We start from the raw sequence: 72,089 nt of genomic DNA on the forward strand, positions 1-72,089 counted from the left end.
TCATCGGTGCTCTACTCCCCTTACTCGGTACGCTTGCAAGCACTCTTATTTCTGGTTCTGGTTTACTGCTCGGTCCAAATTCACCCTTCAATAGCATACCCATTTTAGGCTCCATTCTATGAAAATCGCTTGTTAAAAAATTCGGATAAACTTTTTAAGAAATTAAAAAAATGATCGACTTTCAATGGATTGACGTAGAAGGAATTGTTTTACCTAATGAAGCTTTAACTAACTTTCAATTGATAAAGGCTGCTAAACAGTTAAAATTGAAAAACTTTCAAGGTGTTTTTGTGAGGGATGATTTATCAAAAAAACCGAGAAGAAAAGAATGTGGGATTGTCAACACTGGGGATTCAAGCACTGTAGGGTTTCATTGGGTGTGCTGGTATAAAGACGCTGACAAAAAATACAGCTTCGACTCTTATGCTCAGCCTCCTCTTGTTGAGCTGGTCGACTACTTGAAAAGCCCGGTTTATTATAACAGCGAAAGAGTGCAATTTGGTGACACTTCTTATTGCGGCCATTTGTGTCTTTACGTCTTGAAAAAGTTGGATGATGGTCTTGACTTTCAAAGCATTATTAACACCTTGTGGTAGACTACCAAAAAATAAGGAAGAAAAGCTTGCAACCTTGAACGTTTTCCGATCACGTCATCACGTTGTCTACACCGAAGAAATCAACAAGGTCGCACTCAGCGCTAACGACGACAAAAGAATTATCTTAGATGACGGAATTCACACACTTGCCATCGGTCACTACAAGATAACAACTTCATAACAACATTAAAGCTCACTTTTAAAAGGCTTTTTAAAACTGAAAATTCATCAAAATCACCTTCAAACACAACAAAATATGCATTTTAGACACTACTTTCATTAAAAAAATTGATGCGTTATTCATGCATTTTGTGCTCATGCGCCAGAACCGCCTTTTCCCTATATATTTTAGCCTTTAATGTATGCGCGTGATTTTTGCCTAAAACTTCTATTCGCTTCTTTTCAACGTCTCTAAACATTCTTTCAGCGTTATTGAAGCATTGTTTTTCATATAAGCACTTGGCAATCTAGTAGTTGTATTAATTGTATCCGCATGATTTTCTCCTAAAATACTTCTTTGTATTCTTTCTAAACCTTTAAAAAGTTTTTCAGCGTTATCGAATTGCTGTTTTTTATATAAGCAATTGGCAATCCAGTATTTAGTATACTGACATCTAAACATTCCACGTAAAATTTTTGAATTCCGTTCAATAAATCGGTTTGACTTAATCCACAAGAACATTTTTGCCGAACATTCTGTTTTTTTAAAGATCTTTTTTTTTTGTATAAAATCTAAGTGGTAATTTTTATACCTTGAATTGAAATTTTTATTCCTTGAATTGAAATGAGTTTATCGAATTTAAATTCATAAGAACGATCAAAATATTGACTCAATGCGAGAAAAAAGGATTAATTTAATACTTGGGTTTAATCGTCACAGAATGGTGATGTTGATGATGACGACGATGATGTTGATGATGATGATGATGATGATGATGATGATGATGATGATGATGATGATGATGATGATGATGATGATGATTATGATAAATGTAATCATTATGATTACATTTTGAAGTGTAAACTTTAAATAATTGACGGATTGCTCCATTGGTTTCCGTTCTGACCTTGCAATAGTTTTTTTCAGCTCAAAATGACGAGGTAACTGACTAAAAGACTTATCAGGTAGCTCAGCTTTAGTTTCTCTTTGGCCAGTTATCCGTTTTGTTTAATTGAACATTCCAATTTATAACGTTTTTATATTTTATACAATTAATAAGTTTTTAGAAGGATAAAAAGACTTCGTCTTTTGGAATTTTATGTACAGAAACATGAAAAAATGACGAAACTTTTACCAACTTCAATTGTTTTACAACTGTCCAATAAAATTACAAGGGAATCCGCGAATCGATTAATACCAATATATATCATGGTAGAAGGAACAAACACACAATGATTGATTGCAGATATTTATTAGCTAATAAAACGCAATAACCTAAGTATGATATAGAAAATACCAAAATAATGTTACCAAGCAACCGAAATAACTAACCAAGCAAAATGTCTGCTAGTAATTAAGGTATAACCAAGGTTTAAATCTTCAATCACAACAAAAAAATCTATTAATTTAAAGCGAGAATATTACTTCAAAGCGAGAATATTAATTCAAAGCGAGAATATTACTTCAAAGCGAGAATATTACTTCAAAGCGAGAATATTACTTCAAAGCGAGAACAATAATTTGAATGTGAAAAAGTGTTATGAAATTGAAATTTTCAAGTATTACGAAAATGAGCTATCAACATTTTTTGTGAGAGAGGACCTTGAAACTTTTGATATTGAGATTGTTTTTTTTTAAATTTCTTTTGATTATACACATTTACTTAAAAAATTTATGTCAAAATTATAAAAATGACTCATCCCCAGACCCCAATTTGAAACTTACATTTTTTTTACATTTTTTCGAGCAGTCTAAAAGACACCTCAAGTGTTGTTTTCTTTGACGAAAATGAAATAAAAACAAAAATCAAAAATTTTCGTTCAACAAAAACGAAACTAAAATGATGGCATTTTTAAAAAACGAAAACGAAATAAAAACTTAAATTTACTGTAAAAAAACGAAATAAAGACGAAATAGTTTTTTTTTTTATTAGGAACGATAGTTAAAGATTATCTTCATACTGTTTGGGATACCGTATGTTGTACTTTCAAACTTATTTGCGGTAATTTTAGCTAAACCTAAAAAAAACATTTCATAGACATAAGTAGGGTCACATCTCGCACGCACTAGAAATCAGTGCCCAGTAGGTATTTCTTTAAGGGATGCGAATGTAATTGTACACGGTTATCATCAATCATGAAAATGCCAACCCCGCTGACCCAAAAACGCCACGAGGTTGGTTAACTGGTTAAGAATTTATGGCAGTTTTGGTTTAAATTTTGTTAGTTTTTTTTGCTACTTATACTTCAAAACATTACTGATTATTGTGATATTCGGTCACTATTTTCAAAATTATGGTTACATGAGTGTTCTACTATGTAATAACACCAGTTTTTGTTATGATTTTTTAATTGCTAGATGTACTGTTTTTATTTTATAGACCATAATATTGATTTGCTATTTAAAGCGTGGTTTAACTTGGCTTAAGCATAGGGTGAAAATCTCAGCATTTTTCTAAAGTTTAAACTACTGCCAAAATACATAGAAAATAAAAAAATATTTATTTCTCTTTAAACAGAAAAACTGTGAGAAAACCAAATACTTTTTATATTGACAAAGAAAATTGACTTAAAGAACTTAGATAAGAGAACTAAGGTAACTGACCGCTAATTATTTTGGAGAGCCGAGGAAGATCAATCTTAATAGATTAAAGTTATTTTGAAACAAAACTTGTAAAAATTTTATAAAAATAATTGTAAAAATTTTATAAAAGTAATTGTAAAAATTTTATAAAAATAATTGTAAAAATTTTATAAAAATAATTGTAAAAATTTTATAAAAAAAATTGTAAAGGCACAAAAAGAGAAAATCTCTATCAAAAATTTTCTAAAAGTGCAATATTTTTTGAAGAGAAAAATGTTATGCAGCAACCTCAGCCTCAGCCCTTTAGGAAAAGATTTACCCCACCACAAGAATTATCCCCGGAAGGAACTAAATGGCTTGCTTAAGCATCCGACGGGCCTCCACTTATAACTAGCCCCAGTAAATATTTATACTAAAATAATTTTTACATTCATATATAAAAAGAAAATCTTAACTGTTAAGAATTGAGACTAGGTAGATTTCAGGAAACATATTTTTGACAAGTTTCAAATCTCTTTAAAAACAAATAATTTAAAAGTTTTACAAAAACTTTCTGAACAAAGTTTATAACAGACATAAAATTTGCATGTTTTAGTTTTAGGACATATCCAGCCACCATCAAGCACTCCAAAATTGACCACTCTCGCTCTTGTAAATGTTCAGTTATATACGGTTCTGACAAACAACGCATTAAAAAAACTGGTCAAAACTATAAACCAAACATTAATTACTTATCAAGGAAATGGAAACTTGCGAAGACTGGACTCAATCCATGGGCGCCGGCAAGATTTTTTACGAGGGAAGGCAAATAAAATTCAATAGTTATATTTCAAAAACTACATAAATGCATCAATTAATCAAGTCATTAAATTAGACCAGTAACAACAGAAAACTAAAGAAAATGTAAAAATAAAAACACAAGAACTAAATCATTGTTATTCAGTAAATAGAAATTGTAGTCGTCTGCGTTCACTGCTAAACTTATTTACAATTTGTTCCATAAATTCAGATTTTCTGGAGCGTATTTTTTCACGAGGCACGCTCAGTATGCAAAGCCCAGACAAACGCTCATTACACATGGTTGATCGTAGCCAAGTCTTCACGCGCCGCAATGTACTAAATGATCTTTCTACAGCACATGTTGTTGTTGGCAGTGTAACAAAAATGAACAAAGCTTCATGTACTGCAGGGTAGAACACAGTCCTTGGTAGTAAATCTGTGAATTCGTTTATTGTGTTTCGAAAAGATTGAATGGCCCAAAAATCAAACCAAATTACACTATCGAGTTTAAAGTTATTAACTTTGTATACTTCATTGGCAGTTGACATTTTCTCAATGAATTTTTCACAAGTTAAAGTTCTCATCTTTGCAGGATGAAGTAAACAAAGGTTAAATTGAGCAGTGTTATCTTCTGAGAACCGCATTTGAAGCGAATCGATTAATGAATCGAGATAAGGGATATACATAGCCTGGCGAAAGTATTCCTCGACATTTGTATCCGTTGCTCCACAATTGTTTCGGTATACCTGCCTTGAAAATTGCCTTGGTGGTTTTAGTTGAATGTTCAACTTTCCAGACACTCTCTTGTAGATATCTGCACTGAAATGCAAATCTGCCTTGTTACTGTGTAGATTTATAACCAAGAGTAATTCGTGAATGTGCCTCTGTACTTGTGAAAGGTCTAGTTGAATGGCTTGAAGTGCTTGTGTACAGAGTTCCAGGAGAGCTGAGTAAAATGAAATGATAATTAGCCCAAATAAAACAGTTGTTGAGCTGGATGTTAATAACAACTGATGTGCCGATTGACGTGTGTTTCCGTTTGCTTCGTTAGATAACACATCCAACTGGGTAAATATTTGGTCAAAATTATTACAAAACACTCGTATGTTCTTATACTTTGCAGTCCATCGAGTCTCGCAGAGAAGAAGAATGTTGGGTATCATTGATCTTCTCTTAAGACTTTCACGGAAAAACGCAATAATTGATTTGATATATTGGGAATTTGCGGAAGTGCACTCAGATCATTTACAACCAAGTTCAGTCGATGTGATGAGCAATGAACAAAAGCCGCCTTTGGATATTTCATTCTGATTCTTGATTGGACGCCGTTATCCATTCCTGCGATGGTTGAGTAACCATCGTATCCCTGACCTAACAGACAATCTAAATTGAGACCTAATGATAAACACTTGCTTAACATTGCGTTGGAAACTGAAGCTGCAGACATATCGTTCAATGGAACAAATCCAAGGAATTCTTCCCCAATCACTTGCTCTTTTGTTGGGTCGACAAAGCATATTTCAATGGATATTTGTTCTGTCCCTGAAATATCGGCTGTGTCATCAGCTAATACTGAGAATCCAATGGAGTTATTTGCAGCTGACACAATATCATTTACCAGAATCTGTTTAGATATTTTGATCAATTCTTTTTCGGTTTGATGTGATATATATTTTGCATTCTTTGCAGCAGTATCAAGATGATTTTTTATAACCTTATCACCAGCCTCAATTCGAAAGCACAATAGCTGATGCATATTTCCTTTCCTTCCTTCCCTCGCAGAGCTAAATTATTTGTTCCACACAACAAAATCGTTGATATGATAGAAAAGAGCTTTCTGTCTGTTTGCTTCAACAATGCGTTTTATAGAATCATCAACCTGACATACAATTTCCTTTTTTGGACTTCTTCTCATTACCATGAAGTTTTTAGCATCTTGTTGAGAACACATATGCCATGACGATGACATGTGATTTCGAGCACATTCGTTAAAATCCTTATATTTTCTAAAGGCTGTAGTAATAAATGCACCTGAAAACCTCGATATACATTTTGTGGGAAAAGAATGCAATATATACAAACAGCACCTTTTAGTTTTGAAGGGTACGCCAGCCAAGGAACATATTGAAACAACCAATGATGTCTAAAACGTCGCTTTCCAGCTTCATGTTCTGGCACATCAATTTTGAAATCATAAATTTCATGGGGCTTGAATGGTTCGGTTAGTATATGATACTTGAGATCATCATTTATTCTAGCTGTTGCCTGAATATAAAGTCCAACATCGAAAGCTGAGTTATCGTTATCATTTTTACATTCTGATGATTTATCTGCAATCATAACTTCTGACGTTTTCTGAATGTTTGCGTTGCATAAATCAACATCTTGTTACTGTCTTCCCAGCTAGCACACATACATTGGGCCAACGTTGGCACAACGTCGGAAGCGTTGCTTTATTTTATCACTTAAGTGATAACGTCGAACCAAAGTCGGGCCAACGCACAGTGGAAAAAAAAGGTCTGTTTAGGACCAAAAATCGATAACTTTTTTGTAACTAAAAATAGAGATTTGAAATTTTGCACAAATTTAAAGTAGTATATGACTCTTCTAATAAAATACTTTTTATAAGAATTTTTTGTAATAAAAAGTTAAAAATAAATAAATAAAAATCAAAAACTTCAAAATTGACATTTATTTTTTTTATACTTAACATAACACTTTACAAATGTATGAAAATACCTTAAAATTATTAGAAACGACAAAAAATACATACAATGCTTACCTACTAATTATAGAAATATTTAAAACAGTTTCTTAATAACAATTTTTAAATAGTTGCTTTTATGAAATAATGTATAGGTATATTAAAGGTACTATATCATAACTGCATAGGGAGTTTCAGTTCCTGAAATCAGATCGTTGACTTTCAAAAGCTGCAGAGTAACTTTATCAAGTTCTTGCACATTTTTGTTATACGGTTTTCTAATGCTGGTGATGTACGGATCGGAAGTGTACAGATGAGTATGAAATACATCCTCATTTGTTACTGATCGAGAACATTTTCTGGCATGGTGAAGGCGAAATTTTTTATAATCCTTATTACGGGATTCTTGCGCATCTTCTGAAAGTTGACCAATAGGAAGTACTGCAAAATGCTTTATGATATTTTCTCTGTGAAGTAAGATTTTGTGTACTGAAGATGGCATAGAGTACCATCCATAATTGGTCACATAGATTCTGGCAGTTTCTACAGCATAAATACCAAAACTTTCAGCATTTATCATAACACCTGAGGAGAGAGCTTGCAGAATTATGTAAAATCGCTTAATCAAATTTTCATCCAGTGATTTCAGCAGAGCAGCTTGCATTGTAAAAAAGTCTTCTAGCAGTATTACCGTCATTGGTATTACCATTTACTTGTCTTGGTTTGTCAATGATTAACCCTAGCTCCTCACGAAAACGTTTCTGCACCAAGATCCTCTTCTCTTGCTTTAGCCGTTTCTTTTCTTCACTTCTGGCTGCTCATGTTTGGTAAAAAAGGTTGTAAGAAATATTTAATATCATTTCCATACAACGAATCCAGGCATGTAATGTAGACAATCGGTATTGATAAGAATTTTCATTTTCAGGCCTAGAAGCCACTTTGGTCAAATCGTTCATTTGCCGTGGAATAGCTCCACATATTGTAAATGTAAACCCAGAAGGCCTATCTGTTAATGCCTGAGCCACTTTTCCATATATGATTGTTAGAAAAAGTTCATGTTTTACTTGTACACTTTTACCATTTTTATTTTCTATGCATATAGGTTGACAAAAACGAACAGATGAAGGTGCCGGATTTTGCCAAACAACTGCGCCAGTTCGTAATTTCTATTGCAGAAGATGGTAGATAGCAGGTCTGTTTAATTTCTTGAATTTTATATGGTGGGAATATGGAACAGTTTCGTTCATTTGTCACCTTCCTCTTGTAAAAATATTGTGCTTTTATTAAATATAATCAATAAACACGCTGAGTGCTTCTTCATCCATTAGCATATTTTTCTGGCTTGCGTTTTCCATAAAACTCGATATTAATTTTTTTTTGTCTTTATCAGCAATCCTTAATGATTCCAAAAATTTCGCTTCTGCTTCTTCTCCTATTAAACGCAACGGCTGAAGATATGTATTAAAGATATGCTCAAATCCAAATTCCTTAAGTAACATGGAATTTTTTCTTTTTTTTCTTCCACGTTTTTCTAAAGAAGTAGATGGCGTGGAGTCGGTAATTGCCTCTTCTGAGTTAGGTAAAGATACACAATATTCAGAATCCTCCAATCACTGTTCTTAGATAAAAAAAAGCTTTCTTTTTCCGTGACGCCTGTATCCATCGTTTATTAAACGACGGAATAATGTACCTTTGAATATCACTGATTATGAAACACAAGTTGTCCTCAGAAAGTTGATAATTTTCTTTTAAACTTGTTGACAGTGCCTCAACTGTCCTTCCTCCATCAATATAGGAAAGCAATAATTTACATTTGGAACACTTAAAAGTTGTCATTTTAACAAGTCACTAAAGTAACCTACGTAATATTCAATAGTCAAACGTGTCGGTTTAATTTCCACTGTGAATTTGTTATACTGATATAAATGTTTCAACTCTTTATATATTGGCACTGTACATTCACCATAAAATGAGTGCAAAAATACAAGAATGCCATGGTATCAATAAAAAATTGATAATAAATTAAAAAACATATACCAAGCTATTGTTATAAATGAACAAAATTTGAAACCACGATAAAAAGCGGTTTTCTGTTTTTTTTACTTTTATCACTCTTTTCTTGATAATTTCGGAAACCGCACGTTTCTGCAACTCATTCTTACACATGTTTTTAATAAACACCTAGGCTACAATACTATATTAAATGTAAAGCGTGGGGAAGCGTGGGTAACTACCAAAAGTCTCAGTGAACTTGAAGAATATTATTTTTTTTCATTTATTTTATTGTTCAAATAATTACTCCTAAACTGAACCGTATAAGTAAAAATGTATACTTTTCTTAAAATCTCCATAACATGAGCTTTTCAAAAATGTATAATACTTTATACTTATTCCTAGAAAGTTTTATAGAAAATTAACTTTTAAAGTGATGAAGCAAACAGGTTTGAAATGAACATCCGCAAAAGTAATAAACAATAGGGCTTCAAAACATTTATTTTTACATAAAATTATGTGAAATTCCTGCATTATAGTAATGATTGACTATTAAACTATTAAATAAAATTGAAATATAATGACAGTAGCGACATAAGTAAAAAACATTTATGATATGCTATTGCTCTACAATTTTCCACTGTGCAACGTCAGAATACGACTGAATGGACCGTTCCCTCTATAGAAAAAAACCGCGGTGCATTTTGGTCTTTGTATTCACCGAAAATAAACAAATTATCAAAACATATTATCATGTCAGCAATAAACAAAGTTAATAGCCATGAAACTAGTTTGGAAAATGATTCAAATAGTATTTCTCAACCAGTATTTCGAGAAATATCTAGTCAGTTTAATCAAATAGATGCTGAAGAAGTTGTACAAGAACAAATAAGCACTTGGTCAAGATGTCTTTCCTTACTACCTAATATAAGCCAAGAAAAAATACACAAATATTTAATTATAGACGATAGTTCGACTGATTTCGGAGCTAGAGGTGCTTCAAAGCATAAAATCTCTGGGTATCAGCTATTTAAGGAGAGCTTCGTTAAAAATTTAGTTGTAAAACCTAATGTCAAGATTGAAATAAATTCTTTTCTTGTTAGAGCTAATGTTTCAGCTTCAATGAAAAAAAATCAGTACCTTATTTATGTACATTTTTGTCAAAAAGAAGGAGATATTTTGTATGCTAAATGTAATTGTAAAGCTGGTATGGGAGGATGCTGCAAGCATGTTGCGGCAGTATTATTTCAGTTAAATGAATATAAGCAATTAAATTTAAACTCTGTACCATTCGATAAAACATGCACAGAAGTGTTACAACAATGGCATGTTCCTGCTGAAGGAAGAAATTCAGAACCAATTAAACTTTCTAAAGTTTCCTTTGAAAAGAGTGATTTAGAAAAGGATCTAAACAACTCACGAAAGCGTCCTTTTGTATCAGGAAATAGAAACTTTTGTGCAACCCCAATTTTTGCACATAATCCAAGTGATGAAAAAATTAAAAAACTGTCTGATAGTTTATATAATCTAGGAGAAGGAATAGCATTTGCAAATCTTTTAAAAGGAAACAATTATCATTCCACGTCCTACTATGAAACATCAATATCTGAATATCAGCTAAATGTAAAAGAACTCGATTTAAATTCTGATGTTATGTTTAATCTTGTTGATACCATAATTAATGGATTTGAAGTAGAATTCAGTGATTCATTTGAATTTGATGAAACTCAATTAAAGTTTATTACAAAATATTTAGTTCTATCAAAAGAGAAAATAAAGACTTTGGAAAGAGCTACTTTATCACAATCTACAAGTTTATGGCTTGAAGAAAGAAAAAAACGCTTGACATCTTCAAACTTTGGTTTTGTTATTAATAGACAAAAAAGTATATTTCCTGCCTCTATTTTGAATAGAATTTTGAAAAACAATAAAAAAAGCTCTTGCAACAAAGCTTGTAATTGGGGTAAAATAAATGAAAACACCGCAATAAAAAAGTATGAAAATATAAAAAACGTATCAGTAACGAGATGTGGATTTATCATAAACCCAAAATGGCCTTGGCTTGGTACAAGCCCTGATGGAATTGTATTTGTAAATGAAAAAATAAGGGCTGTTGAAATCAAATGTCCTTATTCAAAAAAAGATTTAACTATAGCTGAAGCTTGCCTAGATAAAACATTTTTTCTTTCTGTTGTTGATGGTAAAACAATGCTTAAACAAAATCATGTTTATTTTTATCAATGTCAAGGTGTTATGGCATTATTAGAGGTCACAGAACTAGATTTTATAGTTTATACTGAAAAAGATGTTTTTATCGAGAGTATTAAATTTCTTAAAGAGCAATGGGAAAAAACTACTTTACCAAAATTAACTAAATTTTACTTTGAGTTTATGCAAGAAAATATATTTGCAGTTTAGATTAATTGTTTTTATATTTTTTACAAACATTTTATTTATCTGAAACAAGTTGTGGCAAAAAGTTTGCTAAATAACAACAAATTATCCAAGTTTTATTAATTTCTGGTGCCGTAGACAATTTAAATGGTGTTTGTAAAATGTGATAATTTTTTATTCGCTGTATTGCTCTTTCTACATGAATACGAACAGCAGCAATTTTTCTAGTTTCATTCTCATCTTCTAGACTGAGTTGAGCTTTTCCATTTAGAAATGGTGGTATATTTAATGAAACGTTTTCCGGTAAATCATCAGCAATATCAAAACCTCTATCTGCCATTACACTGTCTCCTGGTTCAAGCAGGTTGTATATTCCACAATATTTAGTAATTTGTTTGTCCGAAAAACGACCACAGTATAAATCAGAAACAAAAGTTATGGCTCCATTTGGTGCTATTCCAATTAATCCTTTTGCTGTATTTTTATGTTTATAATTAGAAAAAGTTGCAGATTGGCTTCGAAAAGATGTAGGCATTTCGATAAACAGTTCAGTGCAGTCTAAGATTACCCTTGTTGATTCATATTTTTCTTTAAAACATTTTGGCATTGTTTCTTTTACAGTTTGTTTTGTTGCCCAAATTGGTAGCATACGCATTTGAGAATGCAAAAAATCAGTCCATGTCACTATGATTCTACTAACATGACTTGAGGATATGTCAAAGCGCAGTGCCATGTCTTCAACCAAAAGGCCAAGTCGAAATCTTGTTAAAACTAAAAACAATTCAGACTCTGAACTCATTATGCGTTCTCTTCCCTTTTTATTGTAATTAAAGTCTGTTGTTTTTTCAATGTTTGTATTTGACCCCCAATATATAAGTTTGCTTGCAGCAGGTTCTAAATATTCTAGTAAAACTTTAAATAGATTGTATGATTCAAAGCCAGTATAAAATTTAAAGTGGGCTTGATTATGTTTAAATCTGTCAACTGTAAATTTTAATTGATTGATAGTGTGATTTTGGTTCATAATAATATTTTTCATTTCTTTCTTTTTAGTTTTTATAATGTTCAGTTTGTCCTTTAGGATAATAATTTCTTTTTTTAACTTTTCAGACTCGGTTTCTTCAAATGAAAAATTAACATCATTTTTTTCGTTTTCAATTTCGTCTATTTTTCTTTTATATCCAATAGAACTATTTACTGTGATTCTTGGTTTTTTTATGTTGTCTTTAACTTGTTTTGACAGTAAAGATGGACAGTTGTTCATATAAGTCTTTTTTCCTCCTATAAAGTGAACTGAACAAACCCGATGAGAAGTAGAAGGAACAAAGTTTTTCCTACTAATTAAAGATAGCCATTTTTTTCTCAAATTACTTTCCTTTGGGATGATGTAAAACGATAAGTTTTTGTTTTTGAGCGAATTATTGTTGCATAATGGAACACAACAAGTTATGCCACCGCGGTATTTTGTTGTTGTTGTTGACTCAACAGTAATATCTTCTTTAATAGAATGAGTTATTAGTTTATCACAAGATATTGTATCATTTGAAATCATTTTGAAAAGTCTTTTTAAATTAAATTACTTGACTGTTTATTTTAAAAAGCATTAACACAGATTTGTTTATTTTCGGTGAATACAAAGACCAAAATGCATTGCGGTTTTTTTCTATAGAGGGAACGGTCCATTTTTGCTTTTTTGAATTCGTTCAATGTGTTACAGGTTTTAGTGTTAAGTTTTCCGCCATTCTTAAAAAAATCCCGTTTTTAGTTAGCTGTTGGTTATGCAAAGAAGTTGTAAAGAAATTATTCTAAAACAAAGAGATTGAATCACGAGAAGAAGTGGTCGTTATAGAACTCGGAAAGGTTGAATCATGAGGAAATGTAGTCGTTAAAGAACTCAGAAAGGTTGAACCACGAGAAGAAGTGGTATTAAAAGAATCAAAAAAGATTGAAACACGCGAAGAAGTGGTTGTGAAAAGAAATCCCCTTTGTTAGAATCCAGTTTGTTAGAGAGATACAGGTACTTTATTTCCATTTTTGTGTTTATTTAACTTTAAACTAGTAGTTTACTAATTATGTAGCTACATAATTTGTAAATAAACTTTTTCTATGTTACATTAGAGATAGTAGAATTTTTTAATTTGTATCAAGAACTTGAGTACCCTGTTTATTATCATGGCCTGAAGTAAGTTTGTGCTGCTTCATCAAATTCTCCTCAGAGCAGCACTGATTGCAGGAGAATCTACAAAATTGTGCTATAAAGCTTCTATTAGGCTACCATATCATGCATTAAGACTACATTTTATGTTCTTATATTTGTATTTTATTCAAAAGATATATGTTTCTTAATAAAAGTTGAATTGACGAATCAATATTTGGACTAATCAATATTGATAGTAAATTTCTTAATGTTCTAAAAAAACTATAAGTAATTTACTGTTTATATATTTATGATAGGATGTAAAATTTGTAAAAGATATAAAATGCTAGAATGTAATAATAGTAATAATAATAAATTTTTTGCTCTACACATACAATGTGGCGAGTCTAACATCTGTAGATGTTAAACTTTGACAGCTTTGGAAAAGTGTTCATTTTATTTTTCATTTTTTTATATTTCTATTTTCTTTTGTTTGTTTTTGAAACAATCAAACTTGTTTTTGAAGACATTCACATTATCAGAGTTGATTATCTCTCCTGTTTAATTATTCCAATTGTTAACTGTTAGGTTTGTGAAGACATTAAATCTTGTGGTAGAATGTGTGAACTGCTTTTGCATTTTCTGAGTATGACCTCTTTTTATTGCATATTTAATTATTTTAGGAGGATGATTCCATTTAACTTTATTCATATTTTTACTTATTTTATAAAATAAAATTGAATTAAATCACCTCTTGCTCTTCTTATTTTTAAAGTAGTCAAGTTAAATCTTTTTTAAAATTTTGTTTTTTTGTATTAATAATGGTTTATAATATTAGGCTACTAATATTATACAATATAATTTAACTGATACTAATAGTTTAGATGGCTGCTTCATATGCAACAAACAGAAGGAGAGTGAGAGAGCAAGTTGATAAGATACGGAAGAAATTTATGGTGAAAGTTATCAGAAAAGTAATGTGTCTACCTGCAGTATTTCTAATGATTGTGAAAATGTTTGTTATGATGACAATTCATATGAGATTGATATTGACAATGATGAAGATAATTTTCCTTTTCAAATTCTTAATAATCACTATGACGATGATCAGGATGAACGCTATTTCACATCAGACTCAGAAAATTAAAGTGATCTGGATAGCAATCCTGATGAAAAAGGTATTATCGCATCTTTAGCTGAGTGTTGTGTTAATTTAAAATTTCTTTGTTTCATTATTTACTGAATGAAACTTTTGTTAAAATTTTTTTTTTCAGTTATGTCTAGTGAAGCATTTGTTTTGTAATTTGTCATTTGTTACCATATCCCTCTTTAACAGCTGTTAAAGAGGGATACAGTAATGTATTTTATATGCATTTGCAGCATTTTAATGGTGATTGGAATTCATATATTATTTGTATAAGAGAATTTTGAAGCATTTTACTTCTAGTTTTTGCAGTAAAATACTGATACTATTTTTCAATAATTTTCTGTTTAGATGTGGCATTGAAAAATGAAAGTGAAATATCAACAAATGTACTAATTATTTAAAAAAAAATATTTTGTCGACATGTTTATGCAGGTAATACATCAAAAATATTTTATGTTTTTATTTACGGAAATTTTATTTGTATATAGTGCTTATATCTTGCATATGTTTGTTATTAACTATTTTATTATTTAAATATAGATTTTGTATTTGATGTGTGTGTGTGTGTGTGTGTGTGTGTGTGTGTGTGTGTGTGTGTGTGTGTGTGTGTGTGTGTGTGTGTGTGTGTGTGTATATGTATATGTATATGTATATGTATATGTATATATATATATATATATATATATATATATATATATATATATATATATATATATATATGTTCATACATACATACATACATGCATACATACATACATACATACATACATACATACATACATACATACATACATACATACATACATACATATATGCAGTGGCATAGGAAAATCATAAAAGTTGTGGGGGGGGGGGAACTAAAACAAAAGTTAAGGGGGGAAAATCAAAATTTAAACGAAAAAAAAAAAAAATGATATTTTGATAATTTGAAGAAGTTACACTCCCTCTATTCTTACAAAAACAAAGCAATAATAAATTATTAGAAATCACTTTTAAAGACTTTTCAAAAATCCAATTAGCGATTAGTCCTCCCCTCTCCCTCCAGATTTCTGAAAAGTCTTTATTGACGAAACTTTGTGTAAAAAAATTGAAACTGATAAGTGTTTGCTAATAATATATATAAACACAAAAATATATGAACACCTATAATTTTAGCAGTAGCTATGGCAATGCCTAAAGCTCATAAAACGAAAGATTTATATCAAATTGTATAACGAGGAACATTCGAACGTTGTTGTAGTCTCAAGTGAAGTAAAGATACAAGATTCGTAAGGATGCTTAGCAGTCGAGAAGAACGTTATTTTGTTTGAACATTTGTACAAATGCTTTAACATAATTATGTTTATTACAACAAATATTGATTTTCTCTTAGTAATTGTTTAATTTAAGTTGGTTCATTAATCAATGTTTTATTTTCGTTCATCAGCGTCAAATTTTATTCAAACTTATTTGGACATTACAATTTATTCAACATTACAAAGAAGTAGTTACGCTTTACTTAAAGAAACAGTTACCCTTTAGTTGAAAAAAGTTACACTTTAGTCAAATAAATAGTTTTAATTTGATTGCAAAAACTTTGTTTTTGATTGAAAAGATGGGCACACCTTTTGAATCAAAATTAAAGTTTTTGCAAACAAGTAAAACTAATATTATTTGAATTATACGTTGGACCAACGTCAGAATGCGACGCTCGCCCAACGTCGATATCCGACGTTGGGCCAACGTTAACCCAACGGTTGGTTGCGACGTCGCGCCGACTATCAAATCCACGTTGGCTCGATGTCGGTTGCCGACCATCGGCCAACGAATTTTTTAGACGTTGATCCAACGTTGGGCCAATGTCTATGTGCTATCTGGGTTGTATCACAATGGCTTTCACTTGGTGCCACAACCAGTTGAGGAAGAGTAATGTGTTCCTGTGATTTTTCAGAATTATCTGTAGTTGCAATACGTTTAAAATTGAAGTAATCCAAAATATTACTACTTTGTCGTTTTTTAGACATTTTTTTCAGTATTCTGAAAAAAAAATATTGTAAAAACCTAAATTTAGAACAGTCAACAAAATTAAATAAATTAAAGAAAATTTTTTTTAAAACTTTTTTTTTATATCAATCATATATATTTCTGAATAAAGATTTTACATTCATGGTTGTTTACAAATAGTTAAAAAAACTTATGTGAAGTAAACACCTAATAATGCTAAATTCTGTAATAATATAATGATTAGTTAAAAAACATTAAATGATTTATTAAATGCAAATTAGACATATTCCAAAAAACAAAACAAAAATTAAAATACAGCAGGTTAATGCAAGTTAATCAAATTAAATATATATAATATTTAGCTAGCAAAAAACAAGAAAATAGTATTATTAAAATGAATATAACACAATAAATTGAAAAAAAATAAGTAGAAATACAATACAAACAAGAAACATCATGCCAACAAGCAAAAAAACAACAGCATAAAAAAGTAAATGAAACTGACACATTAAAAAATAATTTAAAAAATTTGATCACTGCATCCAATTCTTTCTTCGTCAGTTCGAAGTTTATTTGTTTGCGTAAGAACTTTGTTACTGTAATTCGATTTCTTTTTTTTATTATTATTATTATTATTATTTTCTTTATTTTCTTTTTTTTTCTTCTCTCTTCTTTTTGGTTTCTATATTTCTCCTTTATCTATTGTTTTTTTCTATTTATTCCTTTTTTATTTTTCTATGATCTATTTCTATCAATTTTTTTTTAAACTTTCATTCAAACAACTTTTTTTTAAAATATAAAATATGGCTTTATAAAAAAGCTTCCGTGTAAGTCATTGCATTTGATAGTAATATTTCATTTAAACTGTAGTCATTTACATTACGGTAAGTAAACTATAAATGAGTTAAATTGATGAGATGAAATCGAAATAAAATATCGAAATAAAATCTTTTAACAGAAATTTTGTGAATATTAAAATTTTTAAAAGAAATTTTGTGAATATTAAAATTTGTAATTTTGCTTTTCCAGAAGGGGGGTGGGGGTGGGGGTGGGGTGGGGTGGGGTGGTGGCAACTACCCTATTGGTTTTTTGATCTACATGAAGAATAAGATTTTTCATCAGTAATATTATGCTATAGACATAACAATACGAAATCTGAATCATTAACAACAACAATATAATAATGTCGGTGTTGTTGATTAGTCAGACTCAGACCTCTTCCTTTTGTTTTTGCAAATTACATTGTATAAATTTATTTATATTTAAATATATGCATATATTTAAATATTTTGTTTTTATCAAACTAAAACAAATCATATTATATAAAAAAAATCCGTTGAAACTTGTGAGTTTATATTTTTTGCAAACCCGTATCCGGGGCGATCGCTACTACTAAACTCCCTGAACAATTATCATAAGTAAATTTGATTGGTTTTCTGATTTTAATTAACTGTTACTTTAGCTCCATGCTTGAAATAAAGATCTTCGTTGTGTTCATTCGGTATTAGCAAAAATGAATAGCTAAACTTGGTAAGGTATACTGACCAATCAAAACGCGAAAATGAACTGCAAGGTGCTTTGAACTTAAAGGTGTTTTTCTTAATTAGAGCAGCAGAGTGCCACTTAGTTTTGTCAAAGTGCTAAATGTTTAGCATTCATATTTTGGTAAATCTTCTAGGTATTTCTTACAAAAATTAAACTTTCTTCGTAGGCCTCATTTGTTGTCACTGGCTGTATATTCATTCTTTTAAAGAAAAGCATCTTTATCAAATATTCATGATACACCCTATATTAATACTTTATAAAAAGTCTATTTCAGCTAAAAACTCAGTAAAATATCCGAACCGATTTAGTTAAGTATCTCTATAATCTTTCTCTTTCTCTCTCTCTCTCTTTCTCTCTCTCTTTCTCTCTCTCTTTCTCTATATTTTTATATATGTTATAGTAAAAGTTAAAATCCCACAACAGCAAAGCCTGATTCTTAATATGAAGTTGTATAAGCATATGTAAATAAGAACTGCACATAAAAATAAGATTTCATCTTTTTTTAAATATAATTTTTGTTGAACTTTAAGTAAAAGTGTTTTATGATTTATTTTTCTTCATTTTTTTTATAGAAAGTATATGTAATTTTTTAAAATGGTGCAGTCTGCTATTTGTGTATTAGAAGGTCAGGTTAAAGGAATAATAAAATTTGAAGATGTTGGTGATGGAAAAACTCATGTTACTGGAGAACTTACTGGTCTAAATCCTCCTGGAAAACATGGTTTTCATATTCACCAGTTTGGCGATTATTCAGCTGGTTGTTCGAGTACTGGTCCTCATTTTAATCCATTTAACAAAGAACATGGTGGACCAGAAGATGAAAATCGACATGCTGGTGATCTTGGTAATATTACATCAGATGAGAGTGGCACCGCTGTTGTTAATATAATAGATGGTCAAATTCCCTTAGATGGGCCTAATAGTATAATAGGTAGAGCAGTAGTTGTCCATCAAGATGAAGATGATTTAGGAAGAGGTGGAATGCCAGATAGCAAAACAACCGGCCATGCTGGTGCAAGGCTGTCTTGTGGTGTGATTGGACTCAAGAATTAATATTCTGGCAATATATTCTTTATGTAAAAGATCATAGATATGTTATCTTTGTTTCTTGAATTATATATCTTTCTTTAAAAAATACTGCCAATTTTTTTTCAGTTTTTTGTAATTTTACTTTATTTTTGATAATGCATTATGAAAAATGACAAAAAAGTTCAAAATGTCAGTAATAAATGCTTATTCTTTTCTCAATTCCTATATATAAAATATATTTGTGGAAGTTTTATTTTTGTATTTTGATTCAAAACTGCTAGTTTTGCTAAAATCACCAATTTAAATTTTTATATGAAAAAAAGTTTTATGATTTTTTTTTTCTGAAAAATATGAAGAGTGTATAGTTTCCCAATTTAAAATATTTTTTCAAAATTTTTCAAAATTTTTTACATTTCTATATAATTTTTTATACTTTAGATTTTAAAATCAATTGAAACTTTTCACTAGTCATATTGGACATGTCAATCAAAGAAAAGCGTTAAATCTTTTGTTCACATGCAAAAGTTTCTTCTTTATTTTTTAAATCTGTAAGTTGTAGTTGTAATAAAGCTCTACAAATGTTTAAACTTAGCATTAAAAGATGTAATATTTTCAGTGAAAATTGAAAAGATAAAATAGATTGACCCAAAAACATTTTTATAAAATTCATGCATTTTTATTTTCTTATATCCTTTTTTTGTATAAGTACTTTAAATTTTTTTTTAATTTTTTTTTATCTAGAATATATTCATAACAATAATGCAGAGATCAAATGTGTTGCCTTCACCTTCAAATAGGTAACCTTTTTGTTCTGTTGATTAGTGATGTAAATGCAGTATTATCAAAACTTACAACAATTATTATTTTGTTAAAAACAATTAAAAACAAGTGAATATTTTTCTCCTAATTTTAAAGTAGCTGAAGTATGAAAAAGCTTTAAACCCAAATTATCAGAACCACTAAATTAAGGTTTTAATTTGCAAATGTTTATTTTTTTAGTGTTTATTCAATTAATATCAGCTATTTTTTATGTTAAACCCAAATTAACTATTCAGTTTATAGTAATTAGTATGTATCTATGTATAATATGCTAAAGGTGAAAAGGAAAGATAAATGCTTGATAAATAGTTTAAAAAAAGTATTATGTATGTAATTATGGTCAGTAAACCATTTTATTTTTTAAGAAGAACTTTTTTCTACTCAATGTAGTTGTAGCATTTTTTGAGAATAATTGCTAATCACAAAGAATCCACACAAAGTTTTAAGGATCACAATTTCCTTATTTCTCTTTTTTTTTTTTTTAACAGTAAAAAAAGTATTTTATAGAGAATTCAGTTTGATTCTATCATTCTATTCTGTCTGACACAGTCAATTAAACTCTTAGTGCGTCCTGCCATTTCTTGGATGACATTGGGGTCAATTTTTCTTTTTGTTGTTGGAGCATTTTTGCTTTCCAACTGTTCTTTTACTCATTTTACAATTTATTTTATTCATTTTTTCCAAATAAAACTCATACACATGCTTTTTGGTGTTCGTCTTCATTTTTTTGTTCACCTTCATTATTAAACAAGTAATAGAAATTTTTTTGTGTTTTCTGAAAATTCAAAACTCTAAGCTTACATATAGAATATTACATGTATTCATTTTGAAATGAGGCAAAATTAAATTAAACTGTGTGCAGATTTTTAGTGATCGCCTGTTACACTGAAAAATTTGACATTTGAAAAATTTGTGCACTACTGCCTTGTAAATCTGGTCTTTGATATTAATTTATTGAACAGCTTTTTTTTTTTTGTAATGATATATTTTCTGTATTCTGTAATAATAATATTCAAATGATAAAATGGCAAAGCTATTGTTAGGTTAACAATAACTTGTTAGTGTAAGCAATATTACAGAAGCTATTAACTTTTGAAATATGGGTTTGGAAAAACCCAAGCATGAAAAAAAACAAACAAACAAAAAAAAAAAAAAAAGCTGCATGATAAACAAGAAAAACCAGCTGATGCATTATTATTAAAGGCCTTTCTCTTATTTCAATAGCATTTTTTTTTAATCTTGAAATACTTGCAAATTTAATACTTGCAAATATACTTTGGTGAAATTTACTTTGGTTAAAGTTACACACTATATTTTAAAAAATATGCCAAATTGCAAAAAATGTTTATCTATTAGTGGGTAAAGTTTAGTAGCAATGAGCTGCACTTAAATTTCATTTTAACTGAGATTAGTATCAATACTCTAGATTTTTTTTGTTATTTTTTTTTTAATTTTTAAGATTAAAAACAAACTTTTTTAAAAGCTGCTCCTTAGATTTGTAATATATATTAGGCACACTTGGAACTTGAAAGCTCTTAATGTTTGAAAAAAAAAAAAAAACTAGCAAAATCAAAAAATTTTCTGCAAAACTGAAATATCACAATTTTTAGTATATTGCAAGGAAGTTTATGAGAAAAAATCATCAAACTTTCTTCATTGTATGCCTCCATATGATTGTATGTGACTGTATATTCATTCTGTTAAAGAAAAACATCAAATATCCACTATACATTCTCTATTTATACTTTATACAGAGAACAAAAAAAAAATAAATAAATAAAATGCTAAAAAAATTTACTAAACAAGAAAAATAGGAATTATAAGACCATTTATAGTCACCTATTTGGGGGGTTTAGGAAAACCCACAAAATATTGCTATTAACTAAATTGAGTAGTTAAATTTTAAAATGCATATTTTAGACGAAGTCTTCCATATTATCTCCAACCTGATTATAAAATTCACGAGTTCAACAAGCGTTTGCAACATGGAGCAATGGTAAGTTTGATGTTCATACTTTAGTTCTGAAAGTTACAATAAATTTTTGAACTTTAGAATTACTGCTTCTCCTTAAACTTTAAAATCTTAAAAATCTCTAAGGAATTTTCATCAAAATAAAACAATATTAAAGACATAAGGGAGATAACTTATAATTGAATTCTATTGATCCATTCACAAAATACTTAGTTCACAACTCCAACATCTGCTAATAAACTTTAAATAAAGTTTGTAATCAAAATGTGAAATATAAAACAATAAGTACACTTTTTTTTCTTCAGTAGCTGTATTAATAAATTTTTAATTGTAATTGTATTTTGTTTACAACATGTTGTGATTTTAAAGTTATTCTTTTGTTACAAATGACGAAGAGATAGGAGAAAAAAATTATATTCAAATACAAGGAAAATCCTAATAGAAGCTATAACTCAATAGCAAAGGAGTTGAAAATGCATCCTCACACCATTATTTATACTGTTCAATTCTCTAAAACAAAATTGATCAAATAAAAATCTGGTGGTGTAAGAATGTTTGGGGTTTCAGGATAAAGAACTGCTTAGAAAACTTATTAATTGTTTCAAAATTAGCCTGGGCCTCTCACCTAGGGAACAGTTAAAAAAAACAGGGATTTTCTCATAGTTTAGTTGCAATAGTTTGAAAAAAATTTGTTCTTCATTCTTTAAATAATAAAAAAGGGCAAGAGAGTGGAAAATTTGTTGTAGAAAGTTTTTTAACAGTTTTATTTCTAAAACTTACTGTGTCATTGAAGATAATGAAACTTTTGTTAAGTTTAGTCATCAACAAAATCCTTAGGCTTCCTATTATTATCCAAAACTAGAAGACAAGCAGATTAGAATTGTAACATGATTAATTTCCTAAAATATGATAAATTTGCTAAAAGAGCCTTGATTGCCAAAAAATCAGCACCTTATATATGAGTCCACACTGACTCATCGAATATGTTAAAAAGTGCTTGCAAAATCGTCTGTTACCTCTCTTTAAATCACATGATAATGAATGTATGTTTTGGCCTGATTTGGTTTCAAATCATTATGGTTAACTGGCTATAGAATACTATAAACAAAACAATGTGAATGTTGTCCCTAAAATAGCTAACCCTCTAAACTGCCCAGGATTGATGATTATCGAATAGTCCTGGAAAATTGTTAAAAGAAAAATAAAAAAAGATAAAAATACTTTGTGAAAACATCAAAGACTTGAAAGCTTCATGTCACAAAGCATCAAATAGTCATAGTTGTAGTGCTGTGCATGATTATGAGGACTTCAAAAGTAAAAGTGTGATTTTTTAGATTCTGCGGGATCAAATTAGTTTCTTTGAAATATTTCATATATTGATGTATTAGAATTATTCTTTAGTTTAAAATTAATATTAATAGTACTTTTTTTAGTAGCTTTTCTGCTCTCACATATTTTTTGATGCTTAGCAGCTCTTCTACTTTGGCACTTTAGTGATGCTTTTAGTAGCTTTTCTACTTTCACATTTTGTTTGATGCTTTAGTTATGCTTTTTTTTTTCTCCAGTTTTTTCAAATACTTTATCTAATTAAGTTAATTTATCTGATTTTCAGTGTCAAGTTCAAGACTTGTGTCAGCTAAAATTAAAGGGCTGTCATGAAGATTCTCATCTAAATAATTTTCTAAGCTGAATTTTTTCAGGACTCTTTTCTGACAGATTTCCTGGTAAATTATTTAAAAAGATTTAGCACCTTCATGGTAACCTTTTGGTGTTACTGGATGAAATGACCCAGTTGTATCTGGTGATATTGATCTGCTTTTTTTTATAGCACAATTAAGACAAAGTTTAGAGGTAATAATTTTTAGGTAAACTAACAAAAATTAACATAAACCTCCATTACACACCACTGAAAAGTTTCTAGTTAGCTTCATTTAGTAGAGTTAGTTTAGAAAAATAAACTTATCATATTATTATTACTTGATTACTAGCTTGCCGTCAAAACAAAAACAAACAAAAAAACAACAATGTGCTTGAATTTTTTTTATATACAAAGCAATTACCCAAAAGCTCTAAAAACAGCTAATTATGTACCTAAATACCAACAGATAAAAATATTAAATCATTTTTATACTAAAATGTTGTATTGTAATTTTAAGTATTAGCTATAAATAGTTATTTATTTTTTTGCTTTTAAAAAGAAACTTGTTTAGTTAAGAACACTTTTGGGAAAACAAGAAACACAATCCAAATGAATATCAAACAACTTATTAATCATGTCAGTTGTGCACAAGCTATTAAAAGGTCTGCAAAATCTGATTTGAATATTAATAACATGATAGCCTTAGTTAGGAATGGAGTGATATTAACCTGGTCCTCAATTTATACCATTGTTCACATAACTTACAAAAGACTGTTCACTTTTTTTTTTTTGTACACAAACTCTTTTAGAAAGTTGAACAGTTGTGGTGGGATGAGCTTATCAATGAGTTTTTTGAAGATATGTCAACTCTAACTGTACATTTTAAAGAAAAGAGTCATGTGAGAAAATACAGTAAGTTTAAAGTCACTAATGACTTTAAAGGCAATATTTTTATATGTAAATATACTTAACTGCAAATTTATGGTACCACTTATAAATTCCAACTTATTTCGAAAAATATTATATATTTCAAAAGATGATAATATTTATTGTTATGCCTTTTGTAGATTTTATTCCGTTTCCCTTATTTAATTTCGAAATTGTAGCAGCTTTTTATAAGTAGCATGTTTTACTGTTATTAAACCTCACTTCTAAAAGAAAAGTATGCATTGGTTTTAAATTGTTTTAAAAGTAGACATCTGTCATTTGAGCAACATATCTGTTTGCAATGCAGTGTTCTAGGTGAAATTTAAGTCATGATGAATGTGTTGCAATTGTTACTTTGTCCAATGAAGGATTAACAAATTGCCAACTTGGTAGAAGATTTGGAGTGTCTCATACAACAGTTGGTAGGGTTCTACAAAAGTTTGTAGAGACCAATGATCATGATAGACGACTTGGCCAAGAAAGACTACGAACTACCAATGCTGTGGAGGGCTGATTTTTAATGCTTCAAACACTGATAGAACAGTTCACTACTGCATGAAGTCTCCAAATACTTGCTGAGGTTCCTGGAACTGCTCTTAGTCAAGATACCATAAGAAGACTTGGTGCTTTAAATTTACAACGTGGGGCAGAATATCTTTAACAGCTCACACAGAGCTTATTATTGTTGATGGTGGATGTCTAACTTCTCAAAGATACATAGCAGGCTTTTTAGAATATTTTGTGGTACCTTTTGCACTGAACATTGGAGATGGATTCCTTCTTATGCAGGATAATGCTAGACCACATACAGCACATATTGTTACTGAATACTTAAATATTGTTAATATTGAAGTTTTGGAGTGACCAGCTTGCAGTCCAGTTATGAAGCTAATAGAGCATCTTTGGCACATAATGGAATGCTGTGTTAGAAGCCAACATCGACCACCTAACAGCCTTGACAAGCTGTGACAAAATCTTATCTGCGTGTGGGAAGGTATCTCTCAAGAAACAATTAGATCTCTAATTGAAAGTATGTCACAGCGCTGTCAGGCTGTAATAACATCAGGGGTAGGCTGGAGCTGGCTCGGTCTGGCTTGCACGAGCCGGTTGTTAAAATTTTTGAAACTTGGCAAGCTGCTTGTTAAATTAACCCTAAAACCAAAAATAAGCCATTTTAATAGTATGCTTATGCAAAATATGCCACACACTCGCAAACATAGCATGTGCGCAACACAATACATACATCATGTGGGTACATAAAATATGAAGTGCTTGGCTCTTGCTTGTGAGTGAGTCACAAGTTGTGAAGCTTTGGCACACTGCACATGGTATCGCCCGAAACCAATAGCAAATTTTGATGCCATTCCTTTTGTTACATCTTGGATGAACCAGAATCACAGATTATCAACTGAAACAAGGGTAAGAAGAGGGCACAATAATGATGTTTCTGCAAATGAACAAGGCATATGGACTCTACATTAGTTAATTAATTAATTAGGCATATACATAGAGTAGTATGTTAAATTTGGAATTTATCAGTTTTATTGTGCAATAAATATTTTGTTTTGTTATATATATTTTATACTGTACAAAAATTAATGAAGACAATGTACGCATTTACCGTTTTTTTTTTAAAAATAATAGCGAGCCAGTTGTACAAAATTTGGCAGCCCACCCCTGAATAACATCAAGTGGTGGTAACACTAGTTATTGATAAGTCAAAAATATTTCATTTTAAGCTGTAGTAGTGTGCATAACAATAACAATCATTTTACTTTATTTTGTTAAACGAACCATATTTTTGTTTTTAGTTTTTTTTTTCACTGTCCTCAAAGTCAATTTTATTATTATAGAAATAATTTTGTTCATGTGTTCTATTCTTAATATGTTTGTCAAAATATATGATAATATTGACGACAATTAAGATAAATGGAAATGTATAAATGGTGCGTTAGTTTTACTGTTAAGTGTATATGCATTCTTGCATGCATGGATGCATACTCACATGCATGTATGAATATAATGTAATGTAAATGTTATGTTATGTTATGTTATGTTATGTTATGTTATGTTATGTTATGTTATGTTATGTTATGTAAATTAATGTAATGTAATTTGAAATAATTTAAAGTAATGTAAAGTAATTTAATGTAATGTAATGTAATGTAATGTAATGTAATGTAGTATATGTATGTGTATATGTATGTGTATATGTATGTGTATATGTATATGTATATATATGTAAATATAAATATATAAATAAAATGTTAGTTTTTTTGTGTTTAGATGTTTAAAATTAAGATGCTTTAACAACGTAATAGATAAAAAATTATTTTGGAATTTTTTCTTTCCCTTTCCGATTATAGTTTTCCATTTCCCATTTTTCTAAAGAATTTTTTTTCTCCTTATAAAATTAGTTCATGAAAAAAAACAACCAATTTATTTCAATTTCTTTTTTAATCAAAGTATTAACTTATTACATTTTAGCTATTCATAGGCGTCTGATACCACGTTTTTTTCGCAGCTTGTTTGATGGAGGAGTAGCTAAAATATTTTTCATGGTCATGGAAACTAAAGAGAATCTGTTAAGTTCAAGTGTAACACTCGATTGCAAACAGTCATCAATGATAGTCAGTTACTCAAAGCCTAATTCTACAAAGGTACCTTTTTTTACTATGTTGTTTATTTGTAACATAAAAATATCTTTGCTTGTTAAATTTTAATTATTTCTTTTTAGAAATGTTTTATGTTTTTAAGTTTTTTGTTTAAATTTACTAAAGTTCTAAGTTTTGGTTGAAATTTCTAAAAAAAATTTTTTTTGTTTTTAGTGTGAATATAATTACGCATGTTCATTTTCTTATTAAAAAGTTATTTGATATTTTTACTTACTATGGTTTTACTTAAGGTTAGTTATGGTTCTAGGTACATGTTGATGGTAATTTGTCTGTTGAATTTTCATTTGATGAATTTATGCGAATTCGTAACTGGAAATTTGTAGTTAAAGAGGTATTAGAAATGGTTCCTAAATCATTGGTCATAAGTTGTGCTACAGAAAAAGCAAAGTTAGAAGATATCACTAAAAAAATTACAGAATTTGGTTTCTCCTCTAGTGCTGTTCAGCATTTAAGAGTAAGTGTATGTGTATCGAGTCTGTACTCAATACATTTTTTTAGCTATAGTTATATTTTTCAATTTAATTATTTTAAAGTTTGTTCTAAATTTTTGTTTTTAATGTTTTATTAAAAAAAAAAAAATGGTTGAAATTTTAAATTAAAAAAATTTTTTTTTTTTTTAAATAAGTTTGTTTTGATTTTTTTTTTTCAGTTTTTAATTTAGTTATATATTTGTAAATATATTTGATTAGATTGGTGTTATTCTTGAATCTATGCAAAAACTTATGAGTCGACAAAAGGCTTTTGGTTTGAGTCCTAGAGGTTTGAATCCCCCAGATTTTGTGTAACGTTTTAAATGAAAGAGTTTTAATTTTCATATTTTTTACTTTTTTTTTTATGGATATATGTAAAGCTCCAGTTCTATGAACAGAGTGATTTGAAGCCGAGAATCTGAAAGTGCATTGACTCAATGATGTGTTTTGATCTTATATGATTGTTCTTTAACAGAACTTGTTTGCTTTACTCAAGTGGTTTTAAAGATAATGCTGTCACTTGAATTATTGTATCCTATATTAATAGCAAATTATCTGAAATTTCAATATAAAGTCCACGAAATTTTAAGATAAAGTACTTGCTACAAAGTTGTCTTTTTTTTTGTTCATATATTTTGCAATATTTAAATTTTTACATATTCATCATCTTTTTTTTAGATGCTTTAAAGAGTGTTGTTTATGAAAATTGGCAATCACACCTTCTAAACCAAGGTACCTAAGGAAAATCTTTTAGCTTCTTAGGGCTTCTGCAAATTCTGTTAAAGGAATGAAACAGTTCTTCACTCCTTCAGCAGATTTTGTCTGTGGATTAAATAGAGAAAATATGGTATTTCTTGTGTAGATCTCTTCCTTCATACTTCAATAATCTTTTTATTTTTTCCTTTATAATCCAAGAAAAATCAATGTTAAAATGTTTTTTTTTCTTTTCTCGCCAATGGTTTTTCAGATTATGAGCAGCGGACAAGACTTTGGTCAGGAGTTGCTTGTAAGTTAAATGCATACAGTTTATAAGAATTTCAATAAGAACAATATTGTACAATATTCAGTAATACAACAAGAATTTCAAAATAGAATTTCAAAATGAAAGATTTAAAGAAACTGAAGAACTTGAAACGAAAAAGAATTAAAACTTAATTTATTTAAAACTAAGCAATGCATTGCTTGGTGGTAGTAAAATATAAGGCTTTATTTATGGGAAAAGTACATGTTTATTTCTGATTAATTTGTCAATTCTTTTTATTTTTTTTCTTTTGTCATTTTTTACAGGCAAATTTTTTAAAATTGAGTTTGTTTTATAGACGAACCTGTTCGGGCTGCTTCCGCAACTAATAAAAGGAGGAAACCGCGCAAACCTCCTTCAACATCAAGCGATGCAAAAATTAGTAAATCTAAAAAACTCTCTTCAACTTCTAATGTAGTTCCGCTGCATCCTAATTCCGAAATCCTTATGGTTGATGAACCTATTCTTATGGGGGGGAAGTTCGATGACGATGAGCGCATCATAACGAGGTAATAGCGCATCATAACGAGGTAATAGCGCATCATAACGAGGTAATAGATTTCATAAACGTGATTTAGTTGATATGAACATCGCTATTAACCGTTATAAAAGTTATTTCAGTAATATTGTCACTTTCTCAAAGAACGCTTTATGTTCATGAGAAAGTCCCCTGGTATAGACAAGTTGATTACTGGGATGTTGAAAAAGTTCGGATGAAGGTTTTCGCACGAATTGAAGTGAAATACCTTATCTATCTTCTCTCAATTGTAATAAATGTAAAAAACTAGCGATATTTTTAACTAGTGGTACTTTTGAAATTTGTAAAATATGTACCTCCCATTAATTGTTAGCTTTTTTTTTTTTTTTTTTTTTGTCTGTGACGTTACTAAACTTAAAATATGCCGGTCGTGAATAATTATTGATTCCGTGAATAATTATTGATTCGTAAGTATTGAATTATTGATTCCGAAGCGACAAAAAAGGGTTCTGAACAGACAGGACAAAAGTTTTTAAACAAGTTTTTTTTTAACATTTCAATTCCAATTTGAATTGAAAGAGAAAAAAAAAAGCATCATGGTCACATCTGCCATTCGATATGCTTCAGCTTAAGCATAAGATAAAATATTCTTACTTAACGCATTTCCATTTCATTTATCTTTTATGAATGCTGATGAACATTTGGGTGCAACTTAATGTGATAAATATTTAAAATTCGTTTAAAATCTGCGCGTAATATTACTCAGTATTTAATTACTATAATTTCATAATAGTTCGTTTGCCGATAGTTAATCATACTTAAAAGGAACTCTACTTTTTTTTTGCAGGTTAGAAAATCCAACCTTCATGAACGTCAAAGGTTCTTCAAATAATGTCCGCGACTTCCAGCCTTCAAATAACGTCCACGACTTCCAGCCTTCTAAACATCGATCTCAAGACGGTTTAGAATAGAAGTTAATTTTTACATATTTTGAATTCTGTATGTAGATAGAGATTAAAATGTTTTTTTTTTAAATAAGAATTTTTTATTTATGATGAACGTCCTATAAAAACAATCAGATTTCTGATTTTCGTTAAAAGTGAAAATGCATTCAGCTTTTTAAACTTTAGGGAAAATAGTGGTATCAGGATTTCTTTTAAAAAACTGGTCAACTGAAATGTACCTTGCTAGAATATCTTTACCATTTTTTATTTGATATTCGAGGGGTTTTAGAGTCCTGGTGCCTATTTAATTGTTGTTGTTTTTAACCGATCTTTAATTTATTGAATTAAAGTGTATATAAATATTTTTATTATTTTCTTGAAATTTTTGATGATACAATATTCTTGACCTCTTGACCTTTTTTTTCAGATTATTTATTAATAAATGCGACAAATAAAAATGTGCTCGTTAGAAATTTGTTTTTTATTTTCATGAAACCCTTGTTATTTTACCCTTATTGTTTTTGGGTTTAGCGTGTTTAATTTACAGTTCGATTTTTGCCGCCATTATCCACTCTGATGGATTACATTTTAACATTCTTAAGATAAATATAGGAAGTGATGAAGTAAGAACCATTTTATGACACAGCGCCGCACTGAACCTCTCATAAACCTTACGCATAAATCTCGATTAAAGTTGATGGCTCTTGACAAGTTTTTAGCTTGAAGTGGCCTCAGAGACAATATAGGATGACAATGAGTAAACTCCTCTACGCAGTCTTTGCCATCGGTCCAATATCTGACTCAGTGAGCAAATATTCCACTAACAAGAGATTTTCCTTTCTGAAAACCTTTCATAATATTTTGGTTTAAACTGGGAGCAGTTTCACTTCTGGTGCTCAAAAGCTTTCTTACAGATATAACCTGAAATTTGCAATTACATAGTGACAAGCAGCTGCCCAAACAGACATTCCGCTGAGCATAAAAACTTTAAATCCGGTCACTTTATCTGCACTACAACTTTTTATATTTTCTTTTTTGAATTTCTGATCGTACCATTCAATAAACTCGATCAGCTAAGTAAACAAGAGAAATATACCGTTCTGAAAATAAAAATTTATTTATAAATAAAGTTATAAAATAACGCTTTAAAGTTTTTCAAAAGCATGAGTTCAGTAAATTGCATGTAGTTTTGAATATATATATTTTAAGCAACCCAGGACGTCTGCATGACATACCAAACTCGTCCAATTGTACGGGTTTAAAATAGGTCTGGTTAGACGTCAACGGTGAACACTTAAATCAAAACCCCAGAAGCATCATCTCAAAAAATGTAATGGTCAAATTTGTTAGAGGAAATAGCGGTTTCTCTAATTTCATCTTGAATTCTCACGCATTTCTCAATTTTATTTAAAAGAAAATCTTTTTAAACGTTTATGATTTTTTTTTTAAACAACTAATGGGTGGTATTTGATAAACAACAATTCAATGAAGCTGAAAAAATATACAGAGATGTTAAAAATATATAAAAAAAAGGATTAGTAGAGAAGTTTTGGAGAGAAACATGTGCGTATACTAAATATTAAAAACTGGAAAAACCTGCTTTGTAAAAAGAAACAATTCTTTAACGCTACAAGCAGACGTCAAGATGACTAAATTAGGGAGAAGGATTGCCGGACAGAAGTTTCTGAGAGCGAGTATCCTCTTAACTAAAACTTTCCTCCTCATAAAAGATTCCTATAACTAAGAAGATTTTGTAAAAAGATCTTGATGATTGTTTTAATGAAGAATTTGATATGCAATATTACTATCCAAGAATGCTTATTGTAATATTTAGCAATTTGATGCTTATTTGCAAAATTTTGGGTGAAAAATTTTTTTAATTTGCGAATATAGATTACAGTCACTATAAAGACAATATAATCAAAGGAAACAGGATAACAACGTCATTTCGATTTAATATTAGATTACTATTTTATATTATTATTATTATATGTAATATTGATATTAGATTTAATACTAATATTAGATTTCATACCAGATTACTTGCGTAATGGTTTTTTCGCTACGTACCAAGTGCTTTCGTTTGGGCTGCAATTTTTTTTTTTTTTCAATACTTACTAAAGATTTCATTGAACAAATACCCGAAGCTCACATAAAAGACTTCTTTAGAATAAATTTCTATTCTAAAGGTTATGGAAAGCCTCCGTGCCTAACGTTCGCGGCTTTACGATTGCTGGTTAATGAAACATCTGTCATGAATTGAAATGCCGTAGATATTGTTGAGTTGCGATCCCGTCGATCCAGACCTCTGGAGCAAAAACAAAGTATATGGCGTGTTTTAAAATTTTTGAATATGAAATTGTTTCTTATGGTAATTTATCTTAGTTAACTGTTTCTCTAAGTTATCACAATTACTATTATTTACGTTTGAGTAAAAGTGGGCTTGGATACTTTTGTTCTAGATCATAGTTGGAGGACTTTGTGTTATTACATCTGTTGCATGATGAAAAATTTCGACTTACTCTGTAAAACCATATCAGAGAAAAATTTTTTGAATATCTAATAGTTACCAAAAAATAACAAAACCGAACCATAGTGGTCAAAACAGTAGCTAAATTCACTTAGTAAACCAAGTTTGTATGTAAAATCGTATCGGTAAAATGATTTAAACTGTAGTATTATCTAGAGGGAACATGAAGTACACCCATTTAGAATATTAAAAACGAAGTTTACCATTTAATAGAATACAATTGAGTAAGAACTACAAATGAGAAAGTAAATTGTTGTCAGACAACCTCTTGTAGTGCTAGAAAAAATTTTCGTTGCAACCTCTTCACACTAAATTAGGATAAATAAAGCAATGTATTGAGGCTTTAGATTTTGAAGACTTTTTTAAGAAACTTAACTTTTGCTTCTTAAAAATTCTCTTAAGGCAAAGTTAAGGATCGAATATTTTATTGGACCTCGAGTGAAATTGACATTGAAATCAACAAATCTTGAAAGAAAAATAAGCGTCGTTAAAAAGAAAGCATTGCGCATACTGTGAGGGGTAATGCAAGGGTTCTGAGGGAAAAACAAAGATTCGGACAACAAAAACGTTGTGGCAAACTTACTGAACAATTACAAGAACTTGGGTTGCTGTAATTCATAGAAACTAAATTTTTTGCATGGCATCTTGATTTTTTTGAGATAACTTAGGGAGCGTCAATGAAAAGCACGTTAAGAGGTTTCACCAAGATTTTAACATAAACGCAAAAAAGGATACCAAGATTGCTTAGATACTGCTATGATAAGATGTGTTGGATATATGGTCCCTAAATAGAAAAGAAAACAGTGTTTAGAAAATAAAAGTGTGATCTTCAAAACATTACTTAAACAAAGACAAGAATTTTAGAACTTAAGAATTAAGCGTTAAGTAGCTATTTAGGTAGAATTGACCGAGTGAATTTAAAAACAGATTCTTAGACCTAAGGATTAAATATAGACTTAAGAGTTCAGGAAGGTGCTCCAAAAGAGGATACACAGGTATATAATGAAACCAATTCCATGTTTAGTTATCTGTTTTTTGGGATAAACAAGTTGTTACAAGTGACTGATCTAAGGTTATGTCCACAGGTTGTCTATTATTAAAGTAGTTATGAAATATAGTAGAGAGGAGACCGTGTTTTTAATCCCAGACAACTGCACTGGATTGAGCTATTAAAAAATTGGAGCGTAAGATGCAGGATGTCGCTTAGGAATTTTCACAGGCAGAAACGCAATATTTGCTTTTCTAGAATGGAGTAAATTCGGCTTGTTGGAAGACATCAAAATGAATGTTCCTTAGCAAAATCATTCTCATTGGTTTGAATGGAGTTCTTGAGATCATTTTAAGAAGTTTTGTTGGAATGTTGTTTGCCTAAACTCAAAAAGGATTTTTTTCAAAGTAAAAAAGAATATAGATAGACACTTCGGCCATGTGTTTTGAAGATAGTTAGCAAATATTTTTGAGTGACATTTTATTGGATATTATTATCTGTATATGTAAATCTTAAAAGAATAGTGATGAGTTAATTATTAGAGAATATTTATTTAGTAATTTGTGTAAGAAAAGAAAAACTTGTGGTATTATTATTTTGTATATATTTTTATAGGCGTTAGTTTTTATTTTTGGTCTGCGCTAATTTTCTTAAGGAGAGGATTTGGGCAGTGATCAAAGAATTCAGATGGACACATTGATGGATGACGGACACATTGATGGATGACGGACAAAATGGTGGAAATTATTAAAAGATACTATTAGTATTTTAAAACTGTCAATATGATAACTGTCAACATGATATGGCTGTAAAGATATATATTTACATGATTATAGAACTTTGGGAAAACTCGTTGTAAAAATGTAATAAATTGTAATTAAACAGCAATCCTCTAAAAAAGAAACAAAAAAAAACAAACAACAGATTACATGATGTTTTGAACAAAAACGTCCCTCTCACGATTGCATACGTAGAAAAACTAACAAAATTGAAAAAGTTCACATTGTAAAACTTCAATAGAATAATAGCCCGAAAGATTGCTATGAGAGCATCTCTAAACATCCACGAAACAAATTTTTACGAAAGCTTTTGTCAGCTGTAACGTTTTTACTGTTTATTCTTAAATTTTTTTTTTACATGAAGCGTAGGGGAGAACTTTAATGAAATGGACGATTATTGAATGGGACAAACTCAGATTCTTATAGAAGCATCGATGTATGGATATTCAAATTCCTGTAACAAAGAGTGATAGAAACAAGAACTCAACTGACCGACTCATCTATCCTATTGCTCTATGACCGTAATGACAATGAATGTTATTGTGTTTTCGAATGTAAAAAGTAATTTTTAAAAATATTTTTTTTCTGATTTTGCAGCAATTTTTGAAGTTATGGAAAATAAAATTCCATGCTTAAATAGATAACAGTCTCTAGTACTACATTGAGTAAAGCACTTAAGCTTAATTAATGGTGTTTTTGGTGTGACTAATCATTTTTGGATAAAGTGATGAGCATATTGAATGGGACAAAATACTATCTATTGAATGAATTTAACAAAGTATTATTTACAGCTCAGCAGAGGGATGCTGCAGTCCCTTACTTTTATCCCCATGGGTGAAGGGTATTATTTACACACTTTTATACTGCAATATTTTACTTAAACAAAAATAACTAAATATAGTATTCCAAAATGAGAAAGTTCTACTTTGATTGAAATTTAATTAGAGTTAAAATGTTTAAAGTTAAAAATATTTTTTGTGTGGTCTTTATGTATGTACAGTAGCGTCCAAAAGTAATTGAACAAACACCTTTTTTGTTATATTTTCTCATTAAGTAAAGATTTTTAAATGAAATTTCGTGTAAGCGTGTCAAATTATACTACAGTTATGAAAAAGAAAACAAAAATTCCCTTTTGGGAGTAATTACTCAAAATTTTGCTAAAAGAATGGAAATGACTGGCTCAAAAGTAATTGGACAAACTAAATTCTAACAATGTTGATATAACTTAGACTATTTTAACTTCTTTTTCTGAAGGCAGATTTTTATAAAAACATTCAATGATCAATAATTTGTAATGGGACATAATAAATATTTAAGCGAGGCAGTGAAAAAGTTGATTGTACAAGCATTTAATAACGGTAAGACTGTGCGACAAATTTCAATAGATATAAATATTCCACGATCAACAGTTGGTTATACATTAAAAGTTTCTCAGCAGCGGAGTCACTTCCAAGTATCAACAAAGTCAGGACGCCCGAAATCAACAACTTTTCGCCAAGATAATGTTGTAGTAAGATCGTCAAAGGCAGATCCGCGCAAGAGTGCTAAAGAAATTCATAGAGAACTTACACAGTCCCATCAAATTTCTTGCTCTTATGCAACAGTAAAGCGTAGCTTAAGACAAAACAACCTTTTTGGCCGTCGTCCTGTTAAAAAACCTTTTATTTCTGCAAAAAATCGTAGAGCACGGTTAAAATTCGCTAAAGAACATCTAAGTCGGACAGCAAACCAATGGTCAAAAATACTATGGAGTGATGAGTCAAAGTTTAATATGTTTGGTTCTGATGGTATTAAATATGTTCGACGTCCAAAAATGTTGCGTGGTTGGACTTTCCAACACGACAATGATCCAAAACACACTTCCAAGCTAGTCATGGATTTTTTAGCTCAAAAGAAAGTTCGTATCTTGGAATGGCCGTCACAATCTCCGGACCTGAACCCAATCGAACATCTTTGGGAACATATTGAGAGAAAAATTAGTGTTCGGAAACCATCTAATCAGCATGATTTGTTTGAGTTGATTAAGCGCACTTGGGAGGAAATACCAATTGATGTTTTAATTAATTTGGTTGATTCAATGCCACGTAGATGTAATGCTGTCGTTGCGGCAAAAGGTTTTCCAACGAAGTACTAAGATTATGCTCAGATTATATACATTATGTAACAGAATATAACACTATGTAATATTATATATATTATTTAACAGAAATCTTCATAAAAAATGCTGAAAATTTATCCTTTTTTGAGAAAGTTTTATTTTTAAACGACATATTTAGTTTGTCCAATTACTTTTGAGCCAGTCATTTCCATTCTTTTAGCAAAATTTTAAGTAGTTACTCCAGAAAGGGAATTTTTGTTTTCTTTTTCATAATTGTAGTATAATTTGACATGCTTATGCAAAATTTCATTTAAAAATGTTGACTCGATGAGAAAATATAACCAAAAAGGTGTTTGTCCAATTACTTTTGGACGCTACTGTATATATATATATATATATATATATATATATATATATATATATATATATATATATATATATATATATATATATATATATATATATATATATATATATATATATATATATGTATATATATATATATTAATAATAAACATCAAATAATACGAATTCTCTAAATACAAATATTAATTTATTATGAGAAATTTTCGCTGGATTATAGTTACCAGCATCATCAGCTCGTAAAATTATTTTAAGTTACAAAAAACGGTCTTCTAACGATCTAAGAACCAGTATATTTTTTTGCAAAAATGTGAAAAACACAAACTTATTCCGAAATCGTTACGTATCAACAGCCCTGTAAGTACGAAGAGAGCAAAGAGTATAGTTTTTCAATTTAGATTAAAAATTTTGATTTTTATCAAAAACGATGCTAGAAAACGATATTTTTTCCTTATAAATGAAAGTAAAAACCTCCAGCAAATTCTTAAAGTTACACGTGATGAAATAGACTGCAAAAAAGTTGAACAAGTCACTGAAAAAGCCCGCGAAATGTTTATAAAGTCAAAAGAAAGATTATTCAAAAAGTTTAACGTTTTCCTAAACGAATTTAAAAGTAACCACGGTAATAATAGCTGCAAGTTAACCACGTATACAAAGAACGCTGTTTTAAATCTCTGCAGTACCGAGATTCCAAAACACCAAAACGATCTTCTTAATCTTGGCCCACACTTTGTACCTTCTTTGAGAGATATCCCTTACATGGATATTATTGCAATAACAGAGTCTTTTGCTTTAAAGCTGGAATATAACAACTAGATTGAAAATGCACAGGATTTGAGGAAAAATGTCTTGAAAGAGCTTAAAACGGGCAAAAAATTAAGCCAAAATTTAACAAGAGAACAAAGAAAAGCTCTTAAAGAAATTAAAGAAAGCAAACTTGTTGATATTTATCCGTTTGATAAAGGTAATGGTTTTGTTAGAATAGAACACGAAAAAGCTTTAGAAAAAATTCGCGAACAGATTGGTCCAACAAAAGTTCTGAGTGAGGACCCTACTTATGGTTATGCGATTAAGATCAGAACCTATCTCTCACAACTTAATAAAAAGCAACGATTTTCAAAAACCGAATATGATAATATATATCCAAGTGACCCCATCCCACCTCGTATGTATGGTCTAATTAAAGCTCACAAACTTGAAAAATCCTATCCTATGAGAATAGTAGTATCAACAATCGGCACGCCTAACTATGGAATACCTAACTACTTAGTGAAGACAATACAACCTGTCTTAAACAAAAACGTAACACGTTTAAAAAACTCTTCTGACTTTATTAACAAAGCAAACTCATGGAATATAGAAAAAAATGAGGTTCAAGTTTCATTTGATGTAGTAAACCTCTATCCATCAATTCCACTTAAAGAAGCTACTTTGATTCTTTTAGATCAATTAAATAAAGATGATTCCTACAAATTTTCTACTAAACTTACTATATCGGAAACTAAAAAGCTGATAGAGCTTTGTTTACATCGATGTTATTTCTTGTGGAACGAAGAAATTCATGAGTTGGAGAATTCCGGTCCTATTGGTCTTTTGTTCATGGTCATACTGGCAGAATCTTTTCTACAATACCACGAAGAAAATGCTTTTAATATTGCAAAAACATTAAACCCTCCTCTTGATTTAAAATCCTATCTAAGATATGTAGATGATAGTCATGCTAGATTTTCAAAAATTCAGGAAGCAGAGAAATTCCAATTTATTTTAAATAAACAACACCCTGCAGTACAATACACAATCGAAATCGAAAGTAGAAATAAAACTTTAAACTTCCTCGATGTAACGGTAATTAATAACACCAACGGTAATTACGAGTTTAAAGTTTACAGAAAAGAAGCCATTACGAATATTCAAATTAAACCTTACTCAAATCACGACCCCAAAATTTTAAGCGCAATGTTTAAAGGTTACGTTCACAGAGCTTACTCCATATGCAGTGATTTACGTTTACAAAACGAGATAACTTTTCTAATTCAAATGTTCAACGAAAATGGTTACGACAAAAGACAACTGGTAAGTATTGCTAACCAAATTAGAAAAAAACGGTCCATAAATAAAAACAAATATCAATCCGAGTGTGACACCCTCCATACAGTTTCATTACCGTGGATACCATCACTGTCCCCAAAATTAAGGAAAATATTTAGAAAAGTTGGATATAGAGTAGTTTTTAAATCGAATCCTAATTTAAGATCACTGCTAACGTGTAAAAACAAATCTAAATTACCACGCAATAGCCAATCTGGAGCTTACTTAATTGAATGTAACTGTTTAAAGAAATACGTTGGCGAAACGAAATTACAAATTAGAACTCGAACCCAACAACATCAAAAAAGCTTAAACGAGGGCAAGCATCATCAATCTGCAATAGCCAAACATAGTGAATCATGTCAAGAAGAAATTAATTGGGAGAGAACTAAAACTCTTAAAGTAGAGACAAAAACATTTGATCGGAAGGTCCGTGAGGCTCTTGAAATACAGAGGCACCAATGTTCCCCTCTAAATGGCGGGATTAATCTTGATAATGGGCAATTTGTAAAAACTAAATTTTGGACACCATTTTTTACGTTTTTACGTAAGGATAATAAAGAAAGAAGCCATTCAACTGCTGACATCAGTTAATTTTGACCCTTTTTTGTAACTTAAAATAATTTTACGAGCTGATGATGCTGGTAACTATAATCCAGCGAAAATTTCTCATAATAAATTAATATTTGTATTTAGAGAATTCGTATTATTTGATGTTTATTATTAATATAACATACACTCTTATACAAGATGTCAACATTCAAATCATATATATATATATATATATATATGAAGACTCCACGGGAAGAAACGGCAGGGTCACATTTTGAAAGTTTCGACTTTTTACACTTTCTAGCTTTACTAATCATAATAGCATATTTTGTATTTGAATTCAAATCAAATAAACGATTTGATGCATATTTAAAGTTTTTCTAAATTTTCCTAAAACTTCGAAACTTGTAAAGGTTTAAAAGTTTAATAATGATTTATCTCAAAATGAAAAAATGTGACCCTGCCGTTTCTTCCCGTGGAGTCTTCATATATATATATATATATATATATATATATATATATATACACATTGTGAGGGCGGTGGATTTTTAATTATTTTTATTATTATGTTTTCTTCTTTTGCAGTAAAGGCGAAGGGGAATGGGAAGTTTGGGTTTGGTGTTTTGTTTGGATTAGGTATATGGAGGTTGGGAACGAGGTTAGTGGTCTGGGGAGTACTTGGTTAGGAAAGGGCTAGGTTTGGGAATAGTTTGGTTAGGAATGGGCAAGGTCTAATCAAAAAAGGCTTAACTTAAATTCGCCGTCCTCAGTATATTCAATAATATAAAACTCAACAATTGTTCTATTAATGTGTAATGGTAAGCACTCTTATATTTGTGTGACGTAAGTGTAATAGCGCGGATATGCTAAGGTGCGCGTTAAAGCATCAAACTTTTCAATAACAATATTTAACGCATATAGTAATAACAACAATAATATTAATAATCTAAATGCAAACAAAAGTACTTACTACTGGTTCTTCTTCTCTTACTTATTTTTCTTAATAAATATTCTCAAATATTCTCATCAATATATATTCTCTTAAAATTAACTCATGCAAATATCAATAAATCAATACAGATAATAACGCTTATTTAAAGTTACTCAAATATCTTTTCTTACCAATTCTTCTCGTAAGTTTCTCTTTAAAATCTTCGTAAATACTTCTCATAAAATTCTCTTTAAATCTTTAAAAATCCTTTTTTTCATAAATTCCTCTTTTAAATCTCTTAAAACTCTTTTCTCATAAAATCTTCTTTTAAATCTCTTTAAAACTCTTTTCTCATAAAATCTTCTTTTAAATCTCTTTTCTCATAAAATTCTCTTTTAAATCTCTTTTCTCATAAAAGTCTCTTTTAAATCTCTTACTCTTCTTAACTCTTACTTTGCCATTTTAAAACCTCTTCAAAAACTCTTAAAAACTCTCTTCAGAAACTGTCCTCCCAAAACTGTCTTCTTTTCTTTTTTGAGCTTTTTATAGTTTTCGGTTGTTTACCGTTTTGCTACTTATTCATCATTTATTTGTATGACAGGTTGAATAAGTTTCCGTGCGTACATCTTTTCTTGGTTGTTGTTATTTTTTATTTTTCTTTTCGCTTTATCGTTTATTCATATGACAAATTCAATAAGTCTCTGTGCGTACTTCTTTTCTTGGTTGTTGTTGCTTTTTACTTTTCTTTTCGCTTTATCATCTTATTCATATGACAAATTCAATAAGTCTCCGTGCGTACTTTTTGTTGGTTGACTCACTCTTTTTTGTTCGAATATTATATGCTTGAGTCGGGTAAAACTTAAAGATAATGTTTACAATTTTATCATTTTCCCTCCTCACAATATATATATATATATATATATATATATATATATATATATATATATATATATATATATATATATATATATATATATATATATATATATATATATATATATATATATATATATATATATATATATATATATAAGATACAGCGAAGGATGACAGCTTTGTTGGTACTTAAAGTTTCATACCGGCGTGCCGGCAATCATCAGCCAAAATACATAATGAAAAAAACGTTACAAAAAGAGAACATTAAAGAAAAACGAAAAAACCGTTAAAAATGTCGTTAAAAAAGAATTGTTCTTATTAATGGCTTCGAATTAGTCTTTACTGTCAAATGTTCGGAAGGTCTGAAGAAATAACAGCTTTGTAAAGTATGCTTTCTGTTAGGCAAAGTTGATTTAGGGGACAATTCAACCTGTTGATACAATTGCAGGATTTCTTATTTTGATCTTCAATATCTTCGATGATTTTTTGGTTATGCCAGTTTATTATAGATTTTAAATTCGGCATGCAGCTGTAGCTGACTTTCAAAGTGTTTTTATTGAATATTTTGTTCAAAATATGCTTAGATGGAAAATGTTTGTCTACCAAATCAAGAAATGATTTGCCAACTTTTGTGATCACATTTTTGCTAAATGGTGGGTTGAACCATATAATGTTACGCTTTCGATTATACTTCTTTCTGGTATTATTAGGAGTATTGTTATATTTTAATTTATGACTATATCCTGCTTTATTTAATGCCTCCTCATAACACTTAGTCGATTTGCCGAATATTTTCTCACTGGATGAAAGTCTTGATAATCTGCGTTCCAATGAAATGGGTATTTGCTTAATAATATTCGGAGGATGGTTTTATTTCTTATGAATATAGTTTATTTGATTCCCTGGCTTGCTATAGGGTTTGTAAGTAGAATCGTTTAAGTTCAAAGTAATATCTAGGTAGTTAACGACTTTAAGATTGCATTTAATGGTAATGTTTAATCCATATTCTTTAAGCATTTTTGTGATTGTTTTCTTGACTTTTTCCAATTCTGGGCCACTTAGATTTTCAAAAACCGCCAAACCATCGTCTCTGTAAATACCTATAAAATTTTTATTATAAACGGATGATAGCTTATCTAACAGAAATAGCCCCACTAATTCGCAAACTTCAGCCCCGTCAAATGCCCCCATTGTTATATCAAATAAACCGCATCCTTTTTTCATCCATGTCTCATTTCTATGAAACAGAAGAGATTTTCTAGAGTGGTATACTATTTTTTTTCTTCAGCTATAATAGAAACGAATTTCTCAGCAAAGGACATCACTATTCTCAACAGTTCTTCACTGATTGTTGGATAAAAATCGTTAATATCAAAAACGACGAATTTCTGCAGCTTCTTATTCGGAATGCTTATAAACCAATCTATTACGTTCTGCGTGTTTTTCCATTGATTTAGATTCAACGTGCCCCTTATATTATTGTTTATTTTGTCTAAAATAGATTTGCTTTTCCCAACTCGTTTTTTCCAGGATTTATTAACCGTACGCTAGGGTTATTTACAAAATTCTCTTTGTGATCTTTAAGTGTTATAAAAGCGCTAGTTTCACCATTGATATGCATCTTGTTTAATTCGGTTGTGCCTGCCATGATTTCCTTACCTTCGGCATTTATTATGTTTTTAATATTATTATTAACCTTTTTATAACTTGTTGTAATGGAGTTAGTTATCAGCTTTTTGTACTCATCTTTCTTTAATCTGTACAAATTAGATGACTTGTCTGCATGTGTCATTGTAAGCGTCGAATTCCTCATGTTTTTTATGTCCCTTTTTATGCTTTGTTGGAATGTGCTGCGTACCTTTCTAAATTTAATGTTTTTCACTACTTCAACTAATTCGTTTTCAAAAGCAACCATTTCTTTCACTTGTGGTGGACATTTGAATGTTTTTAGACCATGCCATTCTTCTTCTTTTTGTTCTTTTTGATTTTGGATGATTGCCGGCACGCCGGTATGAAACTTTAAGTACCAACAAAGTTGTCATCCTTCGCTGTATCTTCTATGTAATTGCTCTTGCCAGCAGGCTATTGAGCACTCTCGAGTGAAGAAGTCTTTTACTAATCATATATATACATATATATATATATATATATATATATATATATATATATATATATATATATATATATATATATATATATATATATATATATATATATATATATGATTAGTAAAAGTATATATATATATATATATATATATATATATATATATATATATATATATATTTATGTATGTATAATAAATATATATATATATATTTATGTATGTATGTATGTATGTATGTATGTATGTATGTATGTATGTATGTATGTATGTATGTATGTATGTATGTATGTATGTATGTATGTATGTATGTATGTATGTATGTATGTATGTATGTATGTATGTATGTATGTATGTATGTATGTATGTATGTATGTATGTATGTATGTATGTATGTATGTATGTATGTATGTATGTATGTATGTATGTATGTATGTATGTATGTATGTATGTATGTATGTATGTATGTATGTATGTATGTATGTATGTTTATGTAACTAGTTATTTAATATTAAACAATATAAAAGAAAAAGGTTATGCCAGGCAAAACAATAATATTTATAAAAGTTTTATTTTTATTAAAGATATATACTGATAAGTTATTTAATATCAATTTACTTTTACTTACAGTAATTTATTTACAGTAGTTATCAAGTATAACTAATTATCTTTTCTTACCTTTTCTCATGTTTAAAAGAAAAGGTTATTCTATATATTTTTTTTGCTTTGCATATATATTTGCGTGTATATATATGTGTGTGTATGTGTGTTTTATAAATAGATACACTGTCCTCCAAAACATTAGCAACTAAATAAAAAAATGCATTTTTTCTACTTTGAATACTAATTACAGCAATTTTATTTTTTTAAGTACGCTTTAAATACAAAAAATGCTTAATATTACATGTAAGAAAAAAGATTTGTTCATAATAAGACTACTTGAAAATGATTAAGCTTGTTTTTTTGTTTTTATTGGTATTTTAACGCAAAAACGTGGTCCTCCAAAACATTAGCAACTTTTTATAATTACTCACAAAAACTCACGGAAAATCAGCAGGACAAGTGTGGAAATAATGCCCAAGGGAATTCTAGAGTTGTAATTATTAGTACTTAACCAATGAGAATTAGCTAATTGTTAATTTTTGTCCAGAGATGAATATGGAGTGTTGTAATTATTACAATATAAATTTAAGATCGCAAATATATGCTGCATTGGATTATAATGGCAGGAAACAAGTAATTTAGCTTTTCGAGAACGTATTGTAAAAGATTACAAGAAAGGAGACAAACATAAGGAAATCGCAACGAAATACTCGATTAACAAGTCAATTGTATGTCGAATAATCAAACGATTTAATAAAGGTAGTCCTTTAGAAACAGAACATAAGGGCGGAAGACCACTCAAAACATGTCGTTTCACCGATCGAAAAATTATTCGTCATGTTAAAAAAAATCATTTTGACAGCGCTAATGATGCTATTAAAAAACTGAAGCTTTCCGTGTCTCAAAATACAGTTTGTAGACGGTTAGAACTTTCAGGACTTTTGAGCTTTAGAACAGAAAAAAAACCTTTCATTTTTCAGAAGAATAGAAAAGCTAGAATTGAGTTTGCAAATTCTCATAGAGACTGGACTATAAATGATTGGAATAGAGTACTCTGGAGCGATGAATCAAAGTACAATTTGAAAGGTCCTGATGAAAATTTAAAGGTACGTAGACCTAAAGGTAAACGCTTAGATCCTAAATACACAAGAGGAACAATCAAGCATGATGATGGAAAAAGTGCAATGATTTGGGGTTGTTTTTCTGGTTTTAGTGGAGTTGGAACTATTTACCGAATAAATGGCATTATGACTACTAGGATATGCCGGTTCTGGCGCATTGACACTTTTCTATACTTAAGGAAATCAAGATGGCGTTGTGTTTTTTTTAATGTGGATTGTTATCGTATTCTGGCGCATTGACACTTTTCTATACTTAAGGAAATCAAGATGGCGTTGTGTTTTTTTAAATGTGGATTGTTATCGTATTCTGACGCATTGATATTTTTTAATAATATGTTGTCATTATTAAAAAAAAAAAAAGGTGTTAATAATTTTCTCTTCGCGTTTCTCTAATTCTTTTTCCTTCATGTTCTTTTTGCGATTATCATTGTGTAGAAATTCTGTGTAATTCTGGGTCAAAAGTGGGATTAATTATTTGCTGTAGTTCACTGAAACATTTTTCATAGAATAGCACCTAAAAAGGGTATGCTATTAAAGGGCGAGTTTGGTCCGAGCAATAATCCGGCTCCAACAGATTGATAACCTTTTCCATTTTTAACAAAGAGTCCTTCACCAATAGTAGGTTTTACCCAAGGTCTTAAAAAGATTCCTGATCCTGCGGCAGTCATTTTCATTCCATTTCCATTCTTTTTCAAGTAAACGACGCCTCTTCCAGCAATTTTATCAACCATAGCAGAGCCAGCAGAAGAGCCTACACCTGCTAACAATCCGGTGGCTAGAGCAGGAACTACTCTTGTTGCAAGTGTGCTGCCTAACATACCTAATAACGGTAAAAGAGCTCCGATGAATCCGCCTTCAATGGTTGAGTTGTATGATAATTGCTTTCTGCTCAGTTTGAGTGTGACTCCTTTACCAGCTTCATATGCTTTTGTGATTCTATTGAGTTGAGATTTTGTCACTGCTAGAACATGTTCGCCTTCTAGATCTGAATGAGATAGTCTTATATTGACATCAGTCTTTTCTTGGATCGCTTTTTTTATTTTGTCAGATTGACTTTGTGAAATGTTTATTTTTACTTTTTGGTAACTCATTTTTTAAATAAAAGAAAAAAATTATCGCTGAACTGCGCTGCTCGTAAAAAGGTCTTGGAGCACAGAGGTTATTCTTTCTCTAACGTGAAATCTAAGGATAATGTCTTCACCTCTAAAGTCGATCAAGCTGCCGTTTTGATCCACAATTCTTGTTTCCATTCTTGAAATTCTACCCACCATGATAGGCAAGTATATCAAGTGGAAAGGCTTTTCGCTAATTTTGTAGCCTGGAGGAGAGTCAGGATGAAAAGAGTAAATGTCAGATGTTCTTTTTCCGTTATCATAAGATGATCCGATAACATCGTTTGTGATTCTGATGATGGTTACATCGTCTATTCTCGAAAGTGCTTCAGACTCGTAATAGTCAATATAACTTGTGACTTTATTTGAATCTGTCGGATCTTCTTTTTTCTCTACATAGGTATATTCTGCTTTATTAAATCCAAGAACAGTGGCTAAACTGTTATTCACGTTGAAATCTACCCAATATTTTGTTGTAGTTCCAGGTTTTCCAAATTTCAGCGTAGATCTTAAAGTGGTTAGGTTTGCACCGATAACAACGCCATCCGCTCTATACAAGTTTCCAACTTGTTTTTTCATTTCATTCTGAAGATAATCATTAATCTCGCTAATTTCATACGCTCCTTCTTCGATGTAAATGGTGTAGCTGTTTGAACCGGCGTTGGGACTGTATCTGAAAACATTATTTGTCGAATTGATGTTGGTGTAACTGTGAACAGTGTGAAAACCAACAAGAGCCATTTCATACTTTTTATTAGGTTCGAATTCGATAGGGTTGTCAAACTCAGTTTGGATGACGCTGTTTCTTACGGTTGGAGTTTCTTTTTTTGCTTTTGCAAGGAGATAAAATCCGCTCATCTTTTTATATAGAGTTGGGAAAATAAAAATTGTCAAATCCGCTTCGATATTTTCCACAATCCTTTTTTGAGGATAAGTCAATGACGGCAAATCCGTGAGGTTGAGACCAGCAATATTTACAAAACTTTTTAAACTCTTCTATTTTCATATCGCTTGAAACATGATCTTGGTAAATGTGGTTAATGTTTTTCGAGTCTTGTGGAAACAGGCAGATAAAATTAGCGTTTTCTCGGATGGTTTGTCTAGGCAGCATAAAATAGTTTTGAGCGAGGTAAAAGCAGTCGACGTTAGAGTGTCTTCCTCGGATATAGTATTTTTCACACTTGTTTTGTTTGGTTAATTGCAAATCATCAAAGATCATTAAATTGTTTTTGGATGAATCAAGATCTTCTGGTTCTGGCACATCGTCTGCTGTTTCGAAAAATTGATATTCCATATCCTCTGTGTTATTCCATTTTTTTGAAATTTCATCAATAACACATTCAGGACTTACGTTTAATTGTTCAATTTTGCTTTGAATGTTAAACAAATCAAGAATAACCTCTTTCGGTAATTTCTTCTCGAATGAGTTTTTTAATATTTTATATTCAGGCTGAAAAAGAGATTTTCCAAACACTTGTAAATGATTATAGTCTAACCAACCAGGTCTTAAAAGTAAATTGAGTAGCAGCGTTGTTTTACTACAACCTGATTTTCCAATAATGATTCCACGTATACTTCTAGGTAAAAGTTTGTTGTTTTTCCTTTTGCTTTTATTTACATTCCATGACAAATCAATCACTTCCATTTTTTATTATGTTGAATATAAAAAATGTACTGCGTCAAATGCAAAAGAATAACAGAAACGAACAACTTACACCATGCTATAAGCAAAAGCAATAGAAATATGCTTAAAGGAACTTGCGTCATCTGTGGAATCACAAAGAACAAATTTGTTTCTGCGCATGCGCTTAGCGGAGGAGACTTGGTGGAATCGATCAACAAGCTCTCAAACAAAATAAAGCTTCCATGGGCAAAGTTTCCAGGAGAAATGCACGTTCCAGGAATGAACTTTGCAGGGCCTGGAACCAATTTAGACAAAAGACTCACTTCCACAGACATGTATCAAGAGTGGAGCAAACCGGTGGATAGAGTGGACAATGCTGCATATCACCACGATTTAGCTTACAAGTATTTTAACGACAAGAAAAACAGAAATTTAGCAGATCAAATGATGCTTGAAGAAATGGACTCTATACAAAATCCCACTCAGAGAGAAATAAGCGAGCGAAAAATCATCGAACCCATCATCAAAGCCAAAGCCAAATTCGGATTAGGTGTTAAAAAAAAATCACAAGTGAATATAAAAAAAAGCCACCGGAGAACCAGTAATACATCATTTCAGAAGAAAAAAATTTTTTGATTTTGACTTAAATAAATTCACGGTAAGAAAAAAAATGAATGCGATAATGAATAAGATGATTATAAAAATAAATGTGCTTGAAGCTGATATGTATGAAAGCATGAAACATATTGACTTGAATAAGTTCATGTCTAAGTACCAATTGATGTTGAATGAATTGCGTTGTAGTATGCATGAAGCAGTGAATTTAGATAATAGGAATGATATCCTTGAAAAGATGTCTTATTTTGAAAGTGAATTGGTTGATGATTTTTTAGAAGTGGAACAGAAATTTCGATGGGATAGTAGAAATATGAAATTGGAAACATACATGAATAACTTGCATAGACACTGTGATAAAATTGGTGAAATAATTCAAATGATGTTAAATCCTTAGTCAACTCGTGGGTGATGTTGCAAATTCGAAGAATTTCCAGATGTAAAAATACAGTGAAAAAAATTTTTTTGATTTTGAGTTAAATAAAAATCTTGTATATAGAAAAGAAATGAGTTTTATTACAATTGAAAATTTTGATGAGAGTAAATTATCAGTTGGAGAAATTTACGCGGCAACCAAACCAGTGGTCTATCAAAAAGTGCCAGTAAAATATTCTTATCCAGCTGGAGATGGTCCACTTGTATTACGAACACCTATGTTATTTTCATATGGTGTATGTGAGAATAAAGATCCGGCAACACAAAAACTGAATGGCTATTCCATGTCCTTCGTTTGCTTTGATGCTAAAAAGGGAAAGACAGAACAAGAAGAAAAGTTTATTAGCACAATGGAAAAGATTACTTTGTTTATTAGAGGTGAAGTGGATAAATTGACAGCCAAACTTAAAAAAGGGGGAAGAAAAAAGCAAATTAATTCAAACGAATTGAGTATTTTAAAATATAAACCAGATCATCCTGAAGCAGCTCCTGTGTTTTATGCTAAAATGTTTATAAATAAAAATGAGAAAGACGAAGTGTTAATTACTTCTGTATTTCATAGAAAGAAAACAGATCTTGATATACAAAATGGAGTCAAAGGGGAACGTATTAATAAAAATTTGGTCAGATCTTCTGGACATGATTTTCTCAATCAAAGATGTTATGCCATTGGAGGACTTAGAATTGAGGGGGTGTATATTGGTCCTTCGATTGTGTCTATTCAAGTTAAACTGGTCGAAGCAGTCATCGTAAAAAATGCAACTTTTTCTAATAGCATCATGATGTGTGAAGACTTGAATTTAGAGGTGAAAGAATCGGAAGATGAAATGTAAACTCTATGGAATTCTTCGAATTTTTTAAAATTTTTCTGAATTTTAAAAAATGATCAACGTTGAAGGAATTGTACTACCGAACAAACCTCTTACCAACTTTCAATTAATAGATGCTGTGAAAAAGCTCAAAATTAAAAACTTTAGAGGTGTGTTTGTGAGGGATGAATTGCTAAAAAAGCCAAGAAAAAAAGAATGTGGTATTGTCAACACGGGAGATTCTAGTACAGATGGATTTCTTTGGGTGTGTTGGTATAAAGATGGGGATAAAAAATACAGCTTTGACTCTTATGCTCAGCCTCCTATTGTAGAGCTCGTAGACTACTTGAAAAGTCCTATCTTTTACAACAGTGAAAGAGTGCAATTTGGTGATACGTCTTATTGTGGTCACTTGTGTCTTTACGTCTTGAAAAAATTGAATGAAGGGGATGACTTTCAAAGCGTTGTTAACACACTTTGGTGAAAAAAAAGTCGTGTCTATATAAAATGATTGACAAATTTGGAAGAACTGAATTGGGAAGGTATTTTTATGATCCTTCCTCATCAACAACCATAACAGGTGATCTCTATGTCAGAACAGATGGAAACAGTACCATCACTGCAGATTTAGATTTCAACTCTCATAAAATCATCAATATGGGTGAACCCACCAACGCACACGATGCTGCTACTAAAAATTACGTGGATACGCATGCTTCAGGTGGTGCTGTAGTGGGAACTACAGATTTGGATTTAAATTTTCACAAGGCGATCAACTTGAATGAACCGACCAATCTTCACGACGCCGCCACAAAAAATTACGTGGACGTCAGCTCGAGTCTGTGTGTTAAAACCGACGGATCCAGTACAATCACGGAAATCATCGACATGAACTCTCACAAGTTGATTAATGTGAGCGATCCTACCAATTTAAAAGACGCAGCGACAAAAGGGTATGTAGACACCAAAGTCTCTTACAATACTATTTCTTACGTAGACATTAACATGACAGCTCATAAACTGACTAATTTAGCTGAACCTACATCAGCTTCAGATTCAGCTACGAAAAATTATGTAGACACGCATGCGTCAGGTGGAACTACAGATTTGGATTTGAACTCGCACAAATTAATTAACGTGCTCGATCCAACCAACGCACAAGATGGGACGACAAAAAATTATGTGGACTTGTTGTTGCAAAAGTCGAGTTTGACCAGTGTCGTTCCAAGCTCTAGCTTCACCAGTTTGGGATTCAAGTCTCAGACCGTTGCAGCATTAACGACTTCTCCTGTGTTTGCGTTTTCCGGAAAATCAGGAGTGCTGAGAAGATTGTGGCTGGCTTTATACAGCACCTCTGGTACGAATATTCCTGGACAAGTTTTCATTCGAATCTTCACTGACGGAGAAATCAATGTGGGGAACTACATTGAGGTGACTGACGGAATCGGTGTGGATCAAACAGGACTTGCTACTGATTTGCTTTTTTCTCCTTTGGGAGGAGCTTTTTACGCCAATTCTTTGCAAGGTTGCAACATGTTTAACACCACTTCCTTGGGAGGATATTTCACGTTGGATATGCCTTTCAGAAACGACCTATCTATTCAACTGGTGAACAGAAATGCTACAGCCATCACGTATTGGATTCAACCGTTCATTTCCACACTTGCTTCTATTCCTGCGACCATCCCTCTTTTCAAGCTGTACTGCAGGACGTTTCGATATTTGAGCACCACTTACGGAAGCGAATACGTTTTGCTGAACACCAACGGAAAAGGAAATGGCGTCTCGTTGAAATACATCAGGATGCACATCATCGGCGCTTCTGGAAACTGGTGGGAGTCGAGAGTTAGAATGTACGACGAAAATTTACCTCCAGGTAACGGTACCGTTCTCACTCCTTGGACACCGTACAACACCAACAATTACACGTATTTTCCCGGTTACGACGGTGACAGCACATGCTTCTTTTCCTCCTCTGGACTGGAAGATTTTTATTTGTCGTCGTGGAACGGGACAAACTTAACCTCGTTCAACAACAAATCAACAGGACTTTTGTATCAATCCACTTCATCCATCGGTTCTACAACCACCATCTCCTTTTACAGAAATTTCGGAGAAGCTGACTCCATGCCTACTGTCGCAGCTGGTAGAAGACTCGTCGTCACGCTCAACTCTGGTGATGCACAAGTTGGTCAATCTGGAAGCTTTTACCTTCTTCTTGGACAAGCCTATTATTACGCTTAAAAATTTCACAAGTGAAATTCCACAGATGAAAAAAATTTTTGATTTTGAGTTAAATAAATTTCTTATTATATAAAAAATAACAATGAGTAATACAGAACAAGATGAATATGAGGATTTTTTATATAATGAATGGTTAGAAGATCAGCGTGATGAAAGCTATGAAACGAGAGCAAACAGCTGCACCATTTACATCGAAGATGATGAAAGCGAAGAAGAAGATGTTAATGTTTTAGAGGAAGCTAATATATTTAGTTGGTCTAGTTCAGAAGATGATAGTTCAGAAGAATCTGAAGATGATGATCCTGAAGATGTTGATCCTGAAGATTTGCATTACAATGAATCTGCGATGAATGACCCTGTATATTTAGATTACAATGCGATGAGTATTGAAGAACAAAATGAATATGAGGATTTTTTATATAATGAATGGTTAGAAGATCTGCGTGATGAAAGCTATGAAACGAGAGCAAACAGCTACACCATTTACATCGAAGATGATGAAAGCGAAGATGAAAGCGTAGAATACATTGATGAGGAGGAGAAAAAAAATAGATTAAAGATTGAAGCATTGCGTAAAGGTTTTCATAAGGATAAATATAGAGTGTGTTCTTCTGCTGCTTAAACAGATTTTTAATTCTTTTTGAAGAATTGAAAATTCAAGATGGAATAAAATGATACATAAAAAATATTTTTTTTTGTAATAAAAAAATGGAGACTCAATATAAAAAATTTTTTTATTATGATCGAAAGACGTGTAATAAATCATTTCTTTTTTTCGACATGTATTTGAAGCATCCTCCCTCAAAAGTAGGAACTAGATATGAAATATTTGCTCAAAAAGACATCACATTAAATAAACTGAGTCATCAGAAAATAATTTTTATGTTTGGAATAAAACTTAAAAGCGGATTAGCTTTAGTGAATTTGAGGGAAAGCCTAAAATCAAAACTGGATTATTTCAGTCACAGCATCATACTATCAGAGTCGGTGGATAATGTAATCATGGAGATTTACAATAACAGCAAGTCAGATGTCATTATTAAAAAAGGGGAAAGTTTATGCTTTGTCAATTTCATTAATGAGTGAAAAAATATTTTTTTTCGTTTAATATAAAATGGAATACAATTACGATGCTAAATCTAAACTTTATCCAGTTCTTCCAACAGCTCCTGCAGATGAAGGACATAGTTACCGTCTTCAGAAAATAAGCGAAATCCAAAAAGAGATGGACAACGAGAGGAAAAAGAGAGTACATTTGAGCAAAAAGTACCATCGCGCTTTCAGAATCATTTCTTTTGTAGACACTACGTTGCAAGCAGGTGGTGTTGCACTTGCAGTTGTTGGAATTGGAACTTTGAGCACCATCGCTGCTGCCCCTGTTGCGATTGCTTTTGAAGGTGTGGCTATTGGAATGGGGTTTTTATCCATTGTAGGAGGACAAGTGAATAAAAAACTAGCATTAAAAGCGGAGAAGTATGAAAAGATCAAAGTGGTGGCCGAGTCGAAATTGAACACCATCAACAGTCACATTTCAAAGGCTTTAGTAGACAACGTTGTGAGAGATTCAGAGTATGAATTGATTTTAGACGAGCTTCAAAAATTTAAGAGCTTGAAGAAAGAAATAAGAACTAAAACAAAAATCAACATTGACGAGGTAACCAAAGAGTCGTTAATCCAAAAAGGAAGAGAAGACGCGATAAAAGCGTTCAACAATATGTTTAAAAAATCATCATGATTTCCATTGATCTAAAGAATCTAAGAAATCGTAGATTTCCATTGATCTAAAGAATCTAAGAAATCGTAGATTTCCATTGATCTAAAGAATCTAAGAAATCGTAGATTTCCATTGATCTAAAGAATCTAAGAAAAATTAAATAATCTAAAAAAAAATTAACTTAAAACACAAACTTGTCTGTGCTTAAGTTTTTTTCTTGTGTTTTAAAAAATGTCCTTTTTTAAAATACTAGACCCTAACAAGAGAGATGAAATTGTGAGAGAATTTGTTGAAAGAAGAAAAAGAATCTATCAAGATAGTTTGAATGAAAATATTTATGATGCTAATCTTCAGACTGATTTGAGCAAGCTTTACAAGCCTCTGATTGAAAGCAATGAAAAGATGCAAAACGAACTAAAGAACATCGCATACAGAGAGGCTGAAAACACTCCAATGGCTTTGACTTATCCAGAAAGCGAGCCGTCGTCAATTAAATGAATGAATTTAGGAGGTATTGCGAGTTACTACATGGCTAGATATGCATCGAAAAAAGAATTATGCGATAGAGTTTTTGGAATTCATGCAAAAGGTGGAAAATTGTATATCGGTAAAGAAGAAGTAACCATCGATGAAAACGACGTCATTATTGATGGAGAAAAGTATAATGGAACAATAGGACTTTGGGAGCTGATCTCAAGATCCAAGCCTGATATAACCAAGTACACTGATGACGACCTTAAAAATTATGAAAAAATACTGGTTGAAACGCATGCAATGGAATCTGATGCAAATTCAAACAAACCAAAAGCTTCTAGATCTGAAAAATACCGACAAATTATAAAACCTATTTGGAAAGAATTCATGATGAATAAAAATGGCAAAAAAGGTCATGGCGTCATTATTCTTCCGAGCGATCCAAATGCTCTTGTGGAAAAGCTCAACTTGAGTATCGCTGCATGGCATGCTGGAAATAAAGAGTCGAGAAATGTGGCTGTTTCCATTTGCGATGAGCTGTTGAGACAGAATAGGATTAATAAAGACGAGTACAAGGCTATGATCGCGTATATCAATATGAAATAAAAATCTATGGAAATAAAAATGATCGTTTATAGAAATAGATATGTTAAGAAGCATATTGTGGGTGGAAGTGGGATAATTGACACGCTTAAGAATTTCTTGAGAAGAGCAGCAGCTTCAAGCGCTTCAAGAGCAGCATCTACTTTGGCTAATAAAATTGCAAAAACCGAACTGGGAAGAGAAGCAATCATGGCTACTAAATCCGCAGGAAAAGAGCTAGCTTCCACAGCCATTTCCACTGCTAGAGATGTGGCTATTGACAAAGGTAAAAAGACCATTGAGAAATTGTATTCCAAGACTGGAACTCCAAAACCACATGAAGCTGCAAAGAATGATCTCAGCCTTAAAAGCAAAGAAATTATTTCAAGCATTGTTAACAGAGCAGCACCAATTATAGATGAATATTCTATGTTTGGATCAGGATTGTCGAAGAACAATGCGGTTAGAATACAAGACCTGGTAAAAATTTCACAAGTGAATCTAAAAAAGGGAAATGGGCTTTTGATGGCATGAGTTAAATTTTTTTTCTTTGATGTATAAAAATGGCAAATTCCGATGTTTTAAATTTTACAGAAGAGATTATTGTTGATGAAGAAATTGAGAGATTTGAGTTTCATGAATATGAACCAGTGAATAAGAATCTAAACGTGGATGGAGAAATAAGAATCAATATTGAGCAGCAAGATTTGTTCACGCTTCCATCTGAGGCGTACATTTTGGTTGAAGGAAGACTTTTAAAAGCGGATGGAACTTCCTACGCTGATGCAGACGTCGTTGCTTTGGTCAACAACGGTATCATGCACATGTTCAGTCAGATTTCTTATCAGTTGTCGAATCAAGAGGTGGAGACCATTTACGAGCCAGGGCAAGCTACCACCATGCTTGGGTACCTCAAATATCCAGTAGAGTTTCAAATTTCAGAGGGTATGAACCAGCTGTGGCAGAGAGACACAACAGCTTTAGCAGATCTTGTCAACAACACAGGATTTAAGCAAAGAAAAAATTACATCATTACACAAAGTGAAGAAAAAGGAACGTTTTCGTTCTGCATTCCTTTAAAACACATTTTTGGATTTTGCGACGATTACGATAAAGTGCTCTATGGATTTAAGCATACACTTGCTCTTGTGAGAAAGGGCGATAGTGACGCTATTTTTAGAGCAGCTGCAACAGCTGCAGGAAAAGTGGATTTGACTAAATTGTCTTTGTTTATGCCTCATGTCACACCCTCTGTCGTAACTAGCAACAATCTTTACAAAATCATTGAGTCAAAAGTAGATGTACCATTTTCGTTCAGATCTAGACAATGTGATACCATCGCTGTTCCTGTATCAAACAACTTTAGTTAGAGGTTAAGCGCAAGATCTGCTAGTGAAAGACCGAGGTATGTCATTGTTGGATTCCAAACCAATAAATCTGGAAGTCAAGAACTAAATCCTTCAGTCTTTGATCACTGCGACTTGAAAAACATGTATGTCACCTTAAACAGTGAAAGGTATCCTGCTGTTGATTACAATTTAGACTTTAATAACAACAAATACTCAAGAGCTTATAGAGACGCATCTAAGTTCGACAATAGACTTTATGGAGTTAACGAAATTATATCTCAGCCTAATTTGACTGCCTTGAATTATAGATTCATTTGTCCTCTTTTTTTTTTCGATGTAAGCAAGCAGGCTGAGAGGTTAAAAACTTCAGTGATAGATGTGCAAATAAAAGCTACATTTAACGCAAACGTTCCTGCAAACACTCAAGCCTTTGCTGTCCTCATTTCCGATAAATTGCTTAGACTTAAATCAGATGGAAGCAGAATGAATATTGTTTATTAAAATCCGATTCACATGAATTCTTTGAATTTATTGATACCCTTCAAAATAATATTTTTTTTGAATAAAAAAAATGAGATATACGAAAAAGGATTTGAAAAAATTACTGAAAGAAAACGGAATTTCTAAAACGTCAAACAATAAAATGTCGCTCATGATGCTTGCGGTTGAAAACAACTTGATTGATAAAAACGAATGGATTAAAGACGTGAAGGAAGAGAGACCTGTGGGTAGACCGAAAAAGGAACTAAATCGGTTACAAGAAGAATAAAATGAAACAGTTTTTCCCGTTTTTTCTAGAATGTAGTATCAAAGAGACTGACGCAAATAAAAAAAGACATCTTGAGCTTCTTGCTTTTGGAAAATCAGGTTTTTTTCGCGAATCTGTTTACGTCACTGAAAACGGAGATTTTAATATTCCAAAAGAGTACAGTGATGAAGAGAGAGACAAGCTTTACAGACTTGTATGGAGTGGTGAAACGGAATATTCACGAATGGAAAAGAAAATCAAAGAGCTACTCAGTACTTGGAAAGGTTTGTCTAAAGAAGAAAAGCTAAGAATGATTGACAAGTATGTGCTTGATTTGGATTGCGATTTCGAGGAGAAAAAAAAGATTTCTGGAGAATTAAAAAGCGCGATTTTAAATCATTCACTCGGTTCCAAAGACATTGTGTATGAAAACTTTAGGATACTTTGTATCCATGGAAATGCTTTGAATTTTTAGAATCCTTTGGATGTCAGAAATGAAAAAATCGAATTTGATTTAAATAAAATCTTTGCAAAATAAAAGATGGCTTATACAAGAAAGCTTTTGAAAAAATTACTGAAAGAAAATGGTGTTTCCAAAACGTCTGACAATAAAATGTCGCTCATGATGCTTGCGGTTGAAAACAATCTGATTAGTAAAGATACATTTTTGGAAAACTCGAAAGAGGTGAGACCTGTGGGAAGACCTAGAAAATATGAGAAAAAAGAAAAGAAACCTCTTGATCCTAAATATGCGAGACTTGGTTTAATTAGAAATAATCCTTTAGGTTTGAGAATAACTCATGTTGATACTGGTGAGGTGGTAGAATACAAGTCTGCTTATGAATCGAACAAAAAGACGGGACATGGCTGGCAGTACTTTGAAAGTCGAAATGGAAAAGTAGTGGATGGATACAAGTATGAGATTTTTAGCGCGAGAAGTTTTTAAATTCTTATATATATTGAATTTAAAAATTTTAAAATGATATAAATAAAAAAATCTTGTGTTATTAAAATGGAAAACAAAACGGTGAAAGAATTAAAAGAAATTGCTAAAAGGCAAAAGATAAAAGGGTATTATAAAATGAGAAAGGATGAACTTATAATGTCTTTACATCCTGCTGCTCCTCCTAGAGCTCTCTCTGCTCCTGCTGCTCTTCGTAGACGAACGACTGAGGCAAGACCGTTGTCTGTTAATGAAAGGTCTACCGTGGTTAGGTTTGTTAAACCACCTGTAAAAGTTTCTGTAAAACCGACAAAAGTTTCAATAAAGCCGACAAAAGTAAGGTTTGTTGTTGGTTCTGAAAGACCTGTACCTGCTCCTCGTCCAGTTGTTGTGAGACCTGTACCTGCTCCAAGACCAAGGACTGACGACTTGATTTCATTCGAACCTTCTACTCTCTTGCAAAATCGGGTGACAGGTGATGAACCCTCTATTCTTAACACACCGGTTATCGATTCAACAAACGTTATTACACCTAGACCGGATCCTGCTCCAAGACCTTTATTTTCAAGTCTGACGGCAGCTGCAAAAAGTGTGACGTCCTATGTTGCAAATAAGTTTAATGATATTAAAGAATGGATAGATCCTTACGTTCCTGAAGTAGTCAAGAAGAAGGTAAACGAATCAGTGGAACAAATCAATGAAAAGGTAAAGTCTATCAAGTCACTTGTATTAAAAACAGTGTATAAACAGCCAGTGTCAAAACCTTATAAAATAGAATTCAAGTTGAATGAACATTCTGCAGAGCGTGCTGCTAGACTATTTTCTTACACACCTTCTTCTCGATACCAAGACCTTGCATCCTTTTTTAATTTGGTAAGAGAGTCGGTCATTCAAACCATGGAAGGAGAAAGAAACACAAAGGTAAGAATTGTTTTAATCTGTGAAATGACTCGCGTAAGCATCTTAACAGGTGAAGAGACTACTCAGATGGCTCACTTTTCATCTAACACGAAAAGATTATTGGAGGGTACAGATGTAAGAACGGTTGTGAGTCAAATGGAAGAAAAAATCTTGGAGCGAAGCGCTAATTACAACAAGATGGGATCCAATTGCGTCTTGTCTAAGATTTTAAAAATGGATATCGGATTTATCGATTATGAACCTTTCAAGGGTTCTTCCTACATGGGGCTGTCTAAAAAGCTAAAAGGCAAAAATGCCATCATCAACATGAAAAACGATGACGATCAATGTTTCAAGTGGTGCGTCACCAGAGCGCTTAACATGAAAAATACGCATAACGAACGAATTGATGATGACTTGATTCTAAAATCAGAAGAGCTGAATTGGGAAGGAATGGAGTTTCCTTTAAAGGTGACTCAAGTCGAAAAGTTTGAGAAAAATAATCCTGACATCAGCGTGAACGTCTTTCACTACGAAATGAATAAACCTCAACCTATGCAAATATCCGAATTTCATGATCGAAAGCACTGTGTTGATTTGTTGTATATTTCAAACGAAGAAAACAGCCATTATTGCCTCATTAAAAATTTCAGTCGGTTTGCTCGTTCTTCAGCATCAAAGAATCAACACAAACAATATTTTTGCAGGTGCATGTATGGCTATGACCAAGAAGAAAAGCTCCAAATTCATCGAAAATACTGCTATGATAACGCGCCTATGAGAATCGATCTTCCAAAAGAAGGGTCGAACCTTGAGTTTAAAAACTACAACAATAGTATGAGAGTTCCGTACTGCGTCTATGCCGACTTTGAAAGTTTCATCAAACCTATCGATGACAACACTGAGTATAATAATAAAGAGTCATATACCAAAAAATGTCAAAAGCATGTTCCAAGCTCCATCGTCTATTATATCAAATACTACGACGAGACCATTTACAAGGGAAAGCTTGAAACGTACACAGCTGAAAGCGACGATGACGACGTGGCTCAAAAATTTGTTACCATGCTTGAAGCTAACTTTATAAAGATTTTGAACGATAGCGATTTACTACAAAAACAATGGAAAAATAAGAGAATAGAGACTGATAAGGATAAAAAGAATTTTGAGGCTGCCACCCAATGTCATATTTGCAAAAAAGATCTTAACGGTGATAAAGTATGGGATCACTGCCATTTGACTGGAAAGTACCGTGGTGCTGCTCATAACAGATGCAACTTGGATTATAAACTTCCAAAATTTATTCCCGTTGTCTTTCATAACTTGTCTGGCTATGACAGCCATTTGTTCATCAAGAGATTAGGTGGAAAAAAAGGAAAGATCACTTGTATACCCAACAATGAAGAAAAATACATCAGCTTCACAAAAAGCATCAAAGTGAGAGATTCTATTGATAAGAAAGGTAAACCAAAAATAGTGTATAGAGATTTACGGTTCGTTGACAGCCACAGGTTCATGTCAAGCCCTTTAAAAGATTTAACTGACAACCTTGTTAAAGATTTGTGTGAGGAGTGCTCAAAATTAGATCCAAAAACATGCAAAAAGGACTGTATGGTTAAGAAAGGTAAAAAATGCAAATGTAAAGACAATTGTGAAGATTGCGCTCATAGAAGATCTAAAAAAGGAGACATCATGTGCAAAAACTTAAATTCATTCCACAGCGGAGCAAAACGAGATTTGCTATTAAGAAAAGGCATTTACCCTTACGAATGGGTGGACTCCATTGAAAAATTCTCTGAAACGCAATTGCCTCCTATTGAAGCCTTTTACTCTAAACTAGACGATAAACACATCAGCGATGAAGACTATACACATGCTCAAAACGTTTGGAAGGTATTTGGATGTGAAACGTTTAAAGATTACCACGAGCTGTACAACATCTCAGACGTGCTCATTTTAGCTGATGTCTTTGAAAATTTCAGAGACACTTGCATAGAAAATTACGGTCTAGACCCTCTTTGGTATTACACCTCTCCTGGTTTGGCTTGGGACGCTATGTTAAAAGAAACTAAAATTAAATTGGACTTAATAACCGATATTGATATGCTTCTCATGGTTCAAAGAGGGATACGCGGTGGAATATGCATGATCTCAAACCGACTTGGAAACGCTAATAACAAATACATGAAAAACTATGATCCTTCACAACCATCCAAATTCATTCAGTACTTAGACGCTAATAATCTTTATGGTTGGGCAATGAGCAAACCTCTTCCCGTTAGAGCATTCAAATGGATGACTCCGTGTTTGGAAAAACCATGGAGAATATTCTAAAGCATGTCGATATTAAACTGGTCACCACAAGAAAAGAAGCCTTAAAATTATCCAAAAGCCCTCGATATGATCGATACACCATTTTTGATGAAAAACTCATCGCAATTCATATGAAGAAAACACAATGCTTTTACGACAAACCCGTTTACTTGGGAATGAGCATCCTTGACATCAGCAAAACACTCATGTTTGAACACCACTATGACTACATCAAGCCTAAATACGACGATCGTGCAAAACTACTCATGACTGATACTGACTCGCTCATTTACGAAATCAAAACGGATGATTTTTATCAAGACATTGCTGATGACGTACTTGAAAAATTTGACACGAGCGACTTTCCTAAAGATCATCCTACCATTCAAAACGTTGGATTCAAAGTAGGAGAAAATAAAAAGATCATTGGCAAGTTCAAAGATGAAACCGGTGGAAAGCAAATCACGCAGTTTGTTGGTCTTCGACATAAACTCTACTCTTACTACATCCCTGAAGAAATAGATGATCAAGAACATAAAAAATGCAAAGGTGTTAAGAAGTGCATTGTTAAAAATCACATCACTCATCAAGACTACTACGACTGCTTAATGACTAAACGAGAAAAACTCACCAGCATGAACGTCTTCCGATCACGTCATCACGATGTCTACACCGAAGAAATCAACAAAGTAGCACTCAGCGCTAACGACGACAAAAGATTCATCTTAGAAGACGGAATTCACACCTTGGCCATGGGACATTACAAAACAAGGCAATAAAGAAGAACAGGCATCTTGAAGAACTGGTATAGAAATAACATGATTATTTTTATACTTCTTCTTGATTTTTAAAGACGACTCTTAAGTATTGGTTTTGTCCAAGAACATGATATGAAGTGTTCACCATTTTTTATGCATCCTTAAGTATGGGAAGGGGTCGATGTCCTGGAACCGCCTTTTGACTATATATATTATGGATCAGTATGTTTATCGTGATATTCTCAAGGAAAAAGTGGTTCCTCATACTGATAATAGCATGCCTCTTTTATGGACATTTCAACAAGACAACGACCCCAAACACACCTCTAAACTCGTTAAAGAATGGTTTGAAACAAATCAAATTAAAGTAATCAAATGGCTAGCTCAATCACCTGATCTCAATCCAATTGAAAATTTATGGTACCAAGTTGAACTCTCCCTAAAACACAAAGGACCCTTCAAAAACGTCGATGAGCTATGTAAAGCTATTGAAACCACATGGAATGAGATTACACAAGATAAAGTTAATAAACTCGTAAAGTCTATGCCGAGAAGATGTTCCTTGATCCTAAAAAGTAAAGGATATGCCATTAACTATTGATGTTAACATTTTTTAGGGTAGTTTTAAAAAAGTTGCTAATGTTTTGGAGGACCACGTTTTTGCGTTAAAATACCAATTCAAACAAAAATTCACGTTTATTTTTTTTTAAGTAGTCTTATTATGTTAAAATCTTTTTTCTCATATGTAACATTAACTATTTTTTTCATTTAAAGCGTGATTAAAAAAAGAAAATTGCTATTATAAGTAATCAAAGTAGAAATTTTTTTAAATTTTATTTGGTTGCTAATGTTTTGGAGAACAGTGTATATGCAGTAGCGTGCAAAAGTTTACAAACTTTCAAATTTTTTTGTCATAACTTTTTGTCTTTTTACTGAAAATCAACGAAATTTTCAACAGTTTTTCATATAATATAATTACGTACAATAAATTACTCAAAAACTATAACTTGTAACGGAAGGGAGAAGTTCAAATTTTATTGAAATCATAATTGTGAAAAAGTTTATAAAGAAATGAAGAAATTCACAAAAAAGATATCTTTTCTAATTCCTCCACAATTTTTCATCTCAGTACATTAGTACTTTGTTAGATAGCCTCTAGATTTTTACATTGCTTTGCAACAACAAGGCATAGAGTCAACTAAGTTGATCAGAACATATATGGGGATATTTACCCAACAATCCGAAAGCACCTGGGATAAATTATTTTTATTGGTCGGTTTTTCGCTTTTCAATTGACGATCAAAATATTCCCAAGGATGTTCAGTTGGATTTTAATCTGGGTTTTGAAAAGGCCAATCCGACTTAGAAAATTTTTTTCAAATTAAAACAACTTTCGATAGAATTTGCACGGTGTTTTAAATTGTTGTTTTGCTGGAAAATCCAACCACGAGACGTTTTGTCCTTTCCATGTGGCAGCATAGCATTCTTGATTATATCTAAATATTCATTTTGATCCATTATGCCTTTGATGCGATGAAGTGGGCCAATAGAATAACGACTGAAAGATCCCCAAACCATTATATTGTAACCACCATGTTTAACTGTTGGCATTTGATACTTAGAAGCAAATCTTTAATCTTTCAGACATCTCATGTACTTGATACCATTTCTCTCAAACTTACATAACGTTGCTTCATCACTGAATAAGATTTTTGACCATTCTTTTGAAGTCAATGCAAATGATCCTTTGTAACTTTTATTTGGGCTGAGCGATTATTTAACAGTATCAGTGGTTTCTTGACAGGACAATGACCAAACAAGCTATGCTGATGCTGGCAACGTTTTGTGATATCTACGCTGCACGTAACAACACAATTCTTGCTTAGAATGATAATTATTTTGACAACACTTCCGCGGGGATCTTGTTTTAATTTTCTTGATGTTCTGTAATATCTTTGGCCTGCCTGGACGATGCTTGTTTTTAAGTGTCTTTTGGTGTCTATATCTCTTATTAAGTACGCTAATTGTTGATGCAGTCACATCAAAAAGCTCAGAAATTTGTTTATAAGGAAAGTTCTTCTCTACAGCACGTTTTATTAAATTTTTCATTTCTCTTGACAATTTCTTAGATTTTCCCATCATTTTTTAAATTCAATTTAAGTTAAATATTATATCCAGTAAATTAATTTTAACATAAATACATTTTTCTTAATGAAATTTTAATTTTCTTAATGGGGTATGGAGTTGTTTATAAACTTTCGCACGGTTATGTTTTCAATAAAATTTGAATTTCTTCCTTCCTTTACAAGTTATCATTTTTTTGAATAAAATGTATAACATAATCACATTATAGGAACAATTGTTAATCATTTCATTACTTTTCAGTCAAAAGTCAAAAAGTTATGACAAAAAAACTTGAAATATTTTGCTGTTTATAAACTTTTGCACGCTACCGTATATATATATATATATATATATATATATATATATATATATATATATATATATATATATATATATATATATATAAAATGCACACAGAATTATATACACACAATATCTTATATATATATTATATGCACTATATTAAATACACATATATCTTATATATATATGAAATGAACTATAGGTGTGTGTGCTATTGACAGTTTTCCATAATGTCATCTTCTAACCTAAAAATGTCATTATTGAAGATTAATGTCATGTTTAAAGAAGCAAGTATGACATTATGGCAGTTGGAGCATTTTATTAGAACCATATGCCCTTCCTGATGTTAACTTGTTTTGCAGATCAGAACTGAGTTTTTTCAATATGATACAACCTCTACCATCAAAGTTTACCATCAAAGGCTTACTAGTTCTTTCTAATATTACCGAAAATTAAATTAGGAGTTTTATAGCAGATTTTTTGTTCTCGTATGAAAATTGTCCTTTTATATGATCAGTTTAACGTATTATATGTTATAAATATATATATATAATCTACTGATTTAGGCCCGTAGATCAAAGTTTACATCGTACAGGTACAAAAAAAAATTTGATTGGAAAAGTATTTTACACTGACCTAATAAAGCTAAGAAAATATAGAATGAGAACAAAAAAGATATTTTACTACTATAAAATAACACCTGTTGTTTGATGTAACTTTTGTATTCTTTATCTTTGAGTTGTTAGCAAGCTTAAATTTTTTTTAAACTTAATACTCTTAAAAATTTATTTTTAGTAACAAATTTTTGAAACAAAAAAAAATATTTTTAGTTAATAGCTGTTAGTTGTTAATCTACTCTCAACCAACCCCGCTCTCCCCTAAGTTAAAGCATTTTATTTAGGGGAGAGCGGGGTTGGTTGTCCCGCGGGTTTGGTTGTCACAAAATTTATTACAGGAAATGTGGATAAGGTTTAGAACTTTAAAATCATACAATCAAAATGTTATATAAAAAAAACATTTTCACTGTAATTTTCAGCTCTTTTTAGCGTGTAGAAAACAAGCTAATTGTTTTTATTGGTTTTTGACATGAAAATGTTAAATTTTGCTCTCTTAGAAATTTTTTCTTATCAAACAAAAATTATTTTATTGTGCTTTGAATGTACATTTTTAAAGTTTTTTATTCATTTGAGTAACTTAATCCACAAAAAATTCTCATGAAATTCACACGCTTTTAGGTAAATTTACAGGTGTCTTGCAACTTACATAGAAGGGGTTGCTTGTCACAAAATATATTGGGATGGTTGTCACAAAATATATTGGGATGGTTGTCACAATTGCTTCAATTCCGTGTGCTGCAAAGTAAACGTCGCTTTTAGATATTCCTTGTTTATTTGTCCGTATTATTGAGGAATATTTTAATGTTTAAGATGTAACTTTAAATTGTGATCCAATGTTTAATATAATTATAGAAAAAGGTTCAACTGTTTGTTGTTTTGTTTGTACATCTGTTTGTTTTTTTGTTTGTACAATTGTCTGTTGTTTTATTTGTACACTGTTTAGGTTTAGTGTGTGTACATATATATATATATATATACATAGGCGCCAAGTTCACGGGGGCAACAGGGGCAGTGGCCCCCCCCCCCCAGAAATTTATACTACTAATATATAATCACGGATTATTACGGGGGCGAATAGATACTCTCGCCCTTATGATAATCTGTGATAGTATATTATTAGTATAAATTTCCAGGGAGATCACTGCCCCTGTTGCCCCCGTGAACTCGGCGCCTATGTATATATATATATATATATATATATATATATATATATATATATATATATATATATATATATATATATATATATATATATATATATATATATATATTTATATATATATATAAAATGTCTTGTGCAAACATTATTCGCAATATATAAGGAAAAGCGGGTTCTGAGCCATTGATACTTTTCCATACTTAAGGATGCTAAAATTGATGCGTGAGTGAACGTGTTTTTGGAGATAAACTTAAGGATGTCATGTTTTGAGGCATGAAGAAGTATAAAAATAATCATGTTATTTGTATACCGAAGATGTCTAAAGATGTTGTCTTAGCCAAAGACTTGATTAACCGCCCCTTGTTGTGTAGTGACCGATGGCTAGTGTGTGAATTCGGTCATCTAAGATAATTCTTTTGTCGTCGTTAGCGCTGAGTGCGACTTTGTTAATTTCTTCAGTGTAGACGTCATGAAGATGGGATCGGAAAACGTTCATGGTTGCAAGATGTTCATTCTTATCCTTTAAGCAATGGTAGTAGTCTTGATGAGTGAGGTGATTTTTAACCACGTTCTTTTTGACTCCTTTACATTTTTTATGTTCTTGATTTTTTCTTTGTAGTGACCAATGGCCAAGATGCCTGCCTGCTTTCATGTTTATCCATTTTTGCCTGGGTTCAGGAGTGGTTTTTGTTGTTAGTTTGTTGTTAGTTTGTTGGTTTGTTATTCTTAAAAACTTTATTTTTAAGAATGTTAGTTTCTTTGAAACCGTGGAAATCACAAGTGATTTTTACCACAAGGTGTTAATAATGCTTTGAAAGTCAAGACCTTCATTCAATTTTTTTTAGGACGTAAAGGCACAAGTGACCGCAATAAGAGGTATTACCAAACTGAACCCTTTCGCAATTATAATGAACTGGACTTTTTAAATAGTCAACCAGTTCGACAAGAGGAGGCTGTGCGTATGAATCAAAGCTGTATTTCTTATCGCCGTCTTTGTACCAGCACACCCAATGAAATCCTCCAGTGCTTGAGTCACCAGTGTTTGCAATGCCACATTCTTTACTTCTTGGTTTTTTCGGTAACTCGTCTCTTACAAGAACACCTCTAAAGTTTTTTAATTTTAACTGTTTAGCAGCCTTTATTAGTTGAAAGTTGGTTAGGGCTTCGTTGGGTAAAACAATTCCTTCAACGTTGATCATTTTTTAAATTTGTTAAAAAGTTTAAATTAGAGAATGGAGCCTAAAATGGGTATGCTATTAAAAGGTGAATTAGGACCGAGAAGTAAACCAGAACCAGAAATAAGAGTGCTTGCAAGCGTACCGAGCAAGGGGAGTAGAGCACCAATGAATCCTCCTATTATTTGTCCTTTTCCAGTTTTAACAAAGAGTCTTTTTCCAGTTTTAACAAAGAGTCTTTTTCCAGTTTTAACAAAGAGTCCATCGCCTTGAGTATTTCCAATCCAAGGTTTTAAGAATAAGCCAGAGCCAAATTTGGTTATTTTTATACCTTTTCCATCTTTGCTCAAGTAAAATGTTTTGGGTTTATTAGCTGAGCTTGTATGATTAACACCTCGTCCAGCGATAGAATCAACCATAGCAGAGCCAGAAGATGAAGCAAGTCCACCTAATAAACCTTTTGCAAGTACTGGAGCTGCACGAGAGGCAAGCGTTCCTAATAAAGGGAAAAGGGCACCGATGAATCCTCCTTCTACTTTTGCGTTGTGCATGAGTTGTTTTTTGCTGAGTTTAAGCGTGACACCTTTTCCAGCTTCGTAGGCTTTTCTAATTTGGTTGAGTTGTGTGCTAGTGACAGCAAGAACATGTTCGCCGTTCAAGTCTTGATGAGTGAGTTTTATGCTAGCAGCAGTTTTGTCTTGAATGGCTTTTTTAATTTTGTCAGCTTGTCCTTTTGAAATGTTGAGTTTGATGTTTTGATTTATTTATTTCACTTCTCGAATGTGATAACGAATCGTGATGTCCTCACCGCGAAAATCGATCAAATCTCCATTTTGATCAATGATGCGAGTAACCATGGTTGAAATTTCAAGAAGCTTAACAGGAAGATAAATTAAATGCATAAGTCTTTCGATGATTTTGTAACCAGGGTTAACATTCGGGTAAAAGGAGTAGATGCAATTGAGTTGGGTTCCATTAATGTAGGATGATCCGATAACGTTGTTAACAATTCTGATGGTGTTGCAGCTTAAAATTTTAGCAATATGATCAGACTCGTATTCGGAATTGGAATTTAATTTTCTTTTAGTAAATCCTAAAACTGAGGCGATGCTGTTCTCCACGTCAAAGTCAATCAGATAATTCATACCAAGTTTAATGCTTGATTTTAAAGTATTAATGTTGATTCCAATTTGAAGGTTGTTTGAAGAGTAGTTAATTTTATTTGCAATGATATAACTTCCACGTTGAGCTGTTTTTATCGTGTTTAAAATTGACTTTTGCAGATAGTTGTTGATGTCTTTAATTTCATAGCTTCCATCAGGAACAACAATGTTTTCCCAATGAGCACCATTGTTCATGCTGTATTTGAACGAATTGTTTTTACTGTTTATGTTTGGAATGCTATTGTATGTTTCCAAGCCTAGAAAAGCTATTTCATAACTTTTTCTTTTCTCGAAAACGATTTTGTCTAAAAATTCAGTCGTGATAACACTTGATTTGCCATCTACATCGATTATAATACCAGGCATTTTTTATGTCGTTAAATTTTTTTAGATCCTTTTGGATCCGTGGTGACAATGTCGCATTAGATCCTTTTGGATCCGTGGAAATCACAAGTGTTTTATAAAAATAAAAAATCGTCAAACCCTCTTCGGTATTTTCCATTATCTTTTTCAGAGGAGAGATCAATGACGGCAAATCCACGATGTTTAGACCAGCAATCTCCACAAAACTTTCTAAATTCTTTTATGTCCATATCACATGAGGCGTGTCTTTTATAAATTTCACCAACAGTTCCATCGTCTTGAGGAAATAGATAAATAAAATTGGCGTTGGTTCTAATATCATGTCCGTCAAGATCGAAAAAATTTTGAGCAAGGTAAAACATGTCGACGTTGGAGTGCCTTCCTTGGGTGTAATATTTTTCACACATGCTTTGCTTTTCTCCTTTTAAATCGTCAAAGATCGTCAAATTGTTTTTTGTTCTATCAAGTTCGGAAGGGTCAGGCACGTCTTCTTCACTTTCGAAAAAATGACACTCTATGTTATCAGAAGAAGAACATTCTTTGAAACCGCGGAAAGATTTTTTAGAGATTTCTTTAATGACTTCATCAGGATCCACCTTTTTAGATTTTTTTAGAGCGATGAACAATTGAAAATGAGTTCTTTTGGAAGGTTATTTTCAAAGGCTTTTTTGAGTATTTTGTATTCAGGTTGGAAAAGGGATTTACCAAAGACTTGCAAGTGGTTATAATCCAGCCATCCAGGCCTTAATAACAGGTTTAACATTAATGTTGTTTTTCCACAGCCAGATTTTCCAACGATGAGTCCTCGAATGTCTCTTGGAAAGAAGTTGTTATGATTTCTTGTGCTTTCTTTATCATATGACAAATCAACAATGTCCATTTTTATGTTAAAAAACTTATTTATATATGTTAAAATGTACTGCGTTAAATGCAAAAGGAAAACTGAAACCATTCACTTGAAAAATGAGATGACAAAAAACAATAGGCTTATGTTGAAAGGGACTTGTGACTCTTGCGGAACGACCAAATGCAAGTTTGTTTCTTCGCATGCGACAAAAGGAGGTGATTTGGTGGAGTCGATTAATAAGCTGTCTAGTAAAATCAAGCTTCCGTGGGCTAAATTTCCAGGAGAAATGCATATTCCTGGGATGAACTTTGCAGGGCCTGGCACAAACCTGGACAAAAGGCTCACATCCACCGACATGTATCAAGATTGGAGCAAGCCGGTAGACAGAGTGGACAATGCAGCATACCACCATGATTTGGCGTATAAATATTTCAATGACCGACAAAACAGGAATGTGGCTGATCAGATGATGCTTTAAGAGATGAATTCGATTCCCAATCCCACTCAAAGAGAGATCAACGAAAGAAAGCTCATTACGCCGGTAATTAAAGCCAAAGCAAAATTCGGACTGGGTGTGAGTGATTTGAAATGGACGGATCAGCTTGCAGAGGAGCTTCATAAACCGGTGATTCATCATTTTAAAAGAAGAAGGGTGATTGTGAATGACATTGATGAAATATGGGCTGCTGATTTGGTGGACATGCAATTGTTTTCAAAATTCAACAACGGTGTAAAATATTTGCTCATGGTGATCGACGTGTTTTCAAAGTATGGATGGATCGTTCCGTTAAAAAGCAAAACAGGCTTTGAAGTAGCTGAAGCATTGAAAAAAATCTTCAGTGAAAGAAAATGCGTCAAATTGTGGGTGGATAAAGGAAAAGAATTTTACAACAAGCACGTGAGAGCGCTAGGTGTTCAATTGTATTCCACTGAAAACGAGGAAAAAAGCTGTGTCGTCGAGCGATGGAACAGAACGATGAAAGAGAGAATGTTTAAATATTTTTCAGCCAACAATACTAATAAATACATTGACGTTTTGGATGAGATGGTGAAAAATTACAACAACACAAAGCACTCTTCCATCAAAATGACTCCAGTGGAAGCCAGTGATGAAAAGAATAAAGGTAGGGTATGGTGGAATCTGTATGGAAAGGATCAAACATTACCAGCAAAGCCGAAATTTTTAATGGGTGACAAAGTGCGGATCACAAAAAAGAAGTCTCATTTTGAAAAAGGGTATACACCGAGATGGACTGAAGAGGTTTTTACCGTGTCAAAAGTTCAGTATACGGATCCTCCCACGTATAAAATCGCTGATGCTAACGGTGAAGAAATTCAAGGCACTTTTTACGAGCAGGAGATGCAAAAGACGCAACAGGATATATTCAGGATTGAAAAAATCTTTCGAAAAACGAATAAAAAATCATTGGTCAAATGGTTGGGGTATCCAGACTCGTTTAATTCGTGGGTAGACAATAAAGAATTGATCAGTTTGCAAAAATGATCTAAAAATTCGAAGAATTTTCCAAAAATGCATGCTCCTCACAAGTTTTTTAGAAATGTTGCTTCAGCAGAAGTTCACAATTTGGAATTGCAATTAAGGTTTTTAGAAGAGAGGATCAGAGAGTTGGAGGAAAGAAAACCGAGTAACATTATTTTTTATACGAAAACGTTGGATCATCCACCCTATTACAACACGAACAGACAGTATGAGATTTTTGCTCAGAAAGACATTAAATTTGTTGCTCTCTCCCATACAACGATAGCTTTATCAATTGGACTGAATTTGGAGAAAGGTGTTGCAGTGGTGACATTAATGAATAAAATCACTAAGCAATTGAATTATAGAAAGAACGAAGTTATTATTTCAGAGTTTGTAGATAACGTTATTATGGACGTAAACAGCAACAGCAAAGAGGATGTGATTGTTAAAAAAGACGAAAAGTTCTGCACGATTACGCACATTGATTTAAAATAATCTTTCTTAATGAAAAATGGAGATATTGAATGAAAAACTTTATCCAGTTCTTCCAACGGCTCCAGTGGATGATGGACACGTTTACCGTCTTCAGAAGATTGGTGAGATTCAGAAAGAAATAGAAACTGAAAAAGCTAAGCGAGTTCATCTCAGCAAAAAGTACTATCGCGTTTTCAGGATCATTTCGAATGTGGACAATACGATGCAGGGATTGTGCATAGCATTGGGTGCGACTGGAATAGGACTTTGTCTACGATTATTGCAAGTCCAGCAGCGATTGCGTGTGAAGGGGTGGCTATTGGAATGGGTTTTTTATCGATTGTCGGAGGTCAAGTGAACAAAAGAATGGCTTTGAAAGCGGAAAAGCATGAAAAGATAAAAGTGCTGGCGGAGTCAAAATTGAACACGATCAGCGAGCACATTTCCAAAACGTTGATGGATAATAAAATAAGCGATTCAGAGTTTTAGTTGATTCTTGGTGAGCTTCAAAAGTTTAAGACCATGACGGAGGAAATACGAACCAAAACCAAAAACGGAATAGATGAATTGGCTAAAGAGAACTTGATCCAAAAAGGTCGAGATGACGCGATTCAAGCGTTCAACAATTTTTATAAGAAGGGATAACATTAATGTGAAAACTGATTTAGGATTTTTTGTCTACGTATTTTAAAAAGATGTTTTTCTTTAAAATACAAGACTCTAATAAAAGAGA

At 31.6% G+C, this 72,089-nt stretch overlaps 5 protein-coding genes and 1 pseudogene across 7 annotated transcripts; 3 read left to right on the forward strand and 3 right to left on the reverse strand.

The window, feature by feature from the left end:
• Window positions 1-4,274: 4,274 nt before the first annotated feature.
• LOC149884437 (zinc finger MYM-type protein 1-like) lies at window positions 4,275-5,282 on the reverse strand. The gene has a single exon (XM_090096100.1). The coding sequence runs from the start codon at window positions 5,280-5,282 to the stop codon at window positions 4,275-4,277; it is 1,008 nt and encodes a 335-aa protein (XP_089952226.1).
• Window positions 5,279-5,875, reverse strand: LOC149884438 (52 kDa repressor of the inhibitor of the protein kinase-like). Its single transcript, XM_090096101.1, has one exon. It carries the CDS (start codon window positions 5,873-5,875, stop codon window positions 5,279-5,281), a length of 597 nt encoding a protein of 198 aa, XP_089952227.1.
• Window positions 5,876-11,264: 5,389 nt separating this feature from the next.
• Window positions 11,265-12,248, reverse strand: LOC145194775 (uncharacterized). The gene has a single exon (XM_090096102.1). The coding sequence runs from the start codon at window positions 12,246-12,248 to the stop codon at window positions 11,265-11,267; it is 984 nt and encodes a 327-aa protein (XP_089952228.1).
• Window positions 12,249-14,230: 1,982 nt separating this feature from the next.
• LOC149884439 (uncharacterized) lies at window positions 14,231-15,848 on the forward strand (annotated as a pseudogene). Its single transcript, XR_016455014.1, has 3 exons — window positions 14,231-14,524; window positions 14,842-14,925; window positions 15,649-15,848. The product of XR_016455014.1 is annotated as an uncharacterized LOC149884439 (transcript).
• Window positions 15,849-18,615: 2,767 nt separating this feature from the next.
• LOC145199805 (uncharacterized) lies at window positions 18,616-19,251 on the forward strand. The gene has a single exon (XM_080074364.2). It carries the CDS (start codon window positions 18,616-18,618, stop codon window positions 19,072-19,074), a length of 459 nt encoding a protein of 152 aa, XP_079930490.2. The 3' UTR covers window positions 19,075-19,251.
• A 232-nt stretch (window positions 19,252-19,483) lies between these two features.
• LOC145187006 (LIM domain-binding protein 2-like) lies at window positions 19,484-30,468 on the forward strand. 2 transcript variants are annotated; one of them, XM_090095966.1, is made up of 11 exons: window positions 19,484-19,598; window positions 19,792-19,847; window positions 21,790-21,865; window positions 24,290-24,392; window positions 26,895-27,067; window positions 27,330-27,536; window positions 27,772-27,841; window positions 28,231-28,284; window positions 28,520-28,558; window positions 28,872-29,082; window positions 29,899-30,468. In XM_090095966.1, exons 2-11 carry the CDS (start codon window positions 19,810-19,812, stop codon window positions 30,020-30,022), a joined length of 1,095 nt encoding a protein of 364 aa, XP_089952092.1. In that variant the 5' UTR covers window positions 19,484-19,598; window positions 19,792-19,809; the 3' UTR covers window positions 30,023-30,468. The 2 variants fall into 2 exon arrangements, with proteins under 2 accessions (XP_089952092.1, XP_089952093.1); XM_090095967.1 differs by lacking the exons at window positions 19,484-19,598; window positions 24,290-24,392.
• Window positions 30,469-72,089: the final 41,621 nt, after the last annotated feature.

This window comes from Hydra viridissima, unplaced genomic scaffold, assembly GCF_058129835.1.
Source record: "Hydra viridissima isolate aposymbiotic clone 2 unplaced genomic scaffold, HvirCarnegie_v1 scaffold_8, whole genome shotgun sequence".
Lineage (NCBI taxonomy): Eukaryota > Metazoa > Cnidaria > Hydrozoa > Anthoathecata > Hydridae > Hydra > Hydra viridissima.

Coding starts and splice junctions, on each gene's coding strand:
- LOC149884437 (XM_090096100.1), bottom strand. CDS start 5,282: ATGATACCCAACATTCTTCTTCTCTGCGAGACTCGATGGACTGCAAAG.
- LOC149884438 (XM_090096101.1), bottom strand. CDS start 5,875: ATGCATCAGCTATTGTGCTTTCGAATTGAGGCTGGTGATAAGGTTATA.
- LOC145194775 (XM_090096102.1), bottom strand. CDS start 12,248: ATGAAAAATATTATTATGAACCAAAATCACACTATCAATCAATTAAAA.
- LOC145199805 (XM_080074364.2), top strand. CDS start 18,616: ATGGTGCAGTCTGCTATTTGTGTATTAGAAGGTCAGGTTAAAGGAATA.
- LOC145187006 (XM_090095966.1), top strand. CDS start 19,810: ATGCAGAGATCAAATGTGTTGCCTTCACCTTCAAATAG. Junction 21,866..24,289: donor GTTTGCAACATGGAGCAATG/GTAAGTTTGATG, acceptor AAACTCTTTTAG/AAAGTTGAACAGTTGTGGTG. Junction 29,083..29,898: donor GATGAGCGCATCATAACGAG/GTAATAGCGCAT, acceptor TTTTTTTTGCAG/GTTAGAAAATCCAACCTTCA.